The sequence below is a fragment of the Varanus komodoensis genome, unplaced genomic scaffold (assembly GCF_004798865.1).
Source record: "Varanus komodoensis strain SLA01 unplaced genomic scaffold, ASM479886v1 scaffold7_3, whole genome shotgun sequence".
NCBI lineage: Eukaryota > Metazoa > Chordata > Lepidosauria > Squamata > Varanidae > Varanus > Varanus komodoensis.
Window position 1 is genome coordinate 12,341,647 of NW_025336480.1, and position 72,089 is coordinate 12,413,735.

At 45.8% G+C, this 72,089-nt stretch overlaps 1 protein-coding gene across 1 annotated transcript; it reads right to left on the bottom strand.

The window, feature by feature from the left end:
• Window positions 1-40,434: 40,434 nt before the first annotated feature.
• CXCL14 (C-X-C motif chemokine ligand 14) lies at window positions 40,435-59,605 on the bottom strand. Its single transcript, XM_044454604.1, has 4 exons — window positions 59,542-59,605; window positions 58,347-58,452; window positions 51,646-51,756; window positions 40,435-40,627 (listed from the first exon to the last, which is right to left on the bottom strand). Exons 1-4 carry the CDS (start codon window positions 59,603-59,605, stop codon window positions 40,435-40,437), a joined length of 474 nt encoding a protein of 157 aa, XP_044310539.1.
• Window positions 59,606-72,089: the final 12,484 nt, after the last annotated feature.

Genomic DNA, 72,089 nt, shown 5'->3' on the forward strand with positions numbered 1-72,089 from the left:
ATCACACCAGGTATGGCCATCAAATTTTATTCATTGCATTTCTAATCCTACCAAAATTGTTCACTGGGCAAATTATAAATAATTATTGAACTTAATGAGAAGCCTCCACACTCGGTCACTTCCACAAACTATTGATAACGACACACTTGGACGTCTTTAAAGGGGGCTTGGATAAATTCATGGAGGATAAGTCTGCCAGGGGCTCCTGATCCTGGTGACTACGTGTTACTTGCAGTATTGGGGGGAAAGCCTATGTCTGGGGAACATGAGTGGGATGGGACTTGGCACTCATGTCCTGCTCTGGGCTTCCCAGGGCCACTCTGTGAACAGAGTCATGGACTGGATAGACCCTTAGTTTGCCCCAGCATGGCTTCTCTATTGTGTTTGGGATTGCAACCTCAAATATGATGTGGAGGCTACTTAAAATTGTTCCAGGATGCTACTTCTTCATGTCCAGGCATAATAAGTCACAGTGTGACGAAGTGATGGAACAATTTTCAGAGATAACGTATCCTGGCTGTATAGACTGCCGCTGTAAGGATGCACATTTTGGCCAATTGACTATGGACACCAGTCGCTATGAAGCACTCCTAAGATCGGAAACCCTCGTCGTATGGCTGGCTGTGAATCAAGACACCAGCTCTGTCCTATGCCTCCCCTTTAGTCCAGGGGTTCTGTTTGATCCTGGGAGATTTGTCTGCTCACACTACTACCCAATAGCGAGACATCCAGTTGGTAGAGCAACTGGTATAAATATAGGTGTGCATAGTTAATACATTCAAGATAACTAAGATAATACACTTGATAACTTCAAGTTAATACATTCAAGATAATACATTCAAGGAAATACTACTGCATGAAGAAACACCATTCAATGGGCTTGTAATTTGCAGACATGGTGTTATTCACATTTACTCCTGGTGTTGGACCTGTTTTTGGATAGTCATGCATAATTCTGTGGAAGATTCAAGAAAGTGTTAGAGGAGATGTCAGTTCTTCTACCAGCAAATATTTACCTATGGCTTGACTAGGCCACAGCAGAAGCAGCATATAGATCTCACTTCTTTTCCATTCTCCTTCTAATGTGCTCTTTTTCCAGTTTTCTGTGTGGGCCATATTCTTCCCTGTCCTCATTTTCTTCTTCTTTTTCAATGCTTCCCCAAAAACTTCAAAATGCACCATGTTTCCTCCCTTCATCAATGATCTCTAGACTCACTCCTCCAACAAGGTTGAACTCTAACAGTCGATTCATCTCAGGCCACATATTTCTTGACCGAGATTCATCTGGTTCTGTGCGCCCATCACCACATTTTTTGCAACTACATAGGCTTGAATCCCTCTATGCTGATGAGATGGCCTGAAGATCTTTTTGTTGCAGGATAATGTTAAAAGTAACTGCCTAGTAATAAGCTTCACAGAGACAGATATGCAAATAGTGGCTATAAATTTATGTAAATGAGTTTCTTATTTTAATGCTGAAAGACTGCATAACGTGAAGAAGAGGAAAAACAAATGAAAATGCTGCGACATAGAGTTACTTGTCAAAAGATGCGCTATTTGATCTGTTGCTAAAGAGATTGTTTCATAACGAGAGGTTTGGCTTATCCTTATCTTTATTGAGCCAGTGTAGGTGAGCGTGCTTGAGGAAAAGCTGCCTTAAAATTGTATCTGGTTTATGCTGCCCATGTCTACTGAGAAGCGTTCTTCTGAATTGTAAAAGTGAACAAGAGACAGAAGGGGCTTTCCCCCAAAGATACATCAGAATCACTTCACAGTTCAATAGCTGTGAACTACAACAAGCAGGAGCTCTTTTGTATGTTGACGCATTGTTAACTAGAAGGAACATTTTAGTAGCTAAAGATAGTGAAAAGCTGTTAAGCCACCTTGCCTTCCCCAAAGCATCCTGTGGTCGCGTCCACCCAGAGAAGCAGTGGCTAGAAACTCAAAACACACACACTGGATGGTGTCCTGGTTAGATACACCTTTTGCCACATGAAACAGCAGCTGACTTGCAGGCTTGTTGCTCACCATGCTGTTTCCCATGGTGGGTGTTATCACAACTCTCCCCAAAATGACTTGTAGTGGATTGGCACATCCCCACATTAAACAACTATTGTTTATTTATTTGTTAAATTTATATCCCACTTTTTTCTTACATGGAACTCAAAGAAGCTTACTTCATTCTCCTCCTCCAGCTCTCAGTTGTATCCCCACAACAACAACCTTGTGAAGTAGGTTGGGCTGAGAAACTGCAACTGGCCCAAAGTCACCCAGTTAGCTCCATAGCTGAGCGGGGACCAGAACCCAGATCGTCTGAGTCCCAGTCCCGCACACTTAACCACTACACCGCACTGGCTCACCACACTGTTTCATACCAATAGCTGATTTCAAAAGCTGACCATTGGCCTGTGTGAGTCATCAGGACTAACTCAATTCCTGTCCTGTCAGCACCGGAGCTGCTTCCCCGGACCCTGATCCTACCCTGCTCTGAAACAACTCTAAACAGAAGATCTGCGGCAGTTGATCGGACAACAGGACTCCATTCCATGCCAACATTGCCCACCTCCAGAAACATGGAGAGAAGTTGTAGGTCAGTGGCTGCTGTGCATGGAACATTTGCACTGCTTTGCATGGAGAAGGGCTCTGGCATCTCCAGGCAGATCAGGAGAAGCCCCTGCTAAAACCCCGGAGAGTCACTACTCGTCAGTGTAAGGCCTGGATGGACCATCAGCCTGACTTGGTAGAAGGAGCGTCCTGTGTTTCTGTGTCGCATGCGATCGCGCTATCCCGTTATTGCAGAAGCGTGTGGAACTGCACCACAGAGAGGTATGCTAGGGTGGTAACTGAGCCTACAGTCTAATTTTTCAAATTTAGACATTGTTATGGATGTAAGAGCTTGGATAAAATTTCAGATGAAAAAAGATTGCAGATCTCAGTTCTCTGTCATTTTAAAGAAAGAAACATTCCGTTTAAGATCACATCTTACAGCTCTAGTCCATATTGCGGTATGGATGAAAACACTCTTTGCCTTTTCTTCTCCAAACCCTATTTTATATCTGGGTTGATATATTCGAGCAAAAGGGTAAGCAAAGCTCCTCATGAAGTATTTCGTGCGCATGTTGAATATGCTTGAAAATCCAAATTTAAGCACTTGCAAGTTGCACTCACAAGGACATTAAGAAGCCAGGAAGAGATGCAGCCGTACTCTAGTCCCATCTTTTTATTTTATACCCATTTGTTGAACTTAACTGAATTATGGTTGCCTATGAACACAATGTCTTTTGGTTGCAGCAATTAAAATGTTTTAATGAGACAACCATAAAATCAACCATTAATTATTTTGTTTCAAACACTTCTGCGTCCTTTTGAGGCAGGTCTATTTAGAAATAGTTTAGAGAGTAGCCTGCAGTTTTATTCTTTCTCTAGTATTATACACAGGAGTGGAGAAGTCATTTATAAATAATTACACAATGTTTTGGGTCTTTGGGCTTGTATAATATATCAAAGCGATTAGTACTCACATTGTTCCATTGTAAATGGTTTTTTTCTCCCATTGCTTCCTTTCAGTTTCACTTGCCTTGTATTCTATCCAAACCTTTTTCTTGAAATCCTTTGTCTTCTTCATTCTTTTAGCGTGTTACAGTGCCCGGGCATTCTTCTTATTCAAACACTCACAGCATGAGCAAAGAAAGCTACTTCTGTCGCATCTTAAGTTTTTACCATAACTTTCTGACATTTTTCTCCCCTTTCCAGTTTTCCCAGACTATTGATGAGGGGTGGGGGCGCAATGAAGAATTATAACATCCATCAATTATTAGTGCTCTTGGTGTATATTACAGACTTAAAGAGAGAGTTTTAAAGTTTCTTTTCCTTGATGTTTTGTTTTTGTTTTTAAGACACACAGGAGAGAAGACTCCACACCAACTCTTAATCATTGGCTGTGTTTTGTCTTCGTTAACAATATTCCTATTCCGTGGATGGTTATGGTTATCAGGGTGTCTGTTAGAGGAGGAGGAAGAGGGTGGGGGGAGGCTAGCAGGGCCTTTAACTTACTTCTTTTATGAGCAGCCTAAACAATACATTTTCAACCCAAACAATATCTGTGCTGGACTAACAGTTTAAATGTCAGTCAAGCTCTCAGCAGTTGAAAATAAATGATCAGGACACAGGACAGTGTAAAAACCTCACTCCCTGTTGATGGACGAGGCCATTTGCAAAGAGATTCTAAAGTTGATGGTAATGTTGCATTGGCAATAGGTCCTATATAACCTTATTAGCCCCTATAAAGTGACAACACACTTTTGAAAGAAAGAAAGAAAGAAAGAAAGAAAGAAAGAAAGAAAGAAAGAAAGAACAAGCCAGAAGTATAATGAAGGGGAGAAAGAGCCAAAGCATCTTGCATTGAAGAGTCCTTGTGTCAGACATTTCTGCCTGGGGATGAAAGAGAGCATCAAGAGGATTCCCTAAAGAGATTCTCTGATAGGATTAGACCTGCACGAGATGGGATTGAAGTTCAATACAGGGGCCTGTGAGGAAGGGGAAACGTCAAAAAAGGTTTGGACAGAATTAATCCATGTTATCTAAGAGATAGAGAAGATTCAAGCAAAATTGGAGTAGGAAGTGATAGAGAGAACAAGGGTGGTAAAATTGCTAGAGATTTACTGATACTTGATTAATACACTTTTCTTCTATCATGTTTAGAGTATTAGTAGAACTAGCAGAAACCAGCTCTGAATGTTAATTCATTTGTGTTTTCATTTGTTCATAACAATTAATGTCCTATAGACCAGTCCTACAACACCCATCATTCTCAGCCAGCATGTTGGTAGGGGCTGTTGAAAGTTGTGTTGCGATACACTTGAAGGCTACTAGTTTGGCAAAGAATGCTATAGGCTGGATTATGATGAAATAAGTGAAAGTAAAAAGGAAAACAGGAAGGAAGGAAGGAAGGAATAGGGAACAAAAGTGGGCAGATTTAAATAAAAGAAGTCAGAGGACAAGGAAAGGTAGTATTGTAATGAAGTTCATTCCCCAAATGGAAAAAGGTGATAATTTTAAGCATGTCAGAATTTATTTGTTTTAAAATGGCCTACTTTCAGGAGAACTGGTTCAGTTCGAATTTAAAAGAGGAAGAAGAGTAAATGGAGGAAGGTGACCATAACAACAAGGAAGAGGCAGAAGCAGTCTGTGTGGAATGAATGGCAGTGTCACCCTGGTGGTGAGAGGAGGAGGATGCTGGGCACATCCTGTTTCAAGAGGCGAATTTATTCCTAGTTCATATCAGACTTTTCCTGGGTAGCATTTAGCAATCTGCCGGGGCTCCCAGGCTGTTTACATATGAACAGCCTCCAAGCCAGAAGACCTTTCCGCAGGATGAATGCCCGCTGCCTGCTTTCTAGCTGCTGTGCAGCGCTCAGGCTGCCTCGGTCCCCCGTCCCTCCCCCCGCCCTGTTCTCTCAGCTGAAGTGGGGATGGATTTGCTGTCATTTGCATAGCAGGTGCTTGATTCTTGTTCATTCTTCGTTAAAGAAGTTTTAATATGGGATAAATTGCTAGGAATTAGGTGGAGGCTGGAGACAAGAAAGGGGACCATCTAAGTCGACTCCCAGCCTGGCTCAAAAGAAAAGAAAGCCAAGAGGGAAAGGTTGCACTAATAAAAAATTAATGCTCTGCACTTTCTCCTGAAGTTCAGCAAAAACAACAGCAGAAGTTTCTGCCCTCTAAAATTCAGGTTTGAATCTGGTAAAGCAATAATCCCAATGAAGACAGTAATACGATTACTGTCCCACAGATCTTTGAGTCCAAAACTCTGGTAGGAAAGTTTAAAATGTTAATCCTTGGCATAATCCTTTCCTTTGGCATTGTAGAATTGCTGCAGCCGCAAGAGATTTTCTTATCCCCCCCTTCTCTTGTTTTTAAAAGGGGAGGGGTGGGAGAAGGAGGGCAGGGGACTCAAGCGAGGCAAAATAGGCCCATGGCTTGGAATCATAATGAATGCTTTCCTTCAGTGCTTCAATTGTGCCTGGTTGTAGCTCACGATCCTGGGAGGGCTCTCCTTCATCTTGGTAGGAGACAGGCTGCGGGGGGAGCCTATCGTGTGCACAGCAGCAGAGTGGGGCAGAGACCAGAAAGCCGGGACTCTCACAACACTGGCAACGGCCAGTCCCCCTGTTTGCAGTTCCGGAAGGCCGTTCACCCCATTTTACAGAAGACAGTCCTCCTCCTGAAGATGTCCTCTGTTTGAAGGCCTGGACAGTCCAGGTCTGGAGAAGGCGGTTTGAAGTTGCTAGTGAAGACTTTGGCTAAGCTGAGTAGGTTAACCGCTCACCAGGTCTCCGTCTTTCTCACTGGGGCAGGGTGTACTTTCCCCCTGTATAAATGGGAGAACCTTTTTATTTAAATGATATTTTAATAATTGTTGATTTATTTATTGGTTTTAAATATTGAGCCAGGACGTATCTAGATTTTATATGTATGCATTTATATATGTATTCATTTATGATGTTGGAAGCCGTCCCGAGGCTTATGCGAATGGGACAGCATGCAAAAATTCCAAACAAACAAACAAATAAATAAATAATAACCTGTTTCTACATGGGCATCTATACAAATAAATTAGCCTGTGTCTGCAAATCTGCGCCCTACTTTGTCTCTCCCTTTTTCCTCTGGCAACTCGTTTTTTGCAGCAGGGCCTAAGTGGCCTTCCTGATATGCTGGGGGGTCATGAGCATTTGGCAAGGACACCTGATGAAGCAAGTGCTCCTGACACAGTAACAAAATGCAGGTCCCACCCAGGCAGGCACAGCCATCAAAGCCTTGGTTGGGCACTGACCAGTCCCTCATTTCTCTCTTCTGCTCTTTAGCCTGGAGAAGAGGTTGCCAGTCTGCTTCATTTCTGTGCCAGCCACCTCGAAGAGGGCTCTCCCCATTCCTTGGCCAGTGAAGAAAGCCAGTGGGCAGAGAGCGAAAGTCTTGGCTAAGGAAGCTATTCAGGAAAAGATGGCTTGCTTTAGAAAAGGGGAGCTTGGTCCAAATACGGGGAAGAGAAGAAACATGAGTTCTCACAAAAGGAATGCAATTGTAGAATATGGGGTGCAAAATATTACTTGGTGCATCACTAATAACACTAAGACCAGCCATTTTAAAATGCTTTGAATTCATCAGAAGCAGGAAGCTGGTTAGAGAGTTGATTGGTGCATTAGATACCAAGGAAGCTAGTGGAAAGCATACAAAAGGAGGATAAGGAGATTGCAGAGAAGCTGAATGGAACATTTGCATTTGTTTTGATTACAGACAATGTAGGACAGATACCGATGCCTAAATCAAGGTTTTCAGGAAGCGAATCTGAGAAACTGAAGGAAGTACTCGTGGCAAGTGATGGCACTGTTGCTCTTGCAGTCAAACTGAAAACAGATGGTGTTCATTCAGACTCCCCTTAACATAAATGTGAAATTGCTGAGCTCCTAACAAAAGTAAATAAAATACCCTAAAACTGGTCTTGGAACCAGGGGAGTGGAAGGCAACTGATGCAATGCTGATTTTTAAAAAAGGGATTCAGGTGAGGGTGTCCTGTAAAGCACAGGGCAACTAGTTTAATTTTCTTCCAGTAAATTACTGGGAAGCACGATCAAGGATAAAATTATCAAGCATATAGAAGGACAAGCCTTGCTGAAGAAGTGTCAACATGGCTTCTGCAAAGGCAAAATCTTGTCTCTTAGTAAAATGGGTGATCCTGTGGACATTGTTTACCTGGACTTTCAAAGGCCTTCTTTAGACTCTCACTTAAGCTTTCTGTGCTGTCTTAGCAGCCATGAGATAAGAGGAGGTGGTTCTATGGACTGGCAAGTGGTAACAGAGAACTGGAATAAATAGTAAGCTCTCCCAATGGAGAAATATAAACAGTGGAGTGCTCAGGGATTTGTTTGGGACCAATACTTTTTAACTTGTTCATAAATTATCTAGCGTTCGTGTTAATCAATCAGATGGCCGTGTTTGCTGAAGAAATCAAAGTATTTAGAATGGGTAGTAGAAACAAGGACAACAAAGAACTGCAAAAGAATTTCTCCACATGTGGGGAATGGAGCTTAAAATAGCAGATGTGTTTCAATGTAAGCAAGTGTAAAATCATGCACATTGGAGTAAACGATCCTAAAAATGTATATGGTGATAGGGTCTGAGCTGGTGATGACTGAGCCAAAAAGGGCTGTTGGGTTCGTGGTGTATAGCTCAATGAAAAAGTAAAGCCCATGTATGGCTACTGTGAAAAAATGATAGTGCCAGGTTAGATCCCATTAGGGCAGGAAAAGCAGAAAGGGAGACATGTTCTTCCCTCTCCAATAACACTTGAACCCTGGGCCAGTCCATGTAGCTGAGTGGTGGGAGGTTTAGGACAGATAGCAGGAAGTACTTCTTCACACAACAGATAGTTAAACTATGGAATTCACTGCCACGGGAAGTGGCCACCAATTTGGATGGTTTTAAAAAGGGAATTGGACAGATGAAGAGGGAGGAGGCTATTAGTGGCTACTGGCCTTGCTGGCTGCCACCTCCTTTCCCAGAGGAGGCCTGCCTGCACGTACCAGTTGCTGAGGAGCTGGGCAGGAGGAGAGCCTGCACCCGTCCTGCGGGAGGGATCCTGCGGGCAGCTGTTTTACCACCGTGTGTATGGAGTGCTGGACTAGATGGATCTTTGGTCTGATCCTGCATGCCTTTTCTTATGTTCCTATAAAAATATAGCACTGTCAGTATAATAATGCCCTTGTATGGTAGCCAGATTATAAGGATGAAATGAAATATGTCAGAGATATTTGGTGATAACTGAGCAGAGCTGGTCGGTTCTGACACACTAGTCTAGTCTGAACATGCTGGACTAGGCTTCTCCTTACCCTTCCTTCCTGCACTGTCCAAACATTGTCCTTATTTTTGATATCTTCTGTCATTAAGCATCTCCTCAGACATATTGCCAACTCCTAATTTCAGAAGGGTAATAGCTGGGTGGTTGCCAAAATGGTAATTTTTGATTAGATTTGCACAATTATTTTTGTCTGGTAATTACAAGGTACTACTGTGCACTATATCTCATCATGGCCTTTTTTTTTTTTTTTAAGGAGCCCCCTCTGGTTCAGGAGTTGCTAATTGCGGAGCTTGTGGCTGTGGATTTGCACATGTGCTATATCCAGAGTTAGTCCAACTAAAGTCCCATTCATTTCAGTGGGTATACTCTTGAGTAGGACTAACTTGGGAGACAAGCCATTTATATTAAATAGTAAGTGCAGTCTTAGCCATCCAACTTTGCTATTGGGGCAGAATTGTTTCACATCGTCCAAAGCTCCTCAGTGCAATGCTGTTATCAGTTGCATGCATGTCAGCCGGTGCCTCCCCAGGCAGAATGAAAGCAGTCTTTCCTGCGAGCATCGCAACATGGAAGGTGCCTAGGCTGTGTTTGGTGAACCTGCCTCTGATCTGATCCCTCTCAAGCATCTGATGCCTGAAATGCACCCTTCCTCGTTCCTTTTCAATAAATACTGGTTTAGCCTGGCTTAGACTCTGGTAATGTGTTGCTCCACAAGATTACCAAGGAACATATTTGAGACAGAAACTGAAGGTTATTTATTTATTTATTTGGAGTTTTTGTATGCCATCCCATTCGCATGAGCCTTGGGATGGCTTCCAGCACAATCAATAAACAGGCATATAAACAATACATATTAAAATCCGGATTCACCCTGGCTGTAAAAATTAAAACCAATAAATGATGTTAACAGTTATTAAAATACTGTTTAAATAAAAAGGTCTTGGCCTGGTACTGAAAAACAAATAATGATGGCGCCAGGCGGACCTTTCTGGGAAGCGCATTCCATAAGTGGAGCACTACCGCAGAGAAAGCCCTCCTCCGCGTACTCACCCTCCTAATATCCTTCACAGAGGGTTCCCAGAGAAGGGCCTCTGCCGCCGATCTTAAGGGGTGGGAGGGCAAATATGGAAGCAGGCATCCTTTAGGTATTCAGGTCCCAGGCCGTTAAGGACTTTGTAGGTGATAACCAGCCCATTGAATTGAGCCCGGACTTCGATGGGGAGCCAGTGAAGCTGGTAGAGGACTGGAGTTATGTGAGAGTAACGCCCAGTCCCTGTCAGCAACCTGGTTGCTCTATTTTGCACCATTTGAAGTATCTGGACTGTCTTCAAGGGCAGCTCCATGTAGAGAAGTCAAATCGGGAAGTAACCAATGCATGTGTCACTGTCTCCAGGCAATCGTCCTCCAGGTAGGGACGCAGCTGATGGATCAGCCAAAGCTGAAGGAAAGAGCTTCTCACCACTGCAGTCAATTGAGCTTCCAAAGACAGCTCTGGGTCAAGGAGCACTCCCAAGCTGCGGACCCTGTCCTTTAGAGGGAGTGCAACTCCATTCAGGACAAGGTCCAAGTCACCTACCCAGGAGCCCGAACCACCTACCAACAGGACCTCCATCTTATCTGGATTGAGCTTCAGTTTATTGGCCCTCATCGAGCCCATTACCTCAGCCAGGTACAGGTTCAGTACAGCCACTGCCTCACCTGGATTGGTTGAAAACGAGAGGTAGAGCTGGGTATCATCAGCGTACTGATGATTCCGCAGCCCACACCTCCGGATGACCTCTCCCAGCGGTTACATGTAGGTTACTAGTTGTACCCAGAGTTGTTCTAATTAAACACAACTCGTCTGTTTAAGATCACAGTGAACATGTGTGACATTTGTGTTTAAAGTTTTTTTTTGCCAAAAAGTTGTAGTTAAGGTGAAAGATCCAATTGCAGTCAGTGAACTGTTAATGGGATACTGTGTAAAGGAACACTGAAGGAGAGTGAATGAGTAAGATAGATGCTCTCCGACAGGACATTATGCTTAGATATCCGGTAAAGGATTTTGACCTCCCACATGCATTCTGGATAAGTCCAATTAATTATGAGCTTGGTTAATTCACAGCTGCAGCTTTGACCAGTACATTTCCTTTGAACTAAGGCTACTATGTGGCAAGGTAACAGATCAGATATTTGGGTCATGTTTATTTATGGCATTATGAATTCGGCTGACTGTGTAAGGGCCTGGACCCAGGCAATTGAGTGGCCAGAGAGTTAAAATAAAATAATACTAGTATTATTTTTGGAATAGGGGGAAGTTGCTGTTCTTTGGAATGCAACACACATCACAGATTTGGAAAATGACACTTTCTAACAAGTGGCAGGGTTTAACTGTCTAATTTTGTATTTGCGCCAGAGAGCAAAGAATATGAACTAGAGTCAGCTAAACCTGGGATACAATTTTGAAATTGGCTGAAATGGTGGCTCTCTGAGACTGGTGCTTTTGCTGTCTGCTTTTAGGAAGCTATTCATTTCCAGTGTTTTGCCTACCTTGTCAGGGCTGTGAGTCCAAGTCCCTGGGGAGCGTGCCCAGCACTTGCCTGGCACTTGCCAGGAGTCAAGCCCTGTGAGAATGTTGTGCAAACAGCAACCCTCGCCTGTGCTGCAGCCTGTGATGTGGAAGGAGACGGCCAGTTGCGCAGCCTTCACGCCACATGCATTGGTGGACTTTCCCTCAGCCCGACTTGCTTTCTAAGACCAGGCCAAGCAGGAAAGGACATCCCTGAATACTAGACTGGACTCTGTGGAGCTTTGATGCATCCCTATTATGAACTCAAAACTCGACTTCCTTGACTGGGAAGAAAGGCAGTCTGCATGACAGAGAAACACAGAAACAGAGTGAGTCAGAAGGGGGCTCCTGGGCCATCTAGTCTGACCCCCGGCTCCAGCCAGCTCCGCTCATGACCATGACAATGTAGGAAACATGTACAGGCTTTCCATTCCCACAACATCTGGGCGTGGTGCAATACAATGCATAGTTAGGCCTTTGGATGACTTAGAATAGGATAATGCCGTTGGAAGAGGCCTGGAAGGACACTGGGCTCAACTCCCTGTTCAGCGCAGGACCCAAGTCCCCCACCCAGATTCTAACCAGGCTGGACCCTGCTCAGCTTCCATGATCAGGCAGAATCAGGCACTTCAGGCTATGCCTGCCAGAGTGCAAGGGCCAGACTGGTAGTGGACAGGGCCGAGCCAAATACGTTTCGTACAATAACTGAGCACACTTCGTCATTGTCATCACTGCAGTACGCACCTTGGTCCATTCTCTGCAGGTGCTCTATCTGTCTATCATGTGTCTGTTATATCCCTGTACCGCCTAATAGCTGAAGCATTCTGGGCGGTTCACAAGTAGACACTACAAAAGTTTAAAACTACAGTATAAACAGAAGGGAGAGCCAAAGAGCAACCCAGCAGCAGCACATGAATGTAAACACAGCAAAGGACTTAAAACAGAAAATGAAGACCTAAAACTCCTGGGAAAATACGGACTTCTCCTGCTGCCAGAAAAAGTGTGATGTAGATGCTTGGAAAGCCTCTCTGCAGCCTAAATGCCACTGCACAAAAAGCTGCCTTCTTGGTAGCCACCCCCTCACTTCCTTTGACAACGGAAGCCGAAAACCAGTGATCTTAGGGTCTGGTCAGGTATATAGCAGAGCAGATGCTTTGAATATAAGGGCTCTGAATGTTAATGGCAGCACTGTGAAATTAAGTGGGACATGGACTGGCAGCCAGGAGATATGGCAAAAGAATTGGCCTTATATGACTGCATTGGCCAATCCCATGAGCAATGGTGCTGCCCTATTTGGGAGCAGCTGAAATTTTCAGACCATTTTCAAAGGCAGTTCCAGTTGTAATTTATTGCAGTGATCCTGCTGAGGGGTCATTAGAACAAATATAAGTGCAGCTAGCCCTTCTGTGTACAAAGAGAGATGTAGCCTGTATATGAGCCCAAGCTGATAAAAGGTACTCCATGGCACCAAATTCACTGTGCCTCTAGTGACAGTGCTGGATTCAAGAGCATCCCCAAACTTTGAACCTAATCCTTTATTCAACCAGTGTAACCACTCCGGAACAGGCTGAAAATCTTTCATCTATGACGGTAAAATCTTCTGTGACGTAGTGGTTAAGAGCAGAGGTCTGTGCCAAAGGCAATCTGGGTTCTAGTCCCCACTCAGCCGAGGAACCTAATGAGAGACTTTGGGCCAGTCACAGATTCTGAGCCCAACCAACTGCACAGAGTTGAAGTTGTGAGGACAAGACTGAGAGGAGTAGCAAATTATGTAGGCAGCCTTGAGCTCCTCAGAAGAAAAACAACATAGGCTACAAATGTAATAAATGAATAAACAGGTGAACCCCACTAACTCCATCTCCATCTTGCTTAAGTCTCAGTTTATTGGATCTCATCCAGTCCATTGCCATAACCAGGTACTGATGTAGAACAGCCATTGTCTCACCTGGAAAAGGGTTCGGATTCGGGTTCAGGCTAAATCATTGGCATGTTGGTGATCCCTCAGCCCCCATGACCGGATAACATCCCCCAGTGGTTTCCTGTAGGCGTTGAACAGCGTGGGGAAGGAATAGAACCCTATGGCACCACATGGCGTAGCTGCCAAGGCACAGAGAAATAGTTTTCAGCACCACCTTCTGGAATTGGCCATCCAGGTAAGCGTGAGACGATTGGCTTTGTCTCCCAACCCGGATACGAGGGCTGATGGCACTGAACACTGCTGAAAGTCCCAAGAGAATCTACTCTGACTCTCCATGTCCCACAAGAGATCATCCCACAGAATGACCAAGGCAGGTTCCATTCCAAGCGTGATTGAAATGCATCATTCTGCGCAGCCTGCTAACATTTCTCCTGGACAGAACTGCTGAATAGGAAGGGATGACACCCTTAAGCCATGTTAATGTATGGCTGCTGGGGAGACTGATTTTGAAACACGTGTTTCCAAGAAACAAGAAGCTCGAACAGGTTTTATTCCACTGTTGGCAAATATGGGGATTGCCACATGAGTTTCATAGCTGAAAACATATGCACAATGATTAGAAGCAGAATCCCGTATGTATCTGTTCCGAAGTAATATCTGTTTAGCTCCATAGGACTTAATCCCGGGGAAGTGCAAATAAGGTTGCACCACGGCTGGGATGTCACCATGCTTGTTGTTAGCTACATTTCCTGGTGTAGCAGCTTTTGCGGGAAAAAAGAGATAGCGGTCAAAAAAAGAGATAATGGATGGTATAGAACATGTGCAAACTGTAATGGTTCCTTTTACTTTTTTACAGATGAATGAGTGCTTACTTTAGAATTGCATGGTGGAAGGAAAACATTTTCAAATGTCATGTATCTAGTAGAATCCAGAACATGTCTGATTTAAATACCCTTTGCAAGGTGACATAGCTGGTGCTGGTGATAAAAATCAGATGTTGTTGATAATTGACCTTAAAGAATAACTTGCTTTATAATATGTGGTAATTGGCATCAAGATTACAATCCACAATCCAGACATTCACTGGCTCTCCAGAGGAGGCCCACGGAAACACTTTGCGATTGCTTTGTGAATCACAGTCAGAGAGCTCAAACCACTCACTGCAAAAGCCTCACCTCAGCAGAGATCACTGTATAGCTAGTGATTTAAAGATCTCAGGATGTTCAGATCTCTGAATCTGGAAACTGTTTTCATACCTGAGTTGCTCAGGAAGTTTGAAAAGTTCCCAGTTCAGACAGCCTGGGTCTTTTGCTTGGAACTTAAAGAGGAAAAAAAAGTTCAGCTGAACCATATGGTTTGGAGAGCAATAACCAGCAATGCACAAACAATAGGGAAATTGAGAAGGAGAGGTCAGTGGTGCTGAGCGGGTGGGGCTGCAAGCCCCCCCTTCCAGTCTAATGAAGCCGTTGTCTGGGGGTAATGAGGCACACGCCTCAGCCCCTCGGCTTGGTGCGAGAGTCTCTCTCCCTAGGACGTGATTTGTCATACAATCCGAAACTTTGCGAGGACGGGAACCGCCCCCTTAAGATGGAGATGAGCCATATGTCCACTTGCTTTGCATCTGAAGGGGAGGGGGGGGGAGAGAGAGAGATGCTTTGCAGGGTACCATTTCTGGCAAAGCTTCAGGCACTCTCTCCATTATCTACTCAGATTTCATGTAAACCTTATTTGCATTAAATCTCATTTTTTCCCTGTGATGGATGGTATTTCTTTCCTTTCTAGCTCTTATTTATATGCATTTTCCCCATATATAGCTATAAGGATGTATACTGACTAGTGGTAGACTGCATTATTTTCCTTAATATTTATTTTCCTTAATAACTTTTGCAATCCAGGCCCTAATCCTCACTCCAATGTAATGTAAATAAGCTTCTTATCTACCTATCAAATGTAAACACTGTAATGCTTGGAGCAGATCCAATGAAATCATGAATAATTTAAGTACATTGATTTTGATAGGTCTACTCTTAGTATGACTCATTCTGAATCCAGCCCCATATATATATATATGCATCTTGCATGAACATTTCATCTTTTCTTTATTCTTATTATTTAAAGATATTTTAGTATCATCTGCCATGTGCAACCTATCTAGGCATTCTGCAACAATAAAACAACACTATAAACAGACTGGGTGTGTTAGAAAGACGAATTGATAGTGGAATACTAGATTTGAAGCTATATGAATGGGTGATTCACATTGGAACATATTAGTTATTGGTTCACTGAGCTAAAAGAAAAAAAGAAAAATTATAGTAGTGAATGCCAGGTATTCAAATTGATTTGCAACCAGATGCTCTCCAGATATGTTGGCTAATGGTGCCCATCATCCTCATCCAGCATGGATGGAGATGATGGACTTGTAGTCCAACACAGCAGGTTGGGGAGGGCTGGCATAAATTGCCATGTCACCTGTGCCTCTGACCTGAAGAGGAAGTAGGGGCTATAGAAAGAGTGAACGAACCACATTCCTGTAACCCTGCATCCACCGGCGATAGAAGCATCCATTGTGTGATGTGTCCAAAAATGTGAACCCCCAACAAGTGTCACAATGAAAGCGGCAACGGCCACCTCTGCCTCCCCTGATCTATATCCTTGCCTGCATTGAGCAGGACCGATGTGTCATAAACAGTCCTTCCCTTGCCCCGAGGCTGTCCAAGAAGCGGGCTCCATTAGGCCTTGGCGAATAATAGCAAGCTGTTGCTGGCATGTCATCTAATCAAAGACAGCATTCCGGACCCTTTGTGGGGAAGGAAGTGAGAGTGACTCTCTGCTTTCGCCTTCCCCTTAAAGCTGCCTGTTTCCTCAAGCAGAGCCGAGGCAAAGGGCAGAGGGTGGCGGGCTGGCAGCCGCCTGGCACGGATAACTGACCCCGGAGCTTCCGATGGCCTTCCCCGGAGCAAGGCCTTGGAATGTCCCGCTTGCGAGGATCAAAGGGAGAGCAAGGAAGCACACGCTTTCGTAGACCATTTGGCCCCATGTAGGAAGGGGCTGGAGTGCTGACAAAATATGTGCGAGCTTCTGAGATCTCCACTTCCTTTCATTAAGCAAAATGCTACAAAAAGTGGTGGGGAGAGGGCCAAATAGAGCAGGGAAGACCTGATGCTGAAGTCACAATGCCTGTGTGGTCAAGCCTTAAGGAGGACTTGGGAAGGCTCCCGGGGTTTCCGAGTTGGTGGCCACTGGTGATGTCACAGTTTCAGGATTCAGCTGAAACTGACCCCAAAACTGTTGGGGAAAAGTTTCTGGTTGCAGAAAATATGCAATGCAGCTTTTACTCAGAATTGGTTCCATCCTATATCCATATTTGTGAATTGTCCAGAGAGCTTTGGCTGTTGGGCAGTATGGAAATAAAACAAAATAAGACATAAAATCTGCCTAGACCTGGCAAATATTTTCAGAAAATCAATTCTTTTGGGGGGGGGGCAGGGGTGGGGAGGATTCCTCTTCCCCAAGATTATCTCTGAAAAGAAGGCAACTTTCAGTTAAAGGAGGTGAATTTGGTTTCCTGGATCTTGTCCAGTGTCTTCAGGCTTATCTCCCAACCTTTACTGAATTTTGCTCCTTCCCATCTGCACCTGATCTTCCCCTTTGGTCAGTTTGGGAATCTTCTTGTCTGCACCTGTCTCTGAATGGATGGACTCCTGCTCTGGGCCTGCAAACCCATGGAGAGCTCCTCCCACAGCTTCTACAGTTCAATTTCACATCATGGAATCATAGAATAGAAGAGTCAGGAGAGGCCATGAAGGCCATCCAGTCCACCCCTCTGCTATTTCAGGACACCACATTACACCATCCCATCCGTTACACTTTGATCTGTTTTCTCATGCTAGTCAGCTAGCTTTATGGGGCAAATCACATCTAAAAACTAGTGTGACTTCTGTGGTGGACATGGATAGGTAAGGAGAGTTTTATTTTAGATCACCTGGTAGTCATTTTCTACCTTGTATGCCAAATACTGCTTGCCAGCTATGACCGAATGGCTGCACTTGCACCTGTAGCACCTATTAGCATCTAGGTTTGGCCCCGGTGCTTTTATGGCTTTAACAGCGTCCGCACTGCTGGAAGCACTTACTGAGGCTAGGCAGGAGAACAACTTATAATTCGTGTGCTTATTGATGAATAACTGAAATACAAAGTTTTAAGTAGGAACAGAATGAAGAATTGGAGTTTCCCATTGGGTGGGAATCGGAGTTTCCCCTTCTGCCTACATCAGTGGATTGTTGCTTTGGTATTGGATGAGGCTAACAGCGCAACACATGCATTCTTCTTGTGGACACATATTTTGGCAATAGCCAACAGCTGCTTCTTTTGGGAGAAGGTTATTTACATTTTGTATCGGAACAGTCTTTAATATTATCCGATGTGCACACTCTTCTAAATTATTTACCTGTTTCATGAAAATTAACAAACAACCAGCATAAATATTGATAGCTAGAAGGCTGATACTATATCAGTGGAAGGATAAACACTTCTCTAATGTAATGGGTTGAGGACCTTATAGTCCACATATAGCTGTTGCCTTCAAATGGATTCTTATTCAGATATCTCAACTTTTATTGTCGAGACCTATGTAAAATTACTAGTAAGTTGCATTTTCTCTCCCCCCAACACACACACCATATGCACTATTATGCATGCATATTAAAACATTTCTAACCCCCACCCCACCCCAGTCTCTATGCTGGCTTGAATTGGCCTAATAGTGGTATTACACAGAGATTTTGGGAATGTTGAATCCGCTGTTAGCCTGCCACCTCCTGTTCCATCTGTCAAACCAGTCCGCTCTATTTGGGGGTAGCCCCTCAAGTACCTTGACAGAGCGGTCGGGGTGACGTTCCCTCAACAAATGAAGATATTTGTGATGTTCAAACAGGCAGGCAGTCCTCTAGTCTGTGTTGCTAGAAACAGACCTCTACCTATGAACCATCAATGTTGCAGATGGAGCTGCTCAAGTAGACTCAGTGTTAATCAGGAGACATCATCAATGCTTTGCTTTGTTGTGTCCTTGGTATGATCTTCTTCTGCCAGTCATTTAAAGCAGGACATATGCAGGGCTTTTTTTGTCATAGAACATGCTCGAACAGTGTTCCGGCACCTTTTTTTGACAAATTTTTCCAAGTGATTGTGAATCACCCTGTTGGGTGTAGCGGATCGGCAGCAAAATCATTAACATAGTGCCTGCGGGCTGCTTGTGTGTCGGCGCTGATTGTGAGGGCGCTGCTCGGCTTGGGATCGGTCGTGTGGTCACGTGCTGAGTGCTTACCGCCGGCGGCGACCGTTATGTTTACATGTGTGTAGAGTGACTGGCTACATGCACAAGGTAAATAAGTTCTTTATTTCAAAAAAAGTGGGTGAATTGAAAATCTTTTTTAGTGTAAAAGTGTGACCCCAAGACGTGAGTTCCGGAACCTTTTTTTTTTTTTTTTTTTTTTACAAAAAAAGCACTGGCTATATGTATCCATGTATTTCTGCAGAAACTCTCACTGTCGGTATCAGGTATTCAAAGAGTCTAGAGCTTCCAAACTTCTAAACGTAAGCATCAATTTTTGTATTACACAAAGGAACTACGCCCCCCGCCCCCCAGCACCCTGATACTCATCTCCATTTGCTTGTACAAAAGCTGGTACATGCAGTCGCCAGTTCTTCAAAGGGAATTGCTCGTCATCCCGTCTCCATGGGAAAGCTGTGGGGAGCGATGAGGGAACTGGCAAACTTTCTCTCCACTTTTGAAGCAAACCCTGAAAATCTCTTGATGCAGTTTCCAGCCTTAGTTGGACCTGGGCTAGAAACACATGTACAGAAGTGACTTCTCTCCTGATAGACTGTCATTTCCCTCCATGCTTGTTGCTGATGGGACGACCTCAGGCTGAGGCTGTTGGGCATGCAAAATACAACAGCGGAAGTAGAAAGCTCCGGAGCAGGGGTCCTCAAACTACGGCCCGCGGGCCGCATCCGGCCCGCCGTGCCCATTTAACCAGCCCACCCCAGAGGTTTTGCACTTGCTGTGGGCAGGGGCACATGGGTGCACAGGCGGCTTACTCATGCGGAGATCGTTTTGGATTCTCTCAGAGAAAACGCTCTCCTCGTGAGCAGGCCGGTGCCTCACCCCACATGGGCCCCCACAGCCCGCCCTCTCGCCAGCCCATGCAGCCACTTCTCCTCCAGGAAATCGTCCAGCGCTCCTTTAAAGCCCTCCTAACTGGTGGCCATCTCTTCATCCTGTGGAAGAGAATTGCGTGGTTTAACTTTGCCCTCTTCCCTGGTCTCACGTGCTCCCCTCTGCTGTGCCGCTGGCCACTGTTGTGATGGTGCAACTGTTCGGCTCCTGAACAGGGATCCCACAGGAAGTTCCTGCAATTCAGGTCTCGTCCTTCCTGCCCAATGTAATTGTGTTGATTTATTATTTAAACTACTTACATATACATGTGAGATCATAAGATCTGTAAGTGGCTAACAGCACTTAATCAAATATAAAACAATGTAAATGAATAAGTACGCTAAAACATCACAGAAATGGTAAAACATTGCAACGCAATGGCAGGGAAAACGTGTGTGAATAGCTCTGTCTTCAGCAGGCGCCCAAAGGTCATCAGAGTTTCCACCTCTTGGACCACACACAGGAAAGGGTTCCAGGGAGTGGGTGACACCCAGAAGGTCATTGCTTGATGACCAATGAGATCTCAGGGCTGAGATTTTGTATAGCTGGGAATACCGTTTACTAGGTTATCTCTCCTGAGTTGCTTAAGGCTTTTAATGACCATTGAGATAGCTTGGTAGATTACAGGCAACCAGAGCAGTTTTTAAAAAGTACTGGTGTAAAGTATGCATAACTTGGTGCTGTGCAGAGCATTCTATCTTCTGTGTCCTGCACTAGCTGCAACGTCCAAACCTGGGGCAAGGGCCGCCCCACAGAGAGCGTGTTATGAACTGTGAACAGTGAGTCATGCTCCAGGCCAATGATGAATGTGGCAGGTGCATTGTCTTTCCCATCAAATGTGTGGATGACAGCGACCGGTAGGATCTGGAGCCACAGGTGTCCAGACCAGGCGCACACTACAAGCATCTGATCTCATAAACAACACTCAAGTCCATTTGCAACAATGCACAATAATCTGTAGGATTTGCCCGCTGGCCATAGTTCCAGAATGGGTTTCTCTAATAGGACTGGCCCAGGAGCAGAGCTAGAAATCAGACAGAACATTGCTCAGGCACATTCTACTTTACATATGATCTAAAGTCTCTTTGTGTGTTTAAAGGACCCTGTTTCTTAAGGACATCCTTACTTGTAAAAAGGGATGTACAGTGCCTTGCAGAGGCATTCATACATACACTCCTTTCAGTTTTGCACATTTCATTATGTTACAGCCTGAAACCAAAATTGATCCAGTACCAAGTCCCCTGCAGGATGAAACAGGGTTTCTTTTAGATTTGCCTTCTGTGGATGTAATCTGAAGATGCAAAGTATTTTTTTTACTGTGGCACAAAAGCTAGGTAAACAAAAATAATCTAGCACTTGCTGCTTGCAGGAATATGCACCCTCTGAGTCAATACTTGGCAGATGGGCCTTTGGCAAGAGTTGCAGCTGTGAGTCTTCTTGGGGAAGTGTGTGTCAGCTTTGTGCATTTGGGTCCTGCAACATTTTGCCCAGTCTCCCTGGCAAAAGTACTCCAGCTCTTCAGCTTGGATGGGAAACATTTATGAATACAAACGTTCAAGTCTTGCCAGAGATTGTCAATCGGATTGAGGTCTAGGCTTCGACAGGATGCTTCTAAGACATTCCGTTTCTTGTGTCTAAACCACACCACTGGTATTTTGGTGTTGTGTTCATGCATTGTCCTGTGGGAGAGTGAACCTCCACTCCAGCACCAAGTCCCCTGCAGGATGAAACAGGCTTTCCTTTAGACTTGCTTTCTCTTTGGTTCCATCCATCACGCCCTCAGATGGATGGAACTAAACTCCAAACCAGTTTTCCAGTCCCTGACAAGAAATAACACCCCGCAACACACTGCTGTCCCCACCAAGCTTCATGGGGTTTGTGGGGTTGCATTCTGAGGGCACTCTTGGCTTTGCACCATACATTACATTTCACACAAGGACAAAAGGTTCGATTTTGGTTTCGTCAGACTAGGGATCCTTTTCCCACATGTTTGCTGTGTCTCTCACACGCCTTTTTGCAAATTTCAGCTTTGTGGAACATCTGAATGATAGTTGTCCCACAGACAATTTCTCCCATATTAGTTCAGATCTCTCCAGCTCCTTCAGAGTTACCATTGGCCTCTTGGTTGCTTCTCTGATGCCCTTCTCTAGGCCCAATACTGATTGGGCCATTATTACGTAGTTATGTAATAAAGGCATCAACAGTGCTCCAAGGGATGGTCATCGATATGGATTTTTTAAAATATAAACCTAATTGGTACTTTTGACAACTTTACCTTGGTATCATTTAATAGTTCTTTGGTCTTTATTTATTTATTTACATATATTTATAGGCTGCCTAGGGTTGCAGGTGGTGCAGTGGTTTAAACTGCTGAGCTGCTGGGCTGGTCGATCAAAAGGTCACTGGTTCAATCTGTACAATGGGGTGAGTTCCCGTTGCTCCATCCCAGCTCCTGCCATCCTTGCAGTTCGAAAGCATGCAAATGCAAGTAGATAAAAAGGTACCACTTTGGTGGGCAGGTAACAGCGTTCTGTGCACCTCGGTGTTTAGTCATGCTGGCCACATGACCACGGAGACTGTCTTCAGACAAACACTGGCTCCCTCGGCTAGGAAACGGAGATGAGCACCGCCCCCTCGAGTCAGGCAGGACTGGACGTAATGTCAAGGGGAAACCTTCGCCTTTACCTTTACCTTATAGGCTGTGTATAATTGCCAAGGCCTTCCTAAGTGGCTTACACTGTACAACATAAGGTCAGAATAAAAACACATGAAAACCAATTAAAACAATAAATTAAACATCTATAAAAACAATTTAAGAGGACCACCATCTTCATGGTGGTGTTTGTCTAAATATGCCTTCCTCAAACTCTGGGGCCTTGAAGAAGCAGGAGCTCATGTGGCACTGCAGGAACACACTGATGTGCTCCATCCAACTACTTACAGAGGCTTAAGCACCTTTTGGAGATGGTGGGTGGCAACAGGCCCACTTAGGCATGCCACAGTAAAGAGGGTGAATATAACCAACAAGTGCCAGTTTGTTTACTTTATAAAAATATTTTGACTGTCATTGTGTTGCACATCTCATATATATCAAGGGATAACAATACCAACAATGACCTTTACAAATCTAGTTGTAAGACCACAAAATGTGGAAAAATCAAAAGGGCTGAATACTTCTGCCAAGCACTATCTGGACTGTGAAGAGGACATTTGATTTCTGGAGGAGAAAAAACTCAGACAAGAAGATGCATGTGGGTCAGCAGTAGATGAAGCCCACATGGACAAAAAGCCAGGCAACCCCGGCGGGTGAGTCGCAGCAGTGAAAACCAGAATCTCCATCCCTTTATTTCAACAAGTGCTCATCAACTGCAAGGTGGTGAAGGAGCTGGCCTTCCAGAGATTTGGGGCTCCAGCCCTACTGGCCCACCTTCTCTCTCTCTCTCTGGCGTGACCTATCCAAAAGTGAAAGGTGACGGCCTTCTTATTTCAATATGCTAATTGCCTCGTGTTGCTTTTTTACCACTGCATATAATCTTTGTGCAATCATCAATGCCTATACAGATTGTATACAGTCAAGCATAGTGTAAAAGGAACAGGGGCATGTCAGTAACGTGCATGGTTTTTACAAGGCCTGCGCTGTCAGAGCTGCCTAATTTCACCAGCTTTGCTTCATGCAGGCACCTGCTACCTCCGGAGTGTGCTGTTTTTTAAAAAGGTGCTGCAGGAAGCTTAATTGTGGTGAAGCGGTGGGGATTAAGCGGCTCCATTTCTTCTCTTTGCAGAGAACAGCACCACCTGTAGGGCTACCAAGCCCACTGTGCTTAGTGATGTAGAATTTCACCCTAACAAGTTAAAAAGGTATATTAAACTCCAAACAAATGTGAGTCTGACATTTGGGACATTCAGAAATCCTGAAACACATGGCTTTTTGGTCCTTTTATACCCAGCTTTCTTCATGTGTGACTTTAAGCATGGCTATGAAAAGAGTCCCCTGCAGAAATGAGAAATTTAGCGAAAATGTGAAGCCAGGGGTGGCAATCTTTTGTTGTTGTTCTTACAAAACTTGCAATGTTTGCAATGCTGTATTGCTGATCCAATCACAGTTCCATCTACCAAATTAAGAATATGAAATATGTATAATGTGGCAACACATGGAATAATCCTGCCTTCTCTCTTTTCTTTCTACGTGGTTCTATTGAATGATGAATATCATTATTCAATAGAATGCTAAGATATTGTGTTTATTGGAAATAATTGCATGGGATTGAGTGGGAATAATTGACAAAAATATGACTGACATTCACTTTCTGCTGATAGTTTCTCTATTTGCCTTAAAACAATAAAACCATAAATAGAAAAGAGGGGAAAACATGGCTAGCTACTCTTTTGGGATCAAGCATCATTGCTATCATAGGCCTTATAAACTGTTGATATGCTTGGTAATAAAATACCTCAAGACCAGTCTATATGCATCCAAGAAATACCACTGCTAAAATGAGATTCTAGGAAATTGTGGCAGAAATGCAGAAGACAACTGTTATTTCAAGGAGTTAGTGGTGCACAACCAATTCCCCTTTATCTCTAGACTCCTAGTTAGGATTGTTGCTTTTAGTGGTTAGTTCCTTCCCCTATTAGTTCACGGTGCCAATTATTTGTTTGGCATTGTATGACTCAAAAGGCGGGCAGAGAACCCTCAGGTGAGCTCTTGAGGTTTGTGGAGGTAGCTGAAATCATTATTTCTATGTTGGCTTACTGCCAAACATTTTTGAAGTTGTGCCACAGAGCTTCAGACTAGGGGAGGAGATATTAATGAGCAGTTTATATGCACTGAGATCCTTAAAATGCTCCCAGGGTGGGGGTCTTAGTGCGGGTGAGATGCTGTTTATGTTCAGCCATTAGGAGAGTCGTGCCCATTGTCCTGCGTCGGTGCTGGGGTCCCACAACAATCACAGGGACGTAAGCTTATGATCTTGCTTGGAAGTGAATCACTGTAATTATTGTGCTTTGCTTTCTTTTGCTATAAGAACTCTGTGGATTTGCTTCTTTTTCGTAAAACCGGTAGTCTTTACCTGTTAGTGTGCTCATTGTACTCGGAATCCCATGAAGAACCATTGGCCATTGGCAACATGGTTGTGCATTTGCTTGGATGTGTTAACGCACTGTGAAAAAAAGAGTCAGCTGACTTCCAGATTCTAAACCCATAAAAGCAGGTGACACAGATGCCTCCTTCTGCTAAGATTCATTGCGCTGCTTTCTTTTCTGGCAAGAGAAGCTGATGGGTTGGGCTTGAACAATCACAACTTCTGGGGTGTGTTTCAGGGTGTGGCACTGCCAGCTAGATGCCTGACAAGGGTTGAAAATAGACTTCTTTAAAGGACTTGTGGATTTCCAGCACTATAAGTTTACATGGGCATCTTTGCCTGGACCAAAAGTCCGCACTCCACTGGAGCAGTGGCACAGAGACATGGTCTTCCAGCAGTTGTTTTAGGTGGCCTGTTAGCATTGACAAATCCTCTGCATTGACTGCTGGGGCAACTCCGAGTGCAGTTCAGGGTGTAGGCCATTACTTAGAGGCCCTCAAAGATTTGGGACAAGCCACTTGGGCAGCAAACAGGAGAAGGGCCTTTTCAGTCATTGCACCCCATCTATGGAATATGCTCCCCAGAAATGTATGACTGGCAACTTCATTGCTCTCTTTTTTCTGGGCAAAGACATGTTTTTATTCACCAGACATTTTCAGAATTGCTGAATTAGTATTTTATATTTTTAAGGCATTTTAATGATCATCACTATTGTGCCTGAGGTAATTTTAGCGACTGTTGTAATTATCCGTCACAGCATGTTGTATTTTATTCTATTCTACTTTATGGAATTTTATTGTAAGAACTTTTATCATAGCGATTTTATTGTTATATATTTGTTTTGGATTGTACACTGCCCAGAGAGCCCTGAAAGGCTAAGGAAGCAGTTTATAAAAGTTATAAGTAAATACTTGAGGAATGCCATAGGAAGCTGCCCTGTTCTCTAAAATTATCTAATACATCATGCCTGCCAGGCGACGTGAAAGGACCTTTTCAGTGGAAGTTTATTTATTAAAAGCTTTTCTAACCAGTCCACCACTAGCATCTTGGGACGGCTTACCATCATCATCCCCTTTATGTGGGATGTTGCCCAAAAGAACTTACCTTTTCTTCACCTTTACTTGTGTTGCACTGGTATTTGAAGACTGCTTTTTTTGCAGTGGGCCTTGAACTCTGTTGTTGAAATTAGTCATGGTTAGTTTGGCTCTCGGAGTTCCTTCACTGCTCTTTTGAGTTTGGGGTGCATTTTTATTTACTTGATTATTTCAACAGATGGGGTTTTTTGTTTTTGATGCCTGTAAGCATCTTTTGGATATACATAAATGTTTGCAATACTAAAACTCTTGCCACAGTTGAATAGTTGCTCCAGTGAAGACTGTGTCACCTCTTCCAGCCATTTCATTTGCTCTGTTTGGCTTAATGTTAACTGCAATGAAGCAACACGGCAAAGAATGGAAATTATCACTGGCCACTAGATGGCAATCTTGACTAGTTCTATGAAAATGATTTGCCGCATGCCCCCTTAGCCTCTGCAAAATGCCATTGGGCAAAATGAATTGTTAACTATTTGTCTGATGCGAAGGTATTCCTATACATAGTTAAGGAACATCTTGCCGAAGCCAGTAGGGCTTCTCCTGTGCTTGAACAGGATTGTGTTGTCAAGCCTCTCTGGCTGGCCTGAGTAATAACTTGCAAATGCTCATGAGCTCTACCTTCTCCTTCTACCATACCCAGAAGATCGCTTCCTCGTTACTCTGGCATAGCCCTCTGTAATTAGCCCTCCTCCACCTCATTGCCCACCATATCTCGTTATAACAAGGTAGAGAGAGGAGACAATGGGCCTGCAGAATCAGGATGCCATGGGCAGCAGTGGAGGGATCTGCTTTATGCCAAGTTGGACTATCTGGTTCATCTCAGTGTGGCCTACGCTGGTTCGGAGCATCTCCCTAGAGTTTGGATCGAGTTCTCCCCACCCTCTTTGAGCTGCTGGTGCTTCCATCAAGTCAGCAGACTGAACACAATTGTCTCAGTGCAAAGTGTGGAAGGCCCGGAGCGACGATTGTCTCGGTGTGCATTCCCAGGTGACAAGGTGGGTGCCGCCGTGCATCGGAGGATGTGTGGCTTAGGTTACTTGCCCCATAACAATGCAGTGAGCAGGTTACCTGTGTGCGCATCTTCCTGGAGGTGGAAGACATGGGAAGAGCCAGTGTGGCACACTGCTCGGACTGGGACTCGGGCGACCTGGGCTCTAGGTCCCACCACCCACGGAGCCCAGTGAGTGACTCCGGGTCAGCCACTCCCTCTCAGCCTAACCTGCTCTCAGAGCTGTTGTTGGAGAGGAGAAGAATCTCGTAAACTGCTCTGAGTTCCTTGCATGAGAAAGAAAGGCAGAGGGTACATGTAACAGAATAATGGCGATACGCTTTCTATCATTATCATTATGTCATGCAGACTCTGATTCCTAAACATCTGCCATTTTCTTCCAGTTTATGGCATTTAGGCTTCACTCACAAAACTGTTCTGGAAACATTATTTCAGGAATTTAGATTTTTAATAGGTATGTTAAGAAATCTGAATTTTTCAACCCACGTGTATTAATGTACAGGCAGATGTACAGATTTTGTTAAATCCATTCTGCTGGATTCTGCACCTTTCATTCCACTGTCCACTCATTAATAGAGGCTGATCTTTTCCTATTTCCTGAACTTGTGTTGATGTTGGAAAGTGTATGCTTACAGAAAGGCACATTTCCAAAAATTACATATGCACAACCCCAATCCAGGTTTTTATTTTTTCCATTTATATCTTATATACATTTGTATGACTAGAATTGCATACAGTTCCTGAAAGTTAAAAAAAATGGCCTGCAAGTCTCCAGAATTAGTGTAATCCAGGAAAAACCAATCCACTGCAGAACCCATGGACAGTTTCAAAGAAATCTGAATTCATTTGAATGTACTGCACATTCCCCAAACATCTTCTCTCTATACTTTCCTTAATCTTCCCTATGTACTAGATGTACCCTTTGTTTGTGAAATGCTCCGGTAAAAAAAAGAGGTCTCCCCTCCCTCCCTCCCTCCCTCTCAGTTAAACAGACTAATCTGCAAATATAAGGTGAATTACCAATACCTGTTCTCTACTATGTTGATAAAAGTTCTAGGGTGTCCCAGGGACAGCGTTCCCCTGTATCAGCCCGCTCTTTAGTGAGAATGTCAGCGGATATCCTTCACCAAGTACTCCTAGTGAATTTAAGCAAGTGACAAATCTCACAGAAGCATGGCCTTTTCTTTGGTAGCACCCATGAAGGAATGCCCATTCCATACATATTTATCTGGTGCCCACTTGGATACTGGATAGACATTATAGCTTCTGAAGCAGCACAAAACAGAAGTTCTCCACCTCTCTTCTCTCTTGAACTGTCCGTTCATGGTGCAGTCACTCTTCCTGTGTTCTGGTCTTCTTCGAGGACCATGGGTGTGCCTTCCTAGTTTTGTATAATAGTCATGCACATTTCCAACATTTTCAGTAAACTGCCTTGGAGACCAGTTAGTGGTGATCCAGCGCTCATGCTTCTGTCTGCAGGGCAGGGGGACTGGCGCTTGCCTACAGCACCAGTGCGGAGGTGGGTATATATGCCCTTGGGATGGACACCCCCAGCACCCAAAATCTGGTGTCGGGAGTGGGGTCAGGCTAACTCTTTAAGCAAAGTGCTGCCTTTCTTTGGTAAGCTTCCTCTTTTCCTGGCATGCAACCCCAGAAAATGTCTCAGCAGGGGCAGAGCTGGTTGCAAGAGGGCCGTGTAAGATCTTTTAAGTATTTTGGTACTTCCAGGCAAATACCAAGCTGGACGCAACACTCTTGATCTTCACACCTACTCTGTACTGGCCTGTGAAGTGAGTGAGGGTGACTTCGGTAGGGCAGGCTGGCCTGGCATTGGCTGGATAGCGCACAGTGTTCCACGCCGACCAAGAACGGAAAGGAAGACTTGCCAGACGGGTTTGTGGGACCTGAGTGGGTCCCCAGCTTAGAGTCATGGGAGTTGAGCCACTGTACTTGCTTTGGAGCTACGGCTGCTTGCCATGTGAACTGGCTGCACATATGCCCGTAAAGCTCATACCTCTGGGGATCTCTCATGTTGCTAAAAAGTTGTGGTCCTTGCTTACCCAACCCAAATACAGACGTGGGGCCTCCTCCACTGAGCAGACTTCATGCTAGAGCAGTGCTCTTTGTTGCAAGGCATGAGAGATGCTGGTGATCCGAATCATAGACCTCAGGTTCCTTTGGGCCCTGTTCTTTGGTTTGGGGATGGACTGTCTGCCATGAGATGAGGGAGGCTGGGGCTGGGGCATCCGGGGACCTGGGGCTCGTAAGCTGACTGGAGGGGGAAGGAAAAATGCAGATGCCTCAGCCAATCCACTGCAATGGGAGGCGCCCAAGAGGTCATGGCTCTGGAGGTGGAGAGGCAACGGCACATGCTGTGGACTTCTGGTGGGAGTGGCTTCCTGGGCACTGGCTGGAATCAGTGGCTCCTGCTGGGCAAAACAGGGACGAAAAGGGCTCAGTTGCCAAAAGGGCTCCTGCTTGGCATGGGAAAGCACTGGGAGGAGGTCTGGTTGAAATGGCAAGGCCAAACCGAGCATGGCAGATCATGGACGCAGGGGCTGCCCGCACCCCTTTCTACTTGACATAGGCGCAACATCACACCCAAGTGCTCATAATCCTAATCGGCTGGCTTAAACGCGTTCACAGTAAATTAGACAGATTTGTTGGCAGTACATATACTTTTCCTGCTCACTTTCCTCTGGGGTTAAAAAAAGGTCAAGATGATGGCCGGTTCCTTTTAAAGAGGAAGCATACAAGATGCATGTTCTTTCCACGGGAGTGCTGCAGCAGCCTCTGACTTGGTATCAGAGCAAGGATGTGTGGCCTGGAGGAAGGTTGTTGGATGCCAGGGAGGAAGAACATGTGACCCTCCAGCTGTTGCTGGACCACAACGCTCATCACCTCTCACCATTGGCTATGCTGGCCAGGCCAGACGGGGCCAAAACCTGGAGGGTCCTGCTGTGGACACAATCCCTTTCAGCATTATTACATGCATTGGCTGCACATCTAAGGAGGCGACAGCAGGGACGATGCTAGCATCACCCTCCACATGGAGAGATGATGCTCTGCAAGGGACGACACTCATGAGGCTGTTCATGAGTTCAGAAGCCAGGAGACCCTCAAGCAGACAAACCACTGCTGCTGCTAGTCCAGTACAACAGCTGTCCTTCCCAGCCTGCGCCCTGTGAGAATTAGCCAGAGATTTCATGGAGTTCCACACCAGCCTTCCCAACCTTGTGTCCCCCTGATATGTTGGACTGCAACCCCATTATTCCCAGCTAGCAAGGCCACAGGCCAAACGCATGAGGGGCACCAGGTTGGGGAAGGCTGTTTCGTATGCAAAGAATGTGCATTATCCTTTGAAATATGGGAGCATTCAGCAGCAGCCCTGCCCTTCTCCAGGTTCTGATTTTAGCAAATGGAACATCCCAGGAAAAAGGAACGGGGAAAAGTCGGATAATTCTAGGTTGCAATACAGGTGCAGTTAGACTGAAGAACAAACAAACTAAAAGTAGCTTTATTTTTAGTTCACTGAGCTGTTACAAAAATTGGATCCAATGATGGGTACTCAGAATGGTGATTAGATTGCCAAAACAATACTTCGCAGCGCAAGTGGGCTGCATGAGTTCCCGCTGCCTCCCAGAGCAGCTTCCAATGGTCAGTTCTTCAGGCATTTTTATGGAGGAGACATAATTGTGGAGGTGGCTTGGCCCATTGCAGTCCACGAGAGAGGAGTCTAGGACGAACAATGACCCTTGGACTTCTGGAAGCACAATTGCTCAGCCATAAATCCTGGTGCATTCAGTGGGACTTATTTTCAGGTGATTCTATATAAGACTTCACCCTTTAAACTGTCCTAATCTTGGAAATGCTTTTTCTCTCCCCACCCTAGATGTCATTTTTTTTCTTTTTTAAAGGAATTGCAAAGATATACATTTTCAAATTCAAATAAATACACTGAAGGGAATGGAAGTAACACTCCTTTTGCCATAAAGAGTAACCATTGCGTAACACCAAGCACAAATATGCTGTGATGCAGAAAAGGATCGCCCCATTCTTCCGGGGATTAAAAGTGTGCTCCTGAGCTCCCCATTGGCAGGACTTAGTGCGGCAAAGAGGAGCTGTTGTTCAGCCCTTTGCTTCTTTTCTGGGGAGCGCTAAGTGTTCAGATAAAGCACGGTTAGTGCCTAGTAACCTAACAAAGCCGTGATTGGTGGCTGCACGGAAATATTTCTTTTCCATGTAGGTTTCTAACCATGAAAAGACACAAAGATCAACTGCTTTGGAATCCTTAATTAAAGGCGACAAAGAAGGGCAATTAGAGCGGTGTTTTCTTTCTGCCATCCAACAAGGCTTGAGAAACATTTCCCTTTCCAAGGTTTACAGGCAGGCCCAATCATAAGAGGCACTTGCAATTATCCATCTTAAACAAACAGCACAAGTTCTTTTCAGAGTGACGGCTTGCATTCCACATTTTGGGAGGGATGGCGTCCACCCCCCCCCCCCGCATCCAAACAAAAATTTCTTAGGACTTGCTTTTTGTAGGGCTGTTTTTCTTTCACAGAGCTGCATTGTGGAGCAGATTGCAAATGTTTTAATCACCAGGTGCTAAGTATGTTAAATCCGCATCATTATCTTAACCAAGCAGCACATGCTGTGCTGGACGTTCTCCTCAGAAGTCAGCCCATCAACTTCAATGCCCAGGTAAGAGTATATGTAGGACTGCAGCCTAAAATCACTCGATATGTAAAAATAAGAGGGTCTGCTAGTGTGCATTTATTCACAGGTTTGCTTGGCTTTTGCTTGGATATGGCCAACTCCAAGGCATTGATGCTGTACTGAATAGCTTGCACCAGAAAGGACAATGGAGTTCGATGCATCCTTGAAAACATGTGCAGGACTTAGAAACTGTGAAGTACAATGGACCGTAAGCTGGGAAGGTGCAGCTGCTCATGATGCCAAAGGAGGTGAATCAGGAAGAAGGCCCTTCATGCTGCAGACACGCCATCAGTGTGGCCGTTCTGGGGGAGCCGGCCACGTGCTGCTCTCAGCCTCAGGGCTGACGTCAAGGCAGGCATGCTGAGGGCCCACACCTGCTCAGGAGCCCACTGCCCGGCTCCCCCCGGCCTACCTCCTCTTCTGCAGCACTTCAGCCTGCTTGTGCGCCTGCCTCGGCCTCCAGCCCAGGCAGCAGCGGTGGCGAGGAGCAGAGAGCAGGAGGTGCCCCTCTCCTTACCCGTGGCTGCAGCAAGGGGAAGCTGCATTTGCAGCTGGCGCCTGAGCCTGCAAGAGGCTAGAAGCCCCTTGTGGGTGCCTTGGCCAACAGCCTCCCAAAGTGGGGAGCCTGCGCTGCTCAGCTCATTTCACAGAAACAGAGAGGCACAGAAACAGAGCGAGTCAGAAGGGGTCTCCCTGGCCATCTAGTCTGACCCCCGGCTCCAGCTGACTCTGCTCACGACATGCCCACCATGAACATGTCTAGCCTATCCTTGAAATCCTCACTGATGGGGCCTCAACCACCTCCCATGGAAGCCCATTCCATGCCCTCGGGCTCCTAACTGTCAGGAAGTGCTTCCTGGCATCCAAATTGAACCTTGGTTTCCTGAGCTTTGCTCCACTGGAAGGCATCCTGCCCTTCTCCACAAACAGGTCTTGACCCATGTCCGTGTGGCACCCCCTCATGTACGTATATGTCACCAACAGATCCCCTCAGAGTCTCCTCTTCTCCAGGCTGAAAAGACCCAGCTCCCTCAGTCTCGCCACATACAGCTTTCCCTGCAATCCAGCCACCATCTTTGTGGCCCTTCGCTGCACCGATTCCAACCTGGCTGTATCCTCCCTGTAATGTGCGGCTGAACACAGTACTCCAGTTGCGGGTGCACCAGAGTGGCAGTAACATCTCTCTTGATCCAGAAGCCATGCTTCAGGCTATGCATCCAAATCTCTTTTGCAAGCAACCCATTCAAGAGCAACCTGCCACCCCCACCCCCCACCAGCTTACCAGATGGGCAGGCAGGGGACTTCCAGAAGGGGGTGACAAAAGGAGGTGGGGGGGGGGGGGGGGGGGGGGGGGGGGGAGAGAGAGAGAGAGAGAGAGAGAGAGAGAGAGAGAGAGAGAGAGAGAGAGAGGATGCTCCTAGCCACTCGGAGCTCTAGGTGTGCCCACTGCCAGCATGCAGCCCTGACCCTTTAGCCTTGCAGAAAGGTTGCTTTCAACAGAAAACAAAGATCCCCTGTCCGTGATCTACATGTAGGTAGCCAGGAATCCTAGTCACACAGGAAAGCCCCTGCTTTGGAGGGCTGGCAGAGGACAGCTCTCTGTTTGAGGGCTATCCAGGCCTTGCCACAGGGAGCCCACAGGAAGGGAGAGCAGGGACCTCAAAACTACCCCCCAGCAGTCAGCACCTGGGCAGCAGAATGACCACAAGCTGCACAGGTCCGGCAGTCAATCTTTTCCATTATGGTGGGATATCCTGTGCTTTCTTTTGGATTCCACTCACAATTTATGAAGCCCTTGCTTTGTAAGGAGTGCATAGCTCCTCTCTTACAGCCATGCCTACAAAAGTGGAGGAGACCCTCACCAGGATAAGTGACGCCCAGGAAGGACTGTGTTCTGCAACTGCATGTGGCAACGCCTCACAGGTGTCAAATCTAGAAATCACAAAGCCATCCTATTCACGTTTACTGAAAAAGTCATGCCTTACAGGACCACTAGATGTCCTTCTAGCCTCTGATCTTGTTTGAGAATTGCAGATATTTGACAAAAATTAGTTGGGACAGGAACAGACAGGTGAAAGACAATGCCCATCTGCTGTTGTGTGCAGTAGGAAGCTGAACTGAGGTTTTACATATTCATATACATGGGAACAATCAGTCTTCCCAACCTAATGTGTTCAGCACCCAAATGATGGGAGTGGATGTCCAACAGATACATAGGCCACTAGGTTGAGGAAAACTAATCTAGAGGGTGTAATTATTTATTGCTTATTTCTAAAGTTGTTCACTTGCCTTTCTTTTCCAAAGGATCCTCAGGTAGTGTTATACGGCACTATATGAATGGGTATGTATTCTCCTTACTTTTTTTCACCCAAGAGAGTGTAAAGCACAATCTAGTGTTCAAGGAGAAGGTATGCTTTGTGCTAAGCACTGCTCTCCAATTTTAAACCTTGGGTTGGGAAGAAAGCAAATGAATTCTGTCCTTCCAGTAAGTACTTTCTTACAGCATACCTCAGATGCAGGACATCACATTTCCTTATAGAAGATGATGGGTGACTCTTTCCCCAACCATTCTCAACCAGAATCTAGTGATAATAGTCAAATGTCCAATCATTAGTCTTAGTTAACGTTTATGCCCCTTTTCATCCTGAGGGCTTGTGGACTGTCTGGCAGCACTGGGCAAATGTACCACTGCCCATAGGCCTTCGACTTTTCTTTCCCAACAAACATAACGCACTGAGACATTTGGCTCTTATTGCAGGGCCAACACTGTGCTGTACAGAAGAGTGTAGACCTAGAAGCAGGGAGAGCCATAGCTTTTATATGAGGCATTTGTTGTGCAGACATAATTCCCTTCTCAGGGTTCTTTACAGTTGTTTTCATGAACAGCACTTTTGGTAAGTCTTTTTTTAGAGCAGGAACATGGGGATTTATTTCTCAAAGTGAAAGAAAATATTGTTTCCACTTGCATACTTGCACTATGCCACAGTGATACCTAGAGGTTATATAGTGGAAAAGCAGGAAAGGAACACCCTTCATGCGATGCTCAGATCTCAATTTTGCAACAAAAGCAGAAGTAGATACAGCAGATTAACAGACTAGCATAGGATTACTGGATGATGTTTGGTTGAGAAACTCCAATTTTTCAACCTAGTTTACTTCACAGATCTATTGTAGGGCCTGGAAGGGTAATGAACCTTATGCACTGCTCTGAACTCTTTGAAGAAAGAATGGGACAGAAATATAGCTAATACTTAAATAGAAGGTGCCCATGTAAACCCTGTTTGGTTAATGGAATTAATCTTTAATAAGACTCTCTCATTATGTACAAATGTCATTAGAACATATTTTCAGAACAAATTACCCTGGATTTGTTTCATGTGTATCAAATTCAGTGAACTCAGATGCAGAAACAAATTGAAAATAAAAACCTCCCTTGATTAATCTAAAGATCTTATCACCCCTATTTTATTTTGGGTATGTAGAACCAAGTAGTTTTTCTTGGCTCAATTTATACACAGAAGTGACAGGAGAATATATTTGGTGGGAAGCAAAGAAAGGATCGAGTAGGTTCTGAAAGAAATAATCTCTCTCACATGGTCAGCTTTCCAAATAATTATCATTCCATTCCAGAAATCTCTATGTTTCACAGTAATATTCTGTCCCAAATGATATATTTACTGAAATGTAAATTGATTTCTGTGGGATTTACATACAGGTAAACATATTTAGGACTGCAGTCCTAATTTGAATGTAAGATTCCAGGATTTTAATTCATATGTGGCTGCTGCTAAATCCAAGAACAGGCAGACGTTTCAATAAGTCTTGCAGAAAAAATATCTCAAAGAAGGCTTGAAATACAGGGAAGATTTTTGTCCCTGAAACCCTTTTGCTTTACTAGCCCATATAACACATTTTTTAACTCAGAAAAGCAGATCAAAATTAAGATATGTAATGCTAGTCCAATTTAAATCCCAGTCATTTCAATGGACTCTGCTAACTGGAACCAACATTGGATTCACTCCTCTAATAACCTCCTGCAAGTCTAAAGGTGCAATCCAATGCATGTTTAGGCGGCAGAAAAACCTACAACCTCCACCATGCCTGAACCAAATTCTGTCTGTTCTTCACTGGAGCACAATGCCCCTGCTACGCAAGAGAAATATGCCTTACTCTACACTCACAGTGATGCTTAAGGGAAAACAGGCCGGCTCAGCTGCAAACCCCTGTAACGCAAACAGATTCAGAACTATCGTAACTGAAAAGAAGTGCAAGGAAATGGATCAGCAGAGGGAACACCAGTTCTTTCTTAGTTTTTCCCTGTTTCCGGCCAGTGCATGAATAACTTGTCACCGGGCCAAAGACAGTTGCCTCCTGGCTGGACGCCTGGTGACCTGTGTTATGGGGCGGCTTTGGCGACCTCTGTGTTGGTCCATCTTTGGGCACATGGCTGTGCCCATGTGCAAGGGGACCGTGTGCTTCAATGTTCCTTTATATTTTAATGAGCTGGGTCTCTCCCCCCCCCACCCACCTTATTCTTTTATAAAACCCGAGCTCTCTCTTTGTAACCCACCTTTTCGGGGCTTGCCAGATTGCCTCCATGGAAAATGCTTGAAGGATAATTTGATCTAATTTGCTGAACATGACATTCTGTAAGGAAACAAAGCTTAATGAAATCAAGCAATGCCCCTCTATTATTATATAGTTATTTCATCTCAGGTACGGTAAGGCTGTTACCAGAGAGCAGGTAATAAAAGAAGCGGGCGGTTTACACCGAGATACACATTTAGAAACAGAACCCCGCTGAGATGTGTAACTGAGCCTTGCTACCACGCAGTTTGCTTTGACATCAATGGGGCAGGGAGGGGCACCAGTGGAAGGACTGCGAGAAAGAGGAACTGGGAGCAGGTCCACAAAATATTAATAAGAGCAGCTGAGGCCAATTAGCCAGCCAGGAATGGAGAGGCATTCAGTGAGAAGGTGCCGTTGATAATTAAGCCAGATGTTCAACACGAGAAAATTGCCAGAGAGCCAGTGGGAAGCAGAAGGGCTGAGGACGCCTTGAGCCGTGGCCAAGAATAGAGACAATTTTTTGGATTTGGCTGAATCTGCATTGAAAAACAGTCTGGCTGCCCCTACAGTTGTGCAGTACAGAGTGTGTTTGGCCTCTAATTAAATAAAAACTGAGCAGAAATAAAGTGTGTAGAACAGGGGTCTGGCTTGCACGGGCTGCAGTGGACTGCCCCGCCATGGGAGCTGGGTTGCGTGATTTGACACACCACCAGAATCCATGGACTTTTCTAGAGTTGACCACCCCAGCAACCCACATGTATGCCAAGAGAAGCTACAGTGCCCCAAATGTTCAAAATGGCTGCTGCAGTAAGACGCCCCACAGATAGATCTGGCCATGGGGCGTCTTGTCACATGCAGGCCAGGCCGGCATCGTCATGGAACTCGCATGGCACGTTGCTAGTGATTTTGCGGCTGTTGCTGCCCAGCACGCGCACACACGCATTTCCACTGTCGGTGTTGAAATGCTTTATTGTGAACTGATGAGTGGTGTGTGTGTGTGTGTGTGTGTGTGTGTGTGTACACATTTTCCTTACGGCAAACTTTACTGATTTGCCTTTTTGGAAATGAGGATATACTCCTCAGCGGATGGGTAACTTTCAGTGAAAATGGATGAGAATAAGTATGCAAATATGGAACATGAAACAGAATCATCCTCAAAATATGCAGATCACTCCCAGGTTGGGGAAGTTGTGGGTCCACTCCAGATGTCAGACTGCCATGACTGGGGGTGATGGGAGAGGTAGTCCACTCCATCTGAAGGGCTCCCAGCGGAAAATTCACTGCAGAACGGACTCAGCTGAGGCACCAAACATCTGTGAAACAAGGCCAACATGCACCCCATTTTGACATGAAAGTGTTTCCCACATCCTGACCTAGGTCTTGTATCACTGGAAAGTCCAGGGTTCCAGAAGTGAAGGGAAAATATGTACAAATAGGAGCAAACCGGCATTCTTGCACTCAGTGATGTGTCCCTACCCCCAAAATGACCCCCAAGCCCAGGGATGGATGCCCCACAAAGCATGGAATGCAAAGATAAAAATCACACAAGTTCATTGGGGAAAACCTCCAGCATGGATGGAGATGAATTTTGGCTGCTCTGTAGATATTTGCAAAATATAAGTAGTATTAAGCATTTATGACCAAGAAAGAACAGTGACCTTTAAGCAGGTGGGTGCAGAACGTTCTATGTTTGAATTGCCCAGTGAGTTTCAAGCATCTTCACCAAAAAAATGATCTAGTTCTCGCAGTCTGAAAGTGCTTCTAAAGACTTTTGGTGATCATAAGACCCATACACTGTCCCAGCTTCTAGCATCCATAGTGGCTAGTTTCCATAGAAAAGAATGTTTTTCGTGATTCAAAACAGTGGTGTATAAGGGGAAAAATAATGAATCCTGTATGAATGGATAAAAATCCTGTGAGGTTCAGGAGAAGAATGCATGAATTTAGAAGGCTACTGATCACTCGGCTTTCTTGTTTGTACAGAAGTCATGCTTGCCACTGTCGTCAGAGGGACGGGCTCTGGTTGGACCGTGGCTGAGGAAAGTACCTGGAAAGGAGTGACCCAGAAATGGCAACAGAGCCCCCATGATCACCACATTTCTTATTTGGAGAGTTGTTGAAGCAGTGCTACACGTGTCTTCTTTAAATAAGTCCCTATTATGTTCAAAGAAACTTGTTCTTGTGTAAGTTTGCATAGGATTGCAGTAGCCTTCATCAGGAATGTTTTGATTAAAGTTACTATTTTGTGTCAGTGTGGGTGAAGTTTGGTTTTTCCTTAAGTAACAGTAAGTACGCTTCTGCCCTCTGTTATGTCTGGCTTCTGTTGTTTAAATAATAAGCACTAGATTTGTTTTTATTTATGGCATTTTGAGAAAGGCAGGCAGTCCACCATACACTGCGTTAAGGACACTGACCCTTAGAGTAATTCCAGTTTTGAAAGATATGAAAACTTGGGCTGTGTTATGTTATCAGCTGGAAACATTTGTGGGGCGAGCACTGTATTTTCAGAGTTTGTGTGTAGGCAACACTTTCTGGAAAAAGGGCCCAGGTGGATTTCAGTGTCGTTAGAGTAGACCCAGTTAGTTAGTCATGACTTATCTCTAGCTGTGATTCAGTCTGGATCCACCACTGGGTTTGCTTTCTTTTGTGTTGTTTGCAACTATTCTCTTGGTTGTGTCGGTACTGCTTTTCTCCTGGAACAATTCTGGTGAACCAGGTACCATGTAGTAATTGTGATCATGTGTTCTGGAGGCAAACTCAAATGTGTTCAGCATCAGGGCTTCCTGGAATGGCCAATGCACCCTTGCTTCTCTATGAAGGTCACATGCTTGCAAAAGGAGAGTAAAAGGGAAGGGATTATGGTACAACTTACCTTCCTTAAAGAATCCCCCTATTTTTTCAATGTCTTTGCTGGCATTCTTTGTGTAGGGGAATGTTACACAAATACACTGATTACTACTGTTATTTGATCATCCAGAACAGTTGGGGAATGTGTGGCCCAAACACAGGGTTGGGTTTCTGCTGCCATCAACCCCAGTCAGCATGGCCACTGGCCAAGGGAGATGGGGGGCTGTACAGCACTACATCCTGGAGGACCACGCGGCTCCCATTCCTCTCTCAGAAGGGCCTCCACACCTGATCTTGGGAACCGCATATGGGAGCAGGTGGTCCTTCAGCTATCCTGGCCCCAAGCCATGTCGGGCTTTATATGTTAGCACAGGCACCTTAAATTAGGCCCAGAGTTCAATTGGTAGCCAATGTAACCAATATAATATCAGGGTGAAATGGGTGTGCAAACTTGCTTGCACTAGCAGTTGCACTGCCCTATTCATTTGGAGTTTCCAGACCGTCTTCAAGGGCAACTCCATGTAAAGCGGGTTACAATAGTCAAGCTGAGAAGTAACTAGAGCATGTGTGACTGCGGCTAGGCTCTGCCTGTCCAGGTAGGGCTACAGTTGGTAAATTAAACACAGTTGAACGAAGGCACTCCTGGCCACCGAGTCTACCTGAGACTCAAGTGATAGTGTTGGGTCCAGGAGCATCTCCAAGCTGTGAACCGTGTCCTTCAAGGGGAGTGCAACCCTATTCAGGACAGGTTATAGGCCCACTTTCTGGGCAGACGGACCATCCACCAACAGCACCTCCATCTTATCTGGATTGAGCTTCAATTTCTTGGCCCTCATCCAGGTCAGGCAGTGATTCAGGATGGAAAGTGCCTCGCCTGGGTTAGATGAAAACCAGATGTAGAGCTGGGTGTCATCAGCATATTGATGACACCTCATCCCCCACCTCTGAATGACTGCTCCCAGCAGTTTCCTGTAGATATTGAACAGCCTGGGGGATTGTATTGAGCCCCGAGGGACCTTACAGCATATTTGCCATGGGACAGAGCAACTGTCCTCCAGCACCACCTTCTGGACACCGTTGCCCATCTCCAACCCAGGCAACCTGTCCAGAAGAACACCATGGTGGATGGTGTCAAAAGTTGCTGAGAGGTCCAGGAGAACCACAGACATTCATAAACACAAGTTCTCTTTGGAGCTGCGACTGGTCCCCGTTATCTCCACATTCAAGAAGGGGGTCAAGACACCTCATCCAAAGTTGGCTTCTTAGAGTCAGCAGGAGCAGGCAGGGCATGCTGGGGTGAGCTCTTGTGGGACCACCACCCATCCCGCTCTCTTTCTGCTTGCAAGAGCTCACCCCAGCGTGCCCCGCTCACTCTTGCTGGCGAGCGCAGAGGGGCATCGGCAGTTCTACCTCTGCTGCTGCTCCAGGCGGCAGAGCTGGTGGGGCTATTGGAGGTGGCAGTGGTTATTCTGGCAGTGGCAGCCTTTCCTTGGTGTCTTCGGCGATGGCTGCCTTGGCTGCAGACCTACCACCAGTGAAGAAGCCAAAGGGGAGCAGATGGCGCAGGGGAAGCTGCTACTTTCGGCCCTTCCTCCCTTCCCGCCCAACTACCCCACACTTGCTCTTGAAGGCCTGGAAGAAGAGCCCGTGGTCGGCCAGGATCTGCTCCATCTTTGGCTTCTTCATCAGGGGCAGGGCCTCAGCAGGGGTGGCCGCCACCGAAGACACCAAGGAAATCCCGCCGCCACCAGAACAACCACGACTGCTGCTGCACGTGTACCCCGACAGCAGCACCAGCTTTGCAGCGGTGGAGGAAGTGGTTCTCGATTCGCATTGACTGTACCCAGTTGTTTAGTAGCAGTCAGTTTTGTTAAATGGGTTTAGAAGGAGGAGGAGGAGGAGGAGGTGAAAAAGATGCCTTTAGTAGATGCCTATCAGAGTTTTGGTACAGTCCATTGTTTTAACACCAACAGACCATGGAAAATTAATAAGAGCAGTGGAAATCTTTCATACAGTGCTGCTTAATGAATTCCTAGTGCTATGCACCACACAACCGGGTCCCAGTGGCGTCCAGTAAGTTGAAGGCATGGTGGACATCTGGATACTAAGAGTGAAACCTGGAGCATTAACGCAGATCACTAGACAGTTGTTAATAAAATTTTGGCCATTCCTGCCCAAGACCATATAAGAACAAGTGACATGTAAGTGGTGACAGCCTCTGCATCCCATTACTAATTCCACGTAGTACTTGAAGTTGACAAAAAGGAAGAGAGTGTTTTGTTTTGGGATTTTTGTTTTAAACTGCACTGCAGTGTGCCTCTAGCACAGCTGTAAGGGTTACACTGGTGTTCTTATTAAGACGGAACCCCATATAGCATAATTTCAAAATCAGTGACAATATATCATGCTAAAATTAAATGCAGAGAGAGAATAATGGACACTGAAATAATTACGGATGGGGTAGGGGACTGCGGGATGGAGCGCCGCCTTCAAGCAGTGGTGCACTTCCGGGGCCTGCCTGCCTGCCTGCCTGCCTGCCACGAGCAGCCCGGGCCTCCTCAGCCTCGGACTGTCTGCAGGAGGGCGAAAGCTCCCAAGGGGAGGGATCCTCACTCTCTCCTGAGTCCAGGGCAGGAGGGGCCGCCTGAGGAGGTGCCCTGACCCCTCCGACTGCGAGTGTCTTTCTCTAAATGACCAAGCGCCTTTCTGGCAGCCGGAGTTGCTTCTGCCAAGGTCGGACATAGGCAGCAGGCGCCTCTGCCTCGAGCCCCAGGGAGGAAGGGAGGTTTGGCACGGATGCAGCCAGGCCAGAAGCAAAGGTGAAGCAAGGGTCAGAGACTATCAAGACACAACCAGAGGCAAAAGCAGAGGAATGAGCCAGGCTCAGATGCCAAAAGGCACGACAGAGCCAGAGGCAAAGGTAAGGTCAGAAGGAGGTGAGGATCCCATACCAGGCACCGCTGGGTAAGAGCAGGCCAGCACTGCACTACAAAGCGCAAAGGCCACGTGATGTTGTTGTAAGGTGACGGCAGCCTGGGGAAGCCTTCTGCGGCATTTCGCTGAGCTCCTGGCTGCACTGCGTGACTGCACAAGCTCTCATCTTGCAAGCACCCGCGGCTCTGACGGTGGCCCCACAGGCACTTGCAGGGCGGACTGTGCTGCTCTTCACAATCACATCACCAGGGGGAGCTGTGGCCCTGGCTCAGATCCTGAGTGAGGCCCCCTGAAAGTGACGTGGGGATGGCATGGCAACCCACTGTGGGGAAAGCAAACCTCATGGCAACCCACAGGTTCTCACTGTGGGGAGTTTTGGGGGGGGGAACAAACTACCCCCACAGGGTAACCCACTCTGGGTTCACACAACAGCTAGCCATTTGACCGTTATCATAGGTGAACCCAGTCATTATTCCAAGCCTTCCCAGTCTTTCTGTTGCAGGCCAAGACTCCCAAGATTCCTAAAATCCATAACACCTGAATAGTGCCAGGTTGAAGCACGATGTTTCACTGAAAGACTGCTGGTGTAGACCTGAACTCATTCATCCTGCATGTTTCGTTACTCCTTGAACCTGTCAAGCCTTCTTTACTTAACCTGCAGAAAATCATTTTCCCCACAGGCCAAGGGACTGGGATGCATCAAAGGCAGTGTGAAGGAGTCAGGGACTTTTGCTTGGGGACACGTAAAGAGGTGACCACAGTGGCAGGGGCTGCTCCTAGCCTGAGGCAAAGACCAAGATGGTGTCCCCTCCCCTCCCACGTACAAGAAGCCAAGTGCAGATGAACGTTTGTTCAACAGTGTCCTTCACGGCACATGAAGGGGGTGCAGAGCAGGTGGTGTGGTGCTCAGCTCTCGCCTCCAACCACCGGCTGCCCCCTCGTGGCGCCTGCAGCCTGAGGTCCACATGTTAAGGGAAGACAAAGAGCATGAAGAATGCAGGAATGCCGCACACTGGCCTTTTCAAGAAGCCAGCTCCATCCAACTTTATTGACTACCTTTGAAGCACTACTGACTGTCAGGAAATTGCTATAGAAAAGATGCAGCACTTCGATTTTATTTCAGCTTGCACCCGCGCAGTCTCCTGCCAGTCAGCTAAATTGTTGCAGCTTGGAGCTGGCTGTTGTCATTCCCACTGCCTTGAAACAATCTGTATGATGTGTTTAGCTTGAGAAATCCAGAAGCTGAGTTTGAACAGAGTCTGCTCAGAACAGACTGGATTACTTTCTACTCTACTCTATAGAGCGGGCGGGCAGGGGAGAGAGAGAGAGAGAGAGAGAGAGAGAGAGAGAGAGAGAGAGAGAGAGGAATATATATGAGAAAACAATTTGCAATAAAAGAACATTAAGGACCTCTCGTACCTTGGGGGATAAAAATGTACTGAAATGAGATTTACCTGTTATGCACAGTGGCCCTTGACTGCGTGTTATGAGATAATCTTTTCACAGTAAGGCAACCTCTAGCTCCCTGATCACCAGAGGCTAAATATATGTGCATTTTTGCTGTCTCCCAGATTGTGTGCACAGTTAAGCATGTTTAAATCCTGCTGAAATAAGTGGGAGCTGATAATGCTCGTTGCTTGCCGGATGCTGGCCAGTGGGGTGTATACACGAAGTAACAGGTGGTTTTTCTGTTACCAAGGACGGGAGAACTCTCTCTCCCAGCTAGACTCAGAGTGGGCTTGAGCAAAGTGATTAAGTTTCAAGATAAACAGAAAAGAAATTGTTCTTGGTGGAGGATTGCCCTCAAATTCAGGCCCTCTTGCACGCCTTGTTACTGTAATCAACAGGCCCTAGAGGTGGTGGTAAAGAGGACTAGAGGACGAGCCTCTATTTGGCCCACATTTGGCATAGTGTGTCACCTAGTGGAAGTGCTGCTATGAACGCTCCTTTCCCCTACTGGTTTTTTGGGGTCGAGGAAGAGGAAGAGGGCAGAAGCGAAGGGTGTTGGTGGAGGGATTCCATGCCAAGCTGAGCTTACATGCTTAGGAGTCTTTGACAAACTCAACATGACTTAGCTGTTTTGAAATCCAGTTTTAGACCCATTCCGCACCACTGGTTCTGCTTCCACAAGCTTTTTGAAGAACATGCAGTTAAATGCAGGATTCCATCCTCTGTATTGAAAGTCTTCCCCAAGCAGAAGAAGGTTTACTTGGCTATCTTGTTACTTGTAGCTCCTTTCAAGGGCACAAATAATAGGACACTCATTTTTAAAGGACACACAATTCAGACCTTGTGACATGGAGGGTCCCAGATCTTCTTATCAAGTAAAAATGACATCCAACCCTTTTAAATGTATTTTATTCCTTATTTTTCCATTTGTCATAGAAAGAAATATGAAATCTGCATGCAACTTTCTAAATATTCCAAACATTTAAATAGCATATGATAATTTAGCAGTACAATACATTATACGGAAAGATAATATAGGGAATCTCCTGTAGTATATTTACAATTGAAAAGGAAGTTTTGTTATTTATAATTTTAAAAAGAGGAATGCACTGCTTACCACTGAAAGTATTACATTCAAAAATGATGATGATGTTGCTTTGTGATTAACACATATAGACCCATTCCCCTATCAGAGATGTTTCTCCCAATAAAAAGGTATATTTCTGGAGAGTCTCAAACTACAAATCTAAGGAACCATACACAATATTCCTGAAGCTTAAAATAGTCCAATATTGAAGCCGAAAACCTTTTCAAAAGAACCATACGAAGAAAAAAACATGTGCATTCTTGGTATTAAACAGCTTTAGAAATATTTTTTCCATAAAAATGACGGGGTAGTATATTGTATAGTATACCCTCTGCAGAGATTATATCTACTTTATAACCACTGGAAACCTTACTTTTGAAATTGTACCACAGCATGGAGCTTTCTATGTAGCAAACTGTACCTTTGTCTCTCTCTTGTTCTATGGAAAAGGATATACTAGAAATCCTTATGATGACATGGAAAGTTTCCCCAGTGCCAGAGAAGAGACACTATTTCAGAACAACTTTTTACAAATTATGGTTCACTGAATGAGCTTATAAAGCCCAATTTCCAGTCATAGTGATATATGAACAGCTACCAAGTGGAGATTAAAAACAAAAACAAAACAAAAACAAAACAACTCAATCAACTTTAAAATGAAGATTATGTCATGAGATTTCTTACTACAAAAAAGGCAGGTATGAAATCTAGTGTGTAAAAGACACTTATGAAATCTGGCAGCTTTTTATACAGCTATAAAATGTAAAAAGTGATCCTTGGTAAAAAGTGCTTTATAACAATATAGATTTTGTGTATTGTCTTGTGAGAAGTCATCTCCTCCATTGTCCATCGTTTGTTCATGTCTGTCACACGTTCCCGTTTCTTCTGCCAGGTGTTACGTTCCTACTCTTCATAAACTCTGTGGGAAAATAACAGGGGAGCGCTAGTGTTTTAGCTGGTCTGATGATGCAACAGAGCAAGCGGTTATTCTGGAAACTGAATGCCAAAGTTCTGATCTGCCAGCAGTAACTGTAGCCAGCAGAAGTCAGATTGCTTTGAGTTTCTCCCCAGTCTTAAGATACCTGACAGCAGGTTCCAAGCAAATGAAATAATACCCTTTAAATTAATAGGTTGAAGCCTATGCGGGTGAATTTTTCCTGGCCATGTGTTCGGGAAGCCTGTAAGAAAAAACTAAGAGCAGCCATGCAAATTCAGATGAGCCATCCCATTGGAAGCCTTTTTCCCCATAGTGGTTCCTGTGGCCCCTCTGGGCAGCCCCCCCCCCATTTGCTCCCACTATTAGCTTCACAACAAATGACACAGAATGATTGGCTCAGGGTCAGGTCACCCAATGAGCCTAACAAGCAAGCGGGGAATTGGGCCCCGGTCTCCCGACTCCTAGTCTGGTTCTCCCTCGACTTCACCCTGTTGGAGGGACTATTTTTTCTAAGCGATCCAGGGGTCCTCCGCAGTCCCTTGCCAGCTTATGAACTTATTTTGCTTTAAGCAAATAGTTGATGTCATTCTGTATTGCCATTGTTTGTTCATAATAGCTGACACAAGCAAGCAATGCTTTTTGCATACACTGTCTTTTTACCACTTCATCACAAATATAATCAAGACTGGCCTTTTAAATCTTCTTTTCACTCTCTTAATCTGCATTCTCTACAGACAAAAGTGCTGAGGGCCAGAAAAGCTCTCAATTAGCTTTGTGGTGGACAACTGGTCCCAGATAGGCTGGGTGGGCAGAATATCTTAAGATGGTGGGAGTTGAAGTCAAAAACATCTGGAGATTCTGCCCACCCCTCCCTAAAGGGCCAAGCACACCATCTGGGAGTGCTCTTGGGTGTGGTGCTATTTAGGGGAAACAGATGTTACCCTGGTCAGAAGGTCTGACCATGTTTAGCTGGAGAAGGCAAACCATGCCATGGCTTCAGTGATGTCCAGACTAGGTTACTGTAATGCATTCTTTGTGGGGCTCCCCTTAAGAACAGTTCAGATGTTCTTTAACCGGCACAGAATGTTAGTCCAGCTAGAACACATCTGAGATTGCATTATTACATCTCTCTGGAAAGGTTGTGGCTTTTCCCTTGCAGGTGGCATTCAAGGTGCAGCTGGCCAGCCCTCTGCTAGGGATCTTTTAACTTGGAGTCCTGCAGTGAGCGAGTAGCTGGTTCCAACGGCCATATGGGCCCCTTCCCACCCCGTTACTCTATGATGCTATGACCTTTTCCATCCCGGTTGCCTTGGCAGCCCATTCATTTTTGGACCCAGCATTGAGCGTCAGAGCTGCTAATGCTTTAGGGACAGGCTGTTAAAAGAACTGCCTAGCTATCAACTGAGCCTCGAGATGAGCATCTGAGACCAATACAGGGGAAAACTGGAAGGTGCGAGCAGCCATACCAGTGCCCTGAGGTTGCACGTCAGGAGATGCATTGCGTGAGGCCCTCGCGAGCACATCTTTTGCAGGGCTGTCTGATGCCTTTCCAAGACACTAAGTTTTTTTTTTTAATATACAGCCATGCATGTTGTATAACATGACGCTCTGAACTTAGCATATTTTTAACCTGTGGCTCCTTTGCCCAGCATTATGATTAAATCATGGAATGTTTTAATGAATTTAATGGAATATTTAATGAATTTTGTAAAAATCTGAGAGGCTGACATGCTACAAAAGAATGCACATCTGCAGTGCTATGCTTAGCTCTGAGGGGGCTCTGGAGGTATCTGTAGAAAATATGATGGGGGGGGTCTCCAGGCCAGCACTTCATTCTGAAGCACAGCTGAGAGTGGGGAGAAGGTGAGCGACAGGGTGGGGGCAGGGAGAGGAGGAGCTTTATTGAGGGCTAGAGAGGGTGGTGGGGAAAGAGGATAGATGATGCCAGGCTCCACTGTGTTTTCTGCATGCGTGTGTTTGTGTGTGTGTGTGGGGGGGGGTCCATACAGCGGGGTGATTTCCCCCACTTTCCCTGATGCGTAATTGAAATTGTATAGGAGGCAAATAAGTGATTGTGCATTTTGGGATCGGACTCTTTCTCTGTCTTGTGCTTAGTTTCTTGGCCAATGTACTTGTCTCTGTATTTCCTCAGTTTGCCTTCTGTGCAATGACTTGAGGACAGAAAACTGTGGGTTCACCTGAGAAGTTTGGGATATTGGAACTCAGTCCTCATCTCAGCCCTGTTTTTATGTCCCTGAGCAAGTTACTTTTCTTTTAGCTTCATATCTATTTGCCTTCTGTGGAAGAGATGATTTGTGACTCCTTCCATGGCAACCATTTTGTGAAAATGGCCACAACATTCTCAAAATTAGAACTAGGTCTACTGGTCCAAGAAGTGTGGAGATGCCTGGTGCACACTGCCTGCTTTGCAAGTCTCTGGAGGGGGATACAAAGAGTTGGTCATCCCAGTGGGCACCAGTGCCTACTAAGAACAACTCAAAAGCGGTTTTCCATCAGCGGTGATGGATGGCACAGACAGCAGGAGTTTGCAAAACACCCAGGGTGCTTCCAAGGGGATGGGCCCCCAGTGCTAACAATCCAAGGGCATCATGCACTTATTTCGTATTTCCAGCCTGAATGGATTTTCTGTAAGAACAGAATATAGATTTGTTATACGTTTCCCTTTTGCCTTCCCTGAAAAGCCCTGGAGCACTTTGTGAGATTATGCCTTTGGCTCAAATATTTTACACAGCCACTCTGTATGCATCTAATGTGAGAGATGTCCTACTGTGTACAGTGGTGCCAACTCCCAGTTAAGTGTGCACAGGATTGTAGTTTCAAAACTAAACTACTGCGTAATAGGGCCGAAAGATGCTGAACTTATCCATGCAAGCAAAAGCAGCCTGATCAGAATTATTTCTGGAAGGAAACACACAGACCTTCCTGCATTTCTCTTTAAAAGCCTCACTACCTAATTTATAAGCTAATCCGTGGGCTCTGTCCAGCTCGTCCCCATTGACCTTCTATAGCAGAGGGATTGGATTCCATGCTCAGTGTTTGTCTGTCCCTTGAGCTTGTATTACAAGGGAGGATAGCATGCAATCAAGCACTTTGTGATGAAAAGTGCATCTGCATCTGCTGTTTCACCCCAGGGCAGGTGTGCTGGAGTTCAGCGAACCCTGTGGCTGAAGGACACTGCTCTTTACTAAAGCCTTTATTCAGTCAAGCTACACAAAGAACCAAGGACACGGCTACGATCAGGATTTTAATCTCAACCCTATTCTGGCTCTTTAACCTGGGGAACAGAAATTACTTTGCTCTTTCATCTCTGGAGGAAGTGATGCGGGGAAGATTTGGGGGATACTGGCGATGCACGAGTTACTTCGGAGCACTGCGCCAGCACGGCACCAGCAATTGCGACCAGTCAAATGCACAGAATGAAATGCTGTATTCCTGCATGCACAACGTCTCTTCCCCTAAATCCCAAGGCTAGTCTGAAAAGGTGGTACTTGCATGATTGCAAGTGAAAGGCAGCTGCACGAATGCAACTGAGCTATAGTTCCCTTTCTGGGACAGGGCGTGTCATAAATAGCCACCAAAGCAGGGCTTCCGCGGAGCATGTGAAGGGCTACGCCTTCCAGTGCTTTTCATTTGAAGCAAGTGGGTAAACTCTCAGAGACTGGGCACCCGAACCATCATAACCCCTGACCAAAACCAACCTGCAGAGTTCAGGACCTCAGGATGTCTGGCAGAGAGCCAGCTTGTGTTCTGGCACAAGCTTGGGCCAAAAGAGGAGGAGCCGTCCAAGAAGCACAGCAGGGAACCCAACAGCTCACCTGCTTCAGAACATCCAGGCCCATCAAGCCTTGCTCCTTGCTTTGAGCACAGGCCACTGCTCTCTCCTTGATCTGCTCTAGTACATGACTTGATTTTATGGATGTCAGTTATGCTGTTTTGATCACAGGCTTTAAGGGTGCTTATAAATGGAAAGGCAACGTTTCTACAAAATGAAAATCAAAGAAGTAGCCTAGCCAGTGAACTCACCCTTTTAACAAAATCCTTGGCTGGGAATTCTTCCTCTCCATGGCCTGCTTATCAAAGGCCACTCCAAAGCCCCTTGCCCAGAATGGGGTGCAGAGGCCGGCACTGGGGCAGGCAGAATAACCCCAATTCTCACTATCTCTGCTGTGCCAGCATGGCCTCAGAAACTGCAGCTTTGCCCTAGTACGGCTGGTGCAATCCTTTCTCTGTGTGTTTCTGCCAGCTCCCCTTCTCTCTTTGATGCTGCCTTTTCTCCCACATCTGCCTCTCCATCCAGCAAGCTGCTCCATGGAAGTCTAGAGGCCTGAACTGATTGTTTGCGGAGGTCCAAATGAAATCAAAATCAGAGCTGCAGTCTACTGATCCCCACTATGGAGGCAAGAGCCCTTTGCGCTTAGGTAGAGATGTGAGAGAGTGTGGATTTCTGTGACACTGACCTACGGATTCTGAATTGATGCAACTTGCGTGCAGATTGCACGTGGACTCTGGTTTTGTTTGTTTTGGTTTACTTTCAGGGAGAATGTGCTCAAATTTGCATTTGTGTTGATGCACACTTGACATTCTTGTGCATCCCTTAAAAAAAGAAAGAAAGGAAAACACCAGATTTCGCTCATGAGCTTCTGACGAAAGATGTCTGACAATCCATAATATGGATGGAACAGATTTAGCAAAATTGATACATTCCTACTCTTAGAAAGGCTAGAGATTCTTGCGCGCTCTTTTGCAAAACTAAAGTGGGTTACATAGGGACCCTAAAGCCTTCCTCCAGTCATTCAAGTGCCCTTGGATAGAGGGATCATTCATAGCATCTCCATCTGAGTTGCTCCTGAGCTCTTGCAGTGCTTGTAACAACACCATCTTCATTATTCCCACTCAGTAGTTTCAGATACTTTGTAAGCATTCCTATGCAGTTAAACAAGAATGCGAGCATGACCCTTTAGACTGGGATAAATGGCAGGGCTGCTCGTGTACATGTAGGCTGACATGGGGAATAAAGCTATTTCCGATCAGGCAATGGAACTTCTGTTGTCCGTGGGTTGTTCGGCTTTCTGTTCTGTTACTTTTCTTTTTTTTTAGCAAGGCACAATGATGTGTCAGAGACAAACTGAATGTAATAGGTCTGAAACACAGATATTAAGAATGAAACTTGAGGCCCCGGGCAGTGCTATTATCACCTAACATCACAGCTGGAGGGGAGACGGCATCTGGACTTCTTAGGTAGGCTTAAGTCTGACATGTCTTCCCATTTGTCACCTTAAGGCAGATTCTTAGTATCGCTTGCATGTTCTATTTCCTTATTTAAATGGTCAGCTTTGAGGAAACAGGAAAATGAGGTTGCATAATAGTTGTTTAGTAGTACCAATCATTTTCTGTCCAGCTTCCAAAGGACTGTGGCACAAATGATGGCAGATAATTAGGCAATGCTGCCAACATGACATGGAGGAACAGATCGAAAGTAAGTTTCACTAGTAGGAAGTTAAGTCCTACTGACCTTTGCGGAGCATAGATCAGAATAAGTGATTTCCATTCTGGGGCAGGCTGACATTGGCCATGTATCCTTTTCTCTTCCTGATTTGGTATTTGGAATGTATTAATTCTGCATCCCTCCCTTCTGTTGTCAAAGAAACCCAGGATCACCTCTCTTTCTCTTTCTATATTGCACAAGGATCACTCCTCCTGGTATTCACAAAAATCCTGTGAGGTGGATTAGACTGAGGCAAAATGACAGGCTTGCTGGTGAGCTTCACGCTTGAGCAGGGCCCCATTCCTTGCTCGCCACTCCCCAGTTGTAGCTGCGGCCCTGAAACCAGCTTCAGGGTGGAATTTGGGGAATCTTGGCAAGCTTGAGTTTTGAGTTGATTTGCATATCCCTACACTTTAGGAAGTCAAGAGTTCATGGACTGATGTCATCTTAATCCATCTCATCTCTAATACCTTGGATTAATCAATTTGTGGGATCTGGTTACCTGTTGTTGAGAACCATGCGCTGCCCTGGATGTATCCCTATTCCATTCATTCAGAAATACATCAAGCACTTGAACAAAACCCACTTCAGCAGAAACATGCCAGTCCACAAGCTATGCTGGCGTGTGAAATGCTAGACTTGTTTTAGCATGACATCTAGTTTGACAGAGCACTTTCCCTTTCAAGTTATCCCGAATCTGTACTTACAGACCAAAAGCCATTGGCGATATCATAGGTCACTGCAAGTACAGGTCAAGCACTGAAGTTAGGCAGGAATATCTGTGCCTAAATTAACCCATGTTGCTAACCCAAATCCATCTCGCCCATAAGGACAAGAGGCTGTCCATTCTTGAATATGATTAAAAATACCCACCTTTCTTTCTCTTTCCATATTGTATACCACTTGAGCAACCTTTTTGTACTTGGGAGCTTAGGATGCAAGCAGTATTGATGGCCTCCTCGGAATCGGGATTTCATTGTGACTCTGCAATGAAAAAGAAGCTGAAAGGGCAGCACAGCATATAATTTTAATGAGCAAGAATGCTTAGAAGCAAAACCGGTAACAGCCTGAACCTAGGAATTGTTTGTCGAACTGGTCCTGCACAGTGTTCTATTTCCCAGGGCACAGACGCTACATTGTACTGTTTCTTGTGGTTTGGATGCCTCCAGTGCCAATTATCTGGGCTGGATGTGATGTTATAGAATCTCCCTAAGCATTCCAGCTGTACCTGCCTGGAGCGCGTCCTGCACAGAACAGATTGTTGCTGTCCTCATCCTCAACAGCTGTAATCATTTGCTTGGGAACTGGAGAAAGGCAAATCTGGGTGCAGTCCTCTTCCTGCCAAACTGGCAATCAGTACGGCCGGCTGACCAAACCAGTCATTAGTGGGTTGGGATATGAGCAAGCATGGATCACCCCAGGCATCCTTCCAGATGCTCGACAGATTCGTTTTGATCTTACAGAACACTCTCTTATGCATCTAGCCCACCCTTGGTAGAGTACGATAGCCATGTGGATAGTGTGATAAGCTTTGGGGGCTGGAAATAGAAGTCGCCATGTCCTTCCAGGCTCTGGGATAGCTCTGTTCAACACAGGCAGCCTATTTGTTTCCCTTGACCTGTTAAAGCTGCCAGAGGGCTCCCATGTTGTGCTTGTTTCTTGCCTGGGCAGCAGTCAGCTTGGTTTGCAGCTGGCAAGTGCTAGCATTCTGTCATGTAAGGACTTGCTCTAGATCCCACCTTCCCATCTTCTGCCTGCTCATCTTCCCACTGTCTCAACCGCCTCTCATCTCTAGGGCTCCCTCAAGTCCTGCATCCCAACACAGTCTCGCATCGAGTCAAGTGAATAACGATTCTTGCTATCTATCTTCTGACCTCGGCATCCAGCTCTCATATATGTAATCTAATCTGATATTTATCATGTTGTAAGCTGCCCCGAGGTTTTGGCAAGGGGCGGCATAGAAATGTTATAATAATAATAATAATAATAATAATAATAATATAATATGTTTTCCAGCCGTACTCCTTAACATTCCTTAGCTGAGAATGAAACATTTTATAGCAAAGCAATTCACACCATCCATGAGCAACAGCCCCTTTAGTTTATACGCATCTTTTGGTGCATATGCAATTTATGTATATATTTTAGTTGCTTCTGCTTTATGACCACAGATAGTACAGAAAATCTACCATTTATAACCACGTCTGATTCTTGTCCAAAAAAAAAAAAAAAGAAGAAGAAAACATTGCCAAGATGGAACACTTCAATTAAGGTGTTATTTCACCCTGAAACATTTCACTGAAGGAGTGTAATATTATTTTATGCAAAAGGTCTGGAGAGGACTATTTGGAAAGCTTGCCATGCTTTTGCATTGAAGCAGAATGCAGCAATCAGCATTATAAGAATACCCAAAAGTATGCATCACTTTGGAGATGGCGCTTGGAAAGTTCATAATCCATGATTCAGTTAAATGCAATGCAACACATAGAATTGGTTTAAACAGAGCGCTCCTATATATGTCTGTTCAGAAATAAGCCCCAATGAATGCAAGGGACTTAGTCCCAGATGAATGAATGTAGCATTGCAGCTTATTTAAGTATTTAAGTAAAATGTGTGTTTGTGTGTGGCAAGCAAGGGAGGAAGAGAAAGCAAGGGAAACGAAAGGAAGGTCATAAATGTTTGGGATTGCCTGGAAGTGTCTGGGACACAGAATATGTCGGGCGCTTTTAAAATGCTGAGCAGAGAGAGATGTTTGCTCTCGATGTTTCCTGATTCATATGGAGGACGCCACACCGAAGGGGGCTTAATTGTGTGTGTTTTATTGATGCTTTCTACCGAGAGTGGAGAGATTTCCTAATGGGCCTTTCATTTACATGTGTACCTCGCGGCTTCTGCCTCCCCTCGGCTGCCAAATCTGGCCGAGCCGCCGCAGCCCTGGAGCGCACGTCTCCCCCGTCCCCGTCCGAGGAAAAGCTGCCCATTGTCGCTCGCGGGCTTTCAGCATCCAGCTTCTGCTGGCACCTCGTCTGTGGGAGCGCGCTGCTGTTTGGTTTTCCCATCAGGCAGCAAACTCCGCGGCCCAGACTGAAGTCCTTGGCAGCCAGCGGCGCTCGCTCGGGCAGGAAAGCCTCGCACGGCTTTTGTTATGCTGATGCACGTTTCTGAACTTTTTGTCAGCTCTGGGCTACTGATGTAATGGAGACGTAAGTGGGAAACTGCTACCTCCGCACCTTGTGGGAGCTTGCGAATTTGTAAGGACCTGTCAGGAAAGGAGGTCACTGGCACAGTGGCCCGTGTGGAGGGAGCTTGGAACACCCGTTTCCTGATGCTCGCGGAGAAGCGCTGGCTCGTGTTTTGCGCTGAGGAAAGGGGCAGAGAGGGGAGGGACAGACCCTTTCCTTGGCCACGGAGTCCGCGTTCTCAGCCTGGATCCTAGTGCAAGGGAGCCAGAAAATTCTCTGCCTCTGCCCTGCTGGCCAAGCCACCACCTTTCCCACCCAGAATCTCACACTGTAGGAGTACAAGGTCATTTTAGATTCTGGACAATGTTAGTTGCAAAGCACACGCGCGTGTCTCTTTGTCCTTCCCCAGCACTATTCCATGCTCTAAAACTGCATGCACATGGAGCTCCTTATCCATCGCACAGCCTTTCTTCTGAGCTTTATAGGAGTCGTGTTCCTATAAACCTGTTTTGGGGATGGCCTGCATAAAGCTCAGAATAAAAGATACAGCTGGGAGAGTTCAGAATAGTAACAAGAAAAACCTGCTTACCAACCCCAGTTTAAAAAACAAAACACTGAGCATCTACAGCTTTGGCATTGAAAAGGTACTTCAGGTGGAATCCTATGCCTATTTAGACAGAAAAGGGTATCCAATGCCCAGCATAAGAGGGCATAGGATCGTGCTGTTTTGCACCCTCATTACTACAGGAATCTGCTGCTCTGCTGTCCCCATTGCGGGTCACCCTCTGGGTAGCCATTTCAGTGCTAGCTAGCCACACCACTGGATGTGCTTCCCTAGAAAGAATACGCTACAAGCACATCTGGCAACCTCACTGACTTGGCTTCATCCAGATGCAAGAACTTTTGTTGCTGTCGTTGTGCAAAAGGCAATTTTCGAACTACTTCTTGTATTCTATTCTGCTGTTGCCACAGAAGTATTTTCCATTTATACTGTTGTTGGCCAGATGAGTGTTGGTTTCATGACTGGCAACTGTGATGTGCTGAATGCACTTTGCGTTACTGTGCTTTTATGAGTTTTCATGGAGTTGAATGTTGTATTGCTAATGCATAGCATCAGCTACCACTTTGGTCAAGCAAGGAGAGTCATTTCAAACAGGGAAGGAAGGATTTGCTTTGCATTCTAAAACTCTGAATCTAGCTGCACTGAATTTTTTTATCTTCTGCAGAATCCTAAGTGCACCATTTTATAACAGCTGTGTCTGTTCATGGCAAGCTGATTGAACTTGACTGAGCTAGAGAGCCATTAAAGAAAGTGTGGTGATGTAGAGCTCTCCTTCAGAGCAGAGGAAAAAGTTCATTGAGACAAAATAAGCTAAGAAAGTTTGCACACTCTCTCATCCTCCTTAAATTCTAAATTATCTGACATTGCTTGCAGGACAGCACTCATTCACTGGCAAACCACCTTCATTCTATGCATATTCCCTGGATGTGGGTAGAACTCTGCACATGTGTAGCTTGCTTCTATTTTCAGGTTTTATTTCTACTTATTCTATTTTTACTGACTACTAATGTGCAGAATCACATAAGTGCATTCATTAAATGCACACTCCAAGAATGAATCTTGATACAGTCACAGAACTGAAGGAAGTCCTTCTTTTGCACAGTATGCTGATTGAGGAACATGTGCTGCGGAGTATTAGTCACCCTTAAGAAAAAATACACAGCAACATGTGAACGTTGAGCTGTGCAATTCTGAAATTAAGCTCAGAAATGGTTCCATGTGAATTGGAGCAGCATGCAGTGCAGAATCAACTCATAAAATGAATGGCTGCAACAGAACATCTGCTGAGAGTTAATAGGAATGTTAAGGGCAAAGCATTTGAAGTGAAGAACCATGTGGAAAAGCAAACTAAGTGGTCCCATATAACAAGTTTCTCCTTAAATATGGATGTAGATGGATTAGGGTGATATGATCGGTTGGATCGTTCTCATAAGTGCCTACTATAGGAGCGTATTAAGTAAAAAGATGAAGCTAGTGCCTTCCTTATGAAGAGATGGACCTGTAGTATGTACCTAGTAGGACTTGTACTGAGAGGATGTAAGGGATTACAACGACTGTGATTTGGAAATCTGTCTCATGCTTTGGTATTTTGATAGGAGAAATGATGTGAAAGTTTTTCACGATGCTCAAGATGGGTATCAGATCAGTGTATTGGGATTAATGGATCTTGTGAATAAGACTGATAAGTCTCCTTCTCCCCTGCCACACCCAAACGATAGCCAACTTCTCTAAAATTATGGAAGTCCAGTAGAGAATATGGTCTAACATGGTTTGGTGGAGAAACAGACTCCATCTGGGAATGGCAATGTATAAATAGAATGTTTATGCATTATAAGTTATGATCTTATATCTTTCATGACTTGCCAGGGAACTTACGAGACCTGGGGACAGATGTGACGGTACGAGGCGCCACTGCAGTTGAATGGCAATCATGCTTCTGGAACAGGGAAGCCTGTGATTTACAATGCAGAGAAAACAACACCACTGGCAAAGTCCAGCAGGATAAAAGATGCCATTCTGGTCATTTCCTGCAGTTTTACCAGCAGGCACGTACCAAGCATTTCTTATTTCTGCAATGAGTCAATTCCATTGAAATGGCAGTTCGAGCCAAGCTAGAACGTGGTGGAAACATGGCGGATGTTTCTTTGCTTTCCACGAACTGAGAGGGTCTTAATGCTGCAGCTGGGGATTGATTTGGCCATGGGAGGTGTTCTGAACGTACAGGTGCTTCCTGACTTGCATGGGTACAACAAGCCGCCAGTTGTCTGGCATTGCATCCTTTGGCCAGTCAACAGCGTTTCAGAAAACCTTGCAAGGACCAGCTCCGTCTCATCACAACAGAGATTATATGGGGCTCCCCACCTCCGGAATTTAATTTACCATTGGGAAGAAAACAGGTTTCTTCGGGGCAGCATTGAACTGCCGAGAGGGCTTTTAGGCATGAGCAGGTTGGTTGTGTTTCTAGGATCACTTGACTCAAACAGGCCAACCATGGGATGAAGCTCACTGCTCCCTCTTCTTTCTAGGCAGGAACAACTTGGTTGCACTTCTTACATAACTTGTTATGTCATAATGAGCTCCCAAACTGGCATCCCGAGAGATGTGGCAGTGGCTTTATTTAATAATAAATTAAATTGTTTGGCACATTTCTGACAAATGCCATTGCATTGTGAAAAGAGGTGGTGGGTATTAATTTTGCATTATAACAATGTATCTTTCTATTGAAATGATCTCATTTAGGGTAATGCTAGTTAAAACATGTCCCCAAAGAGATAGAGGTAATGTTTATATTGAGACTAAGTGCTTTGATTTATTGAAACTAGTTACTCTACTACACTAAGAGGAGTTCCTCCTATGCAACTGAGATGTACATGAAAGTAAGCCCCACTAAGCTTAGCGGGGTTTTCTCCCAAGCAAGAAGACACAGGATGGCAGCCCTGCACATAATTACACTGTTTTAACCGTGCTGAAGAAGATCGGATTGAGGCACTTACACACAACTAAAGCCTTGTATGCTTGACATTTTGACTACTTGGGTCTGTGAAAGTAAGTCACTTTCACTTACCCCGACCATGGTCTGGATCCAGGATCTTCCTTCCATGAAAGGAAGGGCCTTCTGTGTTATGAAAAGCTCCACTTAAGTACACAAGAAGAGTCCTGCGGAATCAGACCAAAGGTCTCCATCCCATCCCTTCCCATCCTCACGGTAGCCAGCCAACTGCCCATGGGAAACCCCAAAGCCATACTTGTGGAAGGTCCTTCTCTCTGATTTTGATGCTTCCCCTTCCCCATACAACAAAGCTCACCCCACTCACCAGGGTCTCTGTAACCTTGGTACTGCATTTGCAGGGAACTGGGGGGGGGGGGCGCTGCTCTGGGAAGGAGGTTGGGGAAAGGCTACATTCACCAGCAGTCAATTCAGCTTAAATCTGAATTCAAACCAATGCATGTATGCACACACAGAGAGACAGCATTAGAAATACATAGACCTATATAAGCAACCTTTTAAATTACTTTAAGAAACCTCAGACTCCCTTCTCACAACATATAGACTAAACAGGTTTATGTTGCAGTCTTGAACCCACTTACCTGGGAGTAAGCTACAATGAACTCAGTAGAAGTAATGTTTGAGTAGCCATGTAAAGGATTGCATTGTTACAATTTCAAAGACACTGAAAGCTGGGGGCATTTTCAGAATAGTTTCTAATTGTGCTGAATGTGTCAGCAATGGAAATTGCAACAGACATCCTTTTTATTATGATTTTAAACATTGCAAAAAAACAATTTGAGAGTTGTAAACGTATCTGGAATTTGAAAAAAGGCGGACTTACATTATCATTCTTTCCTTGCAGTACGGATACTTTGGTCTCTCTTCAAGTTTTTGAATATCAGAGAATCTAATCTTGGGGCCCTTTCTTAAGCACTTGCATTTTGATCCTATAAGAAAAAGTATTTACCCGTTCGTATATGAAAGCCATTTCATATCCTATATTTTTATCATTGCCCCCAATACTCCTTAATATGTTCATTCATCAACTGTCATAACACCTGTAGAAAGCTTGATCTGTCTACAGTTTAATACAAAAGATGAAATAACTTTTTATTTAGACTTGTTGGATTTCTAAAGAACACAGTGCAAAACATAGTGCAAGGATATACTATCCAGATAGTAATGCATCAAGCATGATGGTTAGGTTGCTTAAACTCCATTGAAGTCAGTGGGATATACAACCATTTTCTGCATTCTACTCAGAGGTAAGACCCACTGAGTTCAATAGGAGTAAAGCTGTAAGTAGGCATGAACGTATCAGCAGTGTTTTGTGTTTGAAGCCATGTGGCAGTCCTTCTATTAAGCGTCTGTGATCAAACATGGTGACCGACATAAACTAAAAACTAAATGGAAATAACACAAAACTGATGGGCAAAGATCACTGGTATACATTTCCTCTCTTTGGGCAAGCCTTCAAAAGGAACAGAAGGACTCCTGAATTCTTTCAGACTGATTCAGCGCTTTTCCTTCTAAAAATGGAAAAAGAACACTGAGTTTGACAAAACTGAAGGTACACATCAGACTGGCAAATTCCAAAAAAACCGGTGAGACCACGAAGCCAAAACTACGTGGACTTCCTAATCTGCCCAGAGGCACTCCAGTTCGAGTTCTGCTCACTTTCCCCATTGTGCTTGGATGCGCCGGATCGCATCATCCCAAAGAAGCTCATACTCGAGTGTACGTGACGGAAATGCATCCCACTGTAGCTCAGAAACTGAAATGCACAGTGGAAGCAGGGGCACAAGTCGGCCCATCTGTTTAGCTGGCATTTTCAAAATCTTGCAAAATGATTTTAGAAAGAAAGAAGGAAGGAAGATGTTTGGCCTATTACTTTTTTTCCAATAAAGTTCAGTGTGCCCGTCCCTTTCAGTGCAGAAAAGCATCTCAAGCCACTATTTCAACGAGCAGCAAAGTGAAATGAGAGAGGGAGAGGGGGAATTGCGAAATGGATGGTTAGTGAATAACCTGGAATTTACCTTCTACGCTGGCAAAGCAGATGACAAGGACGAGTAAGAGGAAGACCGCTGTCAGGAGCTTCATGGTGAGAAGACCTCGCAGAGCCCCTGCAGAGAGGTGCTCGCTCGGGGCTGGGCTGGATGCTCGGCTCCCTCTTGCGCCCCTGCGCTTCGCTCAGAAGGCAGCTTCGGCTGCCAGCCTGTGGCTCTGCTTGGACCGCCTCGCCTCTCCCCGCGCTGCGCTGCGCCCGCGCTGCCGCCGCCGCCGCCGCTCCCCAGTCCCGTCCGCTTCAGCTGCTCTGCCTGAGCGCAGCCGTTTTCCTCCTCTTTTAAAACAGCTCCTGCTGCCTTTTCCTCAAGCTCATTAATATGCAGAGAGACTCAATTACTTACAGCAATTTCGCAATCCCCAAAAAGGGGAGGGATTTACAGGAAGCAAAAATAGCCGATTCTGCTAAAGGCGGCGGAGTATTTTGGAGGATAGCATATTGGAGAGAAAGAGGAGGTGAGGAAGATGGGGTGGGTGGAAAGGATGGGACCCCTCGTTACACAGACACACACACACACACACACACACACACAATCATTACAAGGTGTTTTCAGGAATGATGCGGTCAATTGCATGAGAGGCGTGTGCCCACCCTTTGAGTATTTTGTTTGAAGACACTCCTTCAAGAATAAAGAGCTATCGTGATTTCTGTGTGAGGTTTCTTAGCATATATTATGGTGACCTGAATAATCTGATCGTTGACCTGAGCACTGACATGCACGGAGGTGAGCTGGTGGCTCTCCTTGCAGGCATGTTGGTGGTGCGACAGGCAGCTTTGGGCAGCGGTTGCGCAGTCTGAAGAACTGCCCATGCAGGGCTTCCTTCTTCATTACCCACCATCGAAACGATGGACTTCACAGACTATATCTCATTCCTGAAGATCCCTGATCCTCTGAAAGTCATGCATAGTCAATGACCACACATTTGGGTATTCTCTAGTTTTAATCCTCTGCTATGACAATCTGTCAGATGTGGACTGAGGTTTTGGAGGCAGCGCTTCTGAAAACAGAACACTTTTCTCTGAAACTGGCCATGAAAGTAGTGTGATCATCCCTGAGCTAATTGGCCTTTCCCTTTTCCAGAAAAGGGACGCACCTTCGGGCCTTGGCGTGGCTTTGTTTCCAGGCGCAGGCTTCGTTAGGGGATCATTAGCTTTTCTAGCCACACGTTTCCCCTTGGATCCCTCTGGAACCAGAGGTCCAGCGTCCAGAGGGGAAAGGGGCCCCTCCTTTGCAAGGGGGAAAGCACCTCCTTTGCACGCAGAAGGCCCATGTTCAGCTCAGGGCACCTGCAGGTAGGTCTCGTAAAGTGCCTGGGCAGCCCCTTTGGACAGCACTGGGCTCGTGAAGGCAGATCTCCATGGAGCAACATCCAGAGTCGATGTCACGGGGGTTGCCATACAGGCAGGATTGCCCAGCTCTGTGTAATGTGCAGCTCTACCGCAAGGCTTCCCCGCACCACTGGCAACCACACGGGTGGCAGGTCATCCACGCAGCTCGCAATACGAAGCAGTCCTCATGTCGCTGTGCTTGCAAAGAGCCGGCACGCCGCTGAATCGGTGCCTATATAACTCTGCAACGAAATGCACGGAGGCACGGCTCTTCCGTAGTGGTTCAGTTCACTATGAGTGCATTGTTCATGGGAAGGAAGAAAGGCATCCTTTTTAATGTCGTGAAATGAATGTCTGTCTTTGTCCTTGAACTCTTTATAGCTGATCACAAATGCACATGGACACACTTGTGTACACACAAAGGATATCCATATGATGCACAGGCTGGGTTATTGTCTCGTTTTCAGAGTCCACACTCAAGATCCTTTAATGTGTACTAATCAGGCCTGGTTCAAACGATCCCACTGGCTGAGGAGGGCAAGCGAGGGCCACCCCCCACATGAGAACACCAGGAAAGCCATGCAGGTTCAGACTCCAGGTCCATCTGGTCCAGCACTCCGTACTCACAGTGGCAAACCCGCTGCCCGCAGGTTCCCTCCAGCAGGATGGGCGCAAGGCCCCCTCCTGCTCAAGCTCCTCAGCAACTGGAGCATGTAGACATGGCACCTCTGGTGAAGGAGACAGCACTCAGCCAGCAAGGCTAGTCGCCACTGATGGCCTCCTCCCTCAGGAATCTGTCCAATCCCTTTTTACAGCCATCCAGATTGGCAGCCAGCAGCATTTCCTTTGGCAGGAAATTCCATAGGTTAACGACATGCCGTGTGAAGAATTACTCTCTTTTATCCATCCTAAACCTCCCACCAACCAGCTTCATGGGATAACCTGGGTTCAAGGATGATGTGAGAGGGAGAAAAATGTCTCCCTCTCTACTTTCTCTGCACCATGCATGATTTTGAACACCTCTGTCATGTCTTGCCTTCCTTACCTTTTTTCCTAAGCTGAACAGGCCCAATTGTTGTAGCTGCTCCTCAAGGGCAGTTGCTCTAGCCCCTTGATGGTCCCATCATACCTTTCCTCTTCCTTAGTGCATCTTGGAAGAAGTGTGCAGCATCTTCAGGCAGGTCCTGAGCCCGTGTGGCCGTGGAGGGCTGCCCGGCAAACTGCAGTGCCAACATAACATCATCATGCTGGGCATTGCATCTGGGGGGATTGCAAGCGTGGGGCTGTCTGCCTGCTGAGGAGGAGCCCAGCGCTGGAGCAGGATGGAGGGGCAGAGCTCAGGTAGTCCGAGATGGGAGGGAGAACACCCTTTGTGCCACCCCTTTCCATCTGCCACCTGAGGCAGCAAGCTTTCTTGTACCGCATGGGAGGCTTGGCCCTGATATGACTCCACTCCTTTTCACCCTCTAACTGCCCATTTTGAATCCATGTGGATTCATAAGAGAGCTTGAATGGGGCCCTTTCTATTAATGTAAAGCAGGTGTGGGCAGCAGACTTGCACGTTGAAGGTCTGTGCATTAACTCCCAGCATCCCTGACTATTGGCCATGCTGGCAGGGGCTTCTGGGAGTTGAAGTCCAAAACATCTGGCGAGTCATCTCCCGACCATCCCTGAGAGAAAGTATACTTATCTGTGGCCTGGTGGTTCTGGTTTTCATTAGTGAATGTAAGTGCAGAGCCAGTGGGACACTTGCCAGTGTCAGGTCCAGACTGACTAATAATCATCCGGCAGAGCCAGGCCAGTGGAGCGACCCTACACGTAACTTCGTTCCATCCATGCTGAGGTTTTCCTCGCATGGTGCTCGCCTCTCGTGTGGTTTCCGCTGCCTGGGTGTTGGCAGGGTGAGGAGAACATGCATGCCGCACGCGCACGGAACAGGCTGAACGATGCATCGGTTGCACCCCCTCCACCCCCCGCACGGTGACTCCCGTTCATGTGAGACGTGCTGCTGACATGCTCGGAACATCCCGCATCTCCTCGAGGCTTTGCTGATGCAAATCTGTGTGTTCGCTTCCTCCCCAAGACGTGCTTCTTTTGTACCACCAAGCGCTTGTGTGTGCATGTGCATGGGTGTGTGCGTGTGTGACACAGAGAACAGGCACTAGCAAGTAGAAGGATGCCGAGTAAACATGCAAAATGAAAAACATCCAGGGGGCTGGTCTGCCAAAGCTCACCTAGTGAGCCGTGTGCTATTATGCCTTTTTAATTATTGCCTCTTTATGGAAAAAGAAAAATGCTAAAAGAGGGGCACAAAGAGCTCTAGGCCAGCAGCCTTGGAAACTTTTAAGCGGAGGGAAACAAATTAAGGAAAAAATATTCTGTTTTTCCTGAGCTAATCTCCGAGTTAAGATCATCGTTCAGGGTATGCAGCGAAGGCAATATACTTTCCCACTCTTCCTTGGAATATAGAGACCAAAATGGTTAATAAGTAATTGCAGCATGTGCCTTAAGCCCCGTTATTTACTCCACATGATTAACATCACATGGAGACAAAGCGGGCTTGTGAATTCTGGCCTCCCCCCACCCTGCCCAGCCTCGTCCAGTTATGAGGCCTGTTGCAGAGGGGAAGCCCGCCAAATGTTCATGGGCTCTTCCCAGGAAGTGGTGCTGTGTAGATTGTCGGGCATACCCAGACTGGGGAGACCCCGTCCGAAATTCTCTCCCACTTGTAGGAGCCCACGAGATAACCTGGTGCCGCTCACTGGACGAGTTCACATGCTGCAACAGCTCCCTGTGGGTTAATTTACCCATAAGGAGCTGCGGCACATGGCATCATGCGTACACAAGCCTGGCTGGGTATTGCTGAGGCTTGTAGTGTCATTTAGCAAACCATGGGTGCCAAGGTTTGTCTGATGGTTAAAGTACCCACAAGTAACCCACTGTCTGTTCAACCCGTGAATAATCCCTACCACTTGCCCTCAGGCAACATGGCAGTGCCCAGCCAGCCTCGGATCATATCCCTATTTCTCAGCCTCACTTTTTGCACAGGGCTTTGTGAGGATAAAATGGAGGGATGAGAGAACCACGAGAACCACCTTGGAGAGACGACAGCATGGATATGGAACAGTAGATCAATTCCGATACATGGTTTGGATGGGGCTGTGGAGGACATGCTTAGCAACTTGCTGTATGGCATACAGCTAACACCATGGAAGACGGGCCAGGATTGCAAATGGCCCTGGCGGGATGGAGCCCGACATGACAGCCAGCCCTATGGAGTTCCTCGGAGAGCCAGTGCAGAAGAGCGGTTGGGAGGGAGGCATCTTGCCAGGCAGCTCACTGGGTGACTATGGACCAGCCGCGGCTTCTTCTACCATACGCACCTCACAGGTTGTTGCAGGGATAAAAGAGAGAGGAAGGGAATCCTGGACTCCTTGAGAAAGGAAAAAAATGTTCCATTGAAAATTAAATAAATGTGAAGTTAGACACAGAGAATCAAAGCACAATGGTAAGGAGATGGGGCTTGCCAGGAGTTTATGTGAAGAAGTGTTGAGGGCTTTTGCTGAGCACAAGCCGAACACAAGCCAGCAATGCTAAACATGAGCACTAACCCTCATCCCAAGAAGGAACGGTTCTGCTCTGCTCTGTGCTGCTGAGGTCATGCCTGTGTCTGATCCTGGGTACCATGTTTAAAGAAAGATGTAGACAAACCAGAATATTTTCTGGAGCAAGATGGCAGCATGGCGAAGAATCTGGAAACTACACTCTATTGAAGAGCTGGAGATAGCCTGGAAAAGAAAAGATTAAGAAGAGGCATGATCGCAGTCTTCGGCTCTCTGAAAAGCTGCCGTCAAATATGGAGCAGACTTGCTCTCTCTGCTTCTGAAGGAAGGATTAGAACCAGAGAGGATTAGAACCAGAACCTATGCGCTCCCCAGAGGGGTCTGCCTGGCACCGTCGTTATTTCTTTTTCGGCACCAGGCCAAGGGCTTTTTATTTAAATGATATTTTAATTGTTATTTGTTGTTTTTATTTATTGGTTTTAAACTATTGCCGAGATGCTCCGAATTTTTAATGTTGTTCTATGTTGTTTATCTTCTTTGTAAGCCGCCCTGAGGTTTTCTGCGATGGGGATGGCATAAAAATGCTATAAATAAACAAACCAACCGGCATCTGGGAATAGTGAAGCAGATTTCAGCTAAGCATGAAGAGAAGCTTTCTAAGGAAATGTACTGTCAAAAAGCGGTTGAAGAGTAGAACAGGCTGCCTTGGGAGGAAAGATGGGTTCTCCTTTGCTGGAGGTATTTAGGAAGAGGCTGGACAACCATCTGTCAGCAATGCTGTGGTTGCATCCTGCACTGCATACACTGGGTTGAGCAGGGACTGAACAAGATGACCTTCAAGGCTCCTTCCAGTTCTAAAATGCATGACGATTAATAAAATCCCAAATATAGAAAACTGTTAAAATGCAGGAAAGCATAAGAGTAAAGCTTAAGACTAAGAAGAAACTGGAATATCCATGCAAAATAATTAAAAAGAGTCGAACCTGAAGCATCTTAATCCCCAATGATCTGCTGTAAGCACTCGCCTCTTTGTAATGCCAGGTTCTTGCATGACAGTCCAAAGCAAATCATCCTTACACAGTTGGGGGAGGGAAGAAAGCCCCTCCCTCAAAACAATTTCCTTAGGGGAATTCAGAGAACCCACCCGATACGGCCAAAGTTGCAAACGGGTTGGACCACCACGTGAGGTAACCCATTCAGCATGCATGGAAAGGAGCTCGACACACATACATGGACTGGCCCAGGAACTCTCCCTCTCTCCCTCCATGGAGAAGAGTTGCACCCGTGTCCGTCGGGAGGTGCCCAGGGCCACTCCTTGTGCATGCAAAGCACAGACAGCGAGGGACACTGGCCATGTCAATGGGATGAGCCTGAGGACCCCCAGACCCAAGCACATGGCCTTTGAATGCGTGAAGGAGTCCTCTGAGCTTGCTCCCAAGTACCCCTCCATTCTGAGCACCCTGGGAGCGGTGTTGCTAATGTCATCCTTAAGGTGTTCCCACTGAGCCATGGAGCAAAGTACCATGAGGGAGGTGGAGCTCATGCAAGGCATTTTTGGCATCAAAATAACTAACTTGAAGGGCCTCATAATATTGACAGATAAACTGACTTTCTGGGTTGTCACACTGATCTCCGTGGTAATGCTATCTTAGCATGACATGCATGTTTCTTGTCACAGGAGGGTGGAAGCTAGCATGGCCAGGTGTCCTACTTGGGAGAGGTTGTTCTCCATTTGAAGGGCTCTGAAAGGACAGCCCTCTGCTTTTGAAGCAGTCGGTCTAATTCTAGCTCAAAGAAAAAGAACCGGAGGAAGGGGAAGCAGAGGCCTTGAAGTTGCCCATTTTCCGGTTAGCTGGTAACAGGATTCCTCACTATGAAGAGACCTATTGTGTCACTATTTTATAGTGATTGTTCCTATATTTGCTCTAGACATATCAGTTAGCCCATTCAGATGTTATACAAAATGGTGTCTGATAGCCTTCTCTTTCGTGTGTAAATGGCTGTTCTACCTTGGCCCATGACTAGTAGGCCCAGACAAGGAACTGGCTGGCCCTAGAGGAGTCCACATGGGTTTACCTTCTCTCTCTCCGCCCCCCCCCCCCGCCACCCTTTCTTCAGTGTATGCCCACCATGAAGAGGCTAGGCTGAGAGATTGGGACCAAATGCTTTTTCATAGGAGGCACTAAAAGCAAAATGTTCACGATGATGGTCCTTTTGACTTCCTTCTAGGCAGCTCCAGGAAGCTGCCCAGAAGTAAAGTAGAGGGAATGGTGGCTGGATGGTGCTTTGGATCCAGGAATGCAATCCAGGAATGCAATTCATACATTCTGAATGCCTTTCCTAAAGATCTGTAAGGCAGACATGGGACAGTGGTTTTGGATACCTTCACTGATGCTCTGCAGAGACGGCTCATTCTCGTCCTCTGGCTAATCTCATGAAGTTCACCGCCCTCTCCCTTGAAGGTTTCTTAAGATAGCTGAAGTATTATTTTCCTTCTCCCCATCCCCAGAAGGATCGTTGTATTCTTCCTGGTAGTACAATATTCTTTTCACCTGGTTGATATTGACGGATGTTGGCACTGCTCACTTTTGCTCTGAGTATTATTCTTGATCTGCCAGACAATGACTGAGCCTGAGTCTGTATCATTTACCCTTGGCTGCCATGGCTTTCTCTGGCAAAAAAGTCCCACACAAATTTTAGAATAGATAAAACAAAATACCCTGTTTTGTCTCCCTCATTGAGATGGCTGACAGACCGAGCATTTATTCTCATTAAACATTCTTTTCAGCTTTTCTTTTCAGAGTTTGTCCTCAAGATACAGTTTCTTGGCCGCAGTGCCCAGTGGTGAAAATTAAACCACTGAACAGACTAGATGCAGCTTCGCAAATGAATAGATGTTTGGTACAGTGGCTCATGTGATCGCGAGCACTCATTTCTTATGTCTGCAGTGTGCTGCTTCATTCCAGCCTTACTGGCTTCTGCACTGAAGCATTGATGGTGAATGTAAAGCAGATGCATCCATGCTAAGCAGCTACTGAGTGACCATGACCTGACATGAGTGTGAACAATAAGCTGATGTCATAATCTAGCTAGAAAGAAAGAAAGAAAGAAAGAAAGAAAGAAAGAAAGAAAGAAAGAAAGGAAGAAAGGAAGAAAGGAAGAAAGGAAGAAAGGAAGAAAGGAAGAAAGAAATCACAGAAGGGAAGAAGGCCAGGGAGAAAGAGAGGATGCTGCTTGTGGCGAACGGCATGGACATAATCATGGCTGTCATCTGTCACTGCAGTTTTACTGCCAGCTGTGTGGCTTAGGACTTGTTGGTCACTGCCACTTCGAATCACATTATTCTCAGTTTAAGGCGAGCCTATTGTGCCTTGAAGACAGGAACCACTAGCACTATCTATCAGAAAGGGGATGTTTTTCTAAGAAGCTGGGCAACACCAAATGTTCTTCAGCCAGGACCCAGGAGTTCAGCTGGCTTTCAATTTGCACACTCGAAAAGCAAATCTCAGTCTATTCATCCATAAGGATTGGCTTATCCAGACTCTACCGATCACAGCAGATAAGGCTGTCAGTGGCCACGGGCCATAACAGTGATGATGTATTTCATTTCCATCAACCCCTCTAGGTGGTTTACAGCAATTTGTAAGACCCAGATACAACAATAAAATGCAGCATCCCTCTCCGTGATACCGTATTGCCCTTTAAGCTAGAGAAACTGGTTCTACATTTGCATCTGTACGTATCAGCTTGTTTATTCAAACGTCAGGTAAAATGGTCCCCTCTTTCTCTGTGGCTCATTTCTTGATGGCACTGAAGAATATAATTTTTTTCCTGACGACCAAACAACAAGGGTCAGTTGATTAGGGTTCTCTCAGAGAGACACGAGGGAGGCAAAAATATGAAATAAGCCTCTGGCAAGAAGGTCAGGATGTGTGAGTGGAAGCCTGGGGGCAGACGTTCTGACAGCAGAAGCACAGGTCATGTGCAAGAGTGACCCAAATGTTGCGCTGTGTTGTTCTCTGGTACCAGTCCCTGCAAAATCCGTTTTCTGCTGCGCATGATGATGGGAGATGGGCTCACTCTCTATTGTTAGTGTCCACCTACAATAAAGTGTGTGTGTGTGTGTACGTGTGCATGCGCATGTGTGCACATGTGTATCAAATAATCACCTGTCGGTGTTGCCCGCCTCTCTCACAGCCAGAGCACAGGCAAGAAGGGCTGTTTCGGTCCTCGACAGCACCACCCTACCTCTTTCACCAGAGGCGATACGCGGTGGAACACGGGCGGGGGGCTGCTACGGCGTTCACATCCTGCTCAAGGGCTTCGCGCTGCGCGGCTGCTTGGACCTGATGGGAAACAGCCTGGCCTGGATGTCCCTTTGCTCCTATCCAGCATGGCGCTTCTTCTGTACCTCTGGCAGAAGGCAGAACATACAAGAGGCCACCACTTCCGCTGCATACACTTCTGAGGTGAAGATGCACTTTTGTTGCCAGGCTTTGTTATGACAGGAATGACTAGGAAATTAATTCCTGCCATCAGGCCCCACTTGTAGTAATCCAATTAACATCAGGAGGATGAGGTGATGAATATGCTTGTTTGGTATCTGCTGCCACTCACAGCTGACAAGATTAAAGGAAACTGTCAAGAGATTTGAGCCCTTTCCCCTTTCATTAGTGTAGCTTGATTTCTAAATATTATTTATTAAACATTATACGTAATAAGTTAGCAACACTGGAAATGATTGAAAATAATATTTCTCTGGAAGTATTGCTTTTTTCTCTCTCCATCTGCAGAAAGTCACGTCATCACTAAAGGATGCAAATAGTCACACCCTCTGGATGAAAAGCTACAATGGAGATATATGCTGGGGTGGACAACCGATGCCCCGCACCGGATGCTGTTGGACTGCAATACCAGACAGCGTGCCAGAGGTGAGGGATGACATCTGCAGCATCCAGAAGGGTACCTGTTCCCATTCCTCACTTATAATAATAGGCCCATCGACTGAATTTTATAGCTCACCGTTTTTCCTGCAAGGCACCCTAGGAGGCTTACTTCTTCCTCCTCCTCCTCCTCCCCTTTTCCATTTTATCCTCACAACAACAACCCTGGGAGGCAGGGGAGGCCAAGAGGAGGTTGCCGGCCCAAAGTCACCCAGAGAACTTTGTGGCTGAGCAGGCGCCAGAGTGGGGAGCCACGTGCCGTAACCATGGCACCACACCAACTCTCCTTCTGTAGCTAAAATGCCACATGGGGGAGGCATCAGTCAGTTTGGGGAAATTATAGAGGTACATTTATTTATTTATTTATTTATTTATTTATTTATTTATTTATTTTTCGAGTCATATCCTTCCTTTTTCCTACAAAGGGTTCAAGGCAGCTTACATCATCTCTCCTCCTCCATCTTATCCCCACAACAACATCCCTGTGAGGTAGGTTGGGCTGAGAGGCTGTGACTGGCCCAAAGTCACCCAGTTGGCTCCATGGCCGAGCGGGGACTAGAACCCAGATCGCCTGAGTCCCAATCCCAATCCCATGCTCTTAACCACTACGCCACACCACACAGGCTCACCTACATAGAAGGTTTAGCAAAAAAACAAAACAAAGGGATAGGCTGCGCCCTGTCTTGGTGGGAGCATTCCATTCCAAACTGGGAAAACTGGGAATGCAGTGGCTGGAAACAAGAGTGGGAACACTCAGCCCAGCAACATTTCATTGCCGTTTCTACTAATGTGCATTATACTTTTTCTGAGAGAAAAAGCACATGCTAATCTACAAGCTGTTACGTTACCACCTATGTAAGAGCATTCTTTGAAAACACTGCCCACATGTTGGAGAAGTTTGGTTACGCACGGCACTATTAGGGAGCAATGCGCCTCAGATGGAGGTGCTTGCCTGTTGGATTCTCTCAAAAGGCTTGGGATCTTTTGCTGGTGCGGTGCAACACTCCCTCTTAGGGATAAGGTCCGCAGCTTAGGAGTACTCCTCGACCCAGAGCTTTCTTTGGAAGCTCAGGTGACAGAGGTAGCGAGGAACGCCTTCCTTCAGCTTCGGCTGATTAATCAGCTGCGCCCCTACCTGGAGTACGACTGCCTGGCGACGGTGACACACGCGCTGGTGACTCCCCGCCTAGACTTCTGTAACGCGCTTTACGTGGGGCTTCCCCTGAAGACAGTCCGAACACTTCAATTGGTGCAAAATAGAGCTGCCAGGTTGCTGATGGGGATGGGGCGTTATGCTCACATGACTCCAGTCCTCCGTCAGCTTCACTGGCTTCCCATTGAAGCCCGGGCCCAATTCAAGGTGTTGATTATGACCTAAAAAGCCCTAAACGGCTTGGGTCCTGGCTACCTGAACGAGCGCTTACGTCCGTATATGCCCGACCGCCCTTTGAGATCTGCGGGAGAGTCCCTTCTCCGGGAACCCTCCATGAAAGAAATTAGGAGAGTAAGTACCCGGAGGAGGGCTTTCTCTGCGGTGGCGCCCAACCTATGGAATTCACTCCCCAAAGAGGTCCGCCTGGCACCGTCGTTACTGGTTTTTCGGCGCCAGGTAAAGACCTTTTTATTTAAACATTATTTCAATTGTTAAAACATATGATCTGGCCAGGGCAATTTCTTCTTCCTTCTCTTTCTCCTCCTATATTTTTATTTTATACTGATAATTTTAATTTTATATTTGTAAATCAATGTATTTTTTGTATTTTTGTATTTAATGGTAATTTATTATGTACTATTGTATTTCAATGTATTTTATCATGTTGTAAGCCGCCCCGAGGTTTCGGCAAGGGGCGGCATAGAAATGTTATAATAATAATAATAATAAAAATAATAATGTGCTTCCGGAGAGTGAACACACAAACATACACAACACGTAGAAAGCAAAGGGAAGTTTATTCAGAAGAAAATACCAATCAGGTACAGCTCAGTGTTGTTTTGGCGGCAAATAATAAGCTATATTTCCAGAGGTAAAGAGCTTACCAGTCTTATAGACAGGAAGAAGCTAAGAAACTAGAGAGGGAGAGTTGTCCACTGCCCTGCCCTGTGGACACTTGACAGCGGTCCCTTGTGTGGCTGGAAGGGCTACAAGAAGCCACATGCCTGGCCGGGTTGCCACGTCTCTGCTCACAGCTTGCCCTCTTCCATTTGCTGAGTCCCGCCTTTGTATGCTCTCTTTCTCCCCTTAGGCTAATCGCTTGGTTGCTCCTGATGACCTTATCCACTGCTGTCCACCACATGACCATGCCTGTTTCCGATGGATTAAAAAGGTGAACTCTCTGTTTGTGTTTGCTGGCTGTTGATGGGGAGGTTTCCAAGTGTTTCAGGGCAATGGTCATCATCCTTTCAGGGTCATTGTGTCCAATGCCTTTAAGGGGAAATGTCTTACTCCAGCATCCCTTCGCTGCCATTCCTTCTTTTCCCTAAGGCCCTGCCCCTGAACTGAAGGGAGTCTGTCTTCGGGCACTAATACTGCTATAAACATGCAACAGTTGCTGAGATGGTTGTAATCTTCTACCCACTTACTTGGAGATTAAGCCTCATTGAACTCAGTGGGACTTTCTTCAGAGTTCCTCTGTATAGGGTTGTGCTGTTAATTATTATTTAAAGGCCAAGGCACATGGCATTTT

What these genes read in the sequence shown, in the direction of transcription:
- CXCL14 (XM_044454604.1), bottom strand. Translation starts at nt 59,605, where the DNA reads ATGAAGCTCCTGACAGCGGTCTTCCTCTTACTCGTCCTTGTCATCTGC. An exon ending in CTGCTTTGCCAGCGTAGAAG is followed by an intron (nt 58,453 to 59,541) that starts GTAAATTCCAGG and finishes TTTTTCTTATAG; the next exon opens with GATCAAAATGCAAGTGCTTA. An exon ending in ATATGGAAAGAGAAAGAAAG is followed by an intron (nt 40,628 to 51,645) that starts GTGGGTATTTTT and finishes GTACACGTGCAG; the next exon opens with CAGCAGTCGTGGTTGTTCTG.